Source organism: Arachis hypogaea, chromosome 9 (genome assembly GCF_003086295.3).
Source record: "Arachis hypogaea cultivar Tifrunner chromosome 9, arahy.Tifrunner.gnm2.J5K5, whole genome shotgun sequence".
In the NCBI taxonomy this organism is placed as follows: domain Eukaryota; kingdom Viridiplantae; phylum Streptophyta; class Magnoliopsida; order Fabales; family Fabaceae; genus Arachis; species Arachis hypogaea.
In genome coordinates, this window is record NC_092044.1 from 1,315,189 (window position 1) to 1,387,277 (window position 72,089).

The window sequence follows — 72,089 nt, forward strand, 5'->3', positions numbered from 1 at the left end:
TTGATTGTTCTATTGGTATGGCAGTTGCTATCGTACTGAGTTGTTGTGTCGCACCATTTTACCAATTAAATTAACATGTTTATTTTGACCAGAAGAAATAGTAGTGTTGATTAGATGAAGAGGAATATCATTGATCGAAATGCAATTATGTGAACAACAAATAATATATATATTTTTTATTGATAAGCGGATAAAATACAAAAAAAAAACCCCGAAACATAGAGAAATGGGTAAATTTATATCCAATCGGTATAGGTATATATTAAAATTAACCACTACTATATAAAATATATATTAAAAAATAAAATATATATAAAAACTAATTAAATAATACATAAATTTATACACCATTCGTAATAAATAATTTTATTGATTGATTTTAATATATATAATATCTTTTATTTTTATTTAATAATATGATATAGTATAGTAGAAAAATTGTTGAAGACTCTCTCCTATTTAAAATAACTATCTATTTTAAATATTTTTTAGTTATCGACAGTATTTCTAAATCTAACAGTCTAATAATTAATTCGTAGTGGATTAGAATTTTATTTACGAATTTATTGTTGGTTAATAAATTGCTTGATGTATAAAGTAAAATTTGAACCTCAATATTTATTTAAGCGGTCTGATGATTAATTTTTTAATTGGTAATGATTATTAATTTCTTAGCATAATGCATATTATTCAAAAGAGTAACATTAAGGAGACAATAATATAAAATTATTTTATTTAATTTAATATCTATAATTTTATGTATATAACATTTAAAATTATACACTTATTACATATAATATTATACATTTATGTAAGAGGTAATTAATAAATGCTAATGAGTTATAGCTCAAATGGTATAGTCTCTCCATATTCATCACTTAAGATGTCGCAAGTTCAAATCTTTCTATTTTCGGTAAAAAAAATAATTAATAAATATAAAATAAGAGAAATAAAAATCAATTTAGTCCTCAACTTGTATTCGAAATAGACTTTAATTTAATCTCTAAAATTTTAATCATTTTTATCTAATTCACAAATTTACAAATATAACTCATATTAGTCCAAAAATAAAACACAGTTTATTTTAAATAATTTAAATAAGTAATATAACATTATTTTTGAATTATTTGATAAGCACTAAAATTAAAACTGACATCATATTATAAGTTTTAATATAATGTTAATACTCCATTAATATTTATGTGTCAAAATTATCCCAAAAATTAATATGAAACATATTTACAAAATTTAAACTCACGTATAAATTTATGAATTAAATTGGATATTATCTCAAAATAAAACAACTTTTAACTAATCTAAATGGAATTTTATTCCATATTCAAAATCTCATGCCAACGGTTTGCATATTGATTAGTTGCCTTTCTTAAGAAATTATTATATATGAGCAAATTGCCAAATAGCCAAAAAAGTTGGTCATTCCCAGATTACATTCACCCAACAGTAGTATTTGTCCATAATATATAATAAATAAAAGGATTAGGATTTGTGGTGATGATTATGAAATGGTGGGTCATTCCAACATTTAAAAGAAAAAGTTGCTCGTTTATTCATTGCCATTCACTAACTATATATTTAGTTTATTAATTAAAAATCATTATTATATGTTCAATGTAATTTAATTATTTATAGAAATTAAAAACTAACTTAAACTTATTTTATAAAATTATTCTTGTGATAACTTTATTTTTCTTTATAAAAATTCTTCCACTATATATCTTCTCTTCTGCTTAATAAGAGCATATTGTTGTTAAATTATAATACTACAAAAAGTACTTTATTTAAAAAAAAGGAAAAGAATGATAAAATATTTAAACATAATTACATTTTTTTTCAAGCTTTAATGGCAGTTCTCCTTTGTTTTGATGATCAGCAACCAACTTTATTTCATACCCTTTAATCTTCAATCACTATGTTGCAATTTATTAATTATATTTGAGAATAGCTTATTTTAATTATCAAATTACTTATGTTAGTAGCATCATCCTAAGCTGGAAATAAATCCCAAGTTCATAAAAGCTTCACATCCAATGCAGTAGCTTTTCTTATTAAGCTTCACCACAACATGTATATTATGCATAATGTACACAAAAACAAATAAATAAATAAATAAAAAGGAACGGGATAGGTATATATTAAGGTAAAAATTCATTGTAAAGTTAATTTTTAAAAATCACAAAATAATTTAATAAATTTAATTAAAGTATCCTCTAACAATTTTTATTTATTGATTTTATGTAAAAATATCTGCACTTAAATTTTCAACATATATTAATGTTTTTATCAAGTAGACCAAAGAAAAGTCAAACTTTTCTTAGCAATACCAACCATCTCAAATTGCAAACCATCAAAATTCTTTATGAACCCAACAAATATACACATAGTTACAAGTTCAACAACCCACAACTCAGCCACATAAACTACCCTATTAATCTAAATAAAATTAAAACTAAAACCCAAAAGAGAAGAAACTAACAAATTAAAGGAGATATAGCAATATCAATTCACATCTTTCTTCCGTTTTTTTTTTTTTTTGGGGAAATTCTTGCATGTTTTTCGAAATATTTCAAAATAATTTACAATTTTTAACCAAACTTCTTATTTTAAATAAGGTGGAAACTCAAAGTTAATAGCTGAAAGCCGTTAAATGAAAATTTAGTCAAATCAGTCACCACTTGAATTTTTACCTTAAAATAATTGAAAATTTTCTCTTCTATAATCTGTTCCAAAAAACATACAAGAATTTTCTAAACTACTCACCCATAGCCAGACTTCACAAAAGACTCGCCGGAATATTCCATCTCCGGTGCCGGAAAAGGGGGAATGAAAAAGTACAACACCACCAACAACAAGACGATCATATTGAATTGAAACGAAGAAACAAGTTTATCTAATTATCTCTACCTTGACCGTTGACCCTTCTTATTATTAAGTGGCTTTGACCGTTGACCCTTCTTATTATTATTGTTCTTCCCTGAACCGCCACTTTTTCCAAAACCGCCACAGAATCCACAGCCAGATAACTTTGGAGACGGAGGGTCTACCGCCGCCGGCTCTTGTTTTCTGGTGCGAAATCCAGCAGCGTTGGTTTTAATCGATAAGCCATGGTCTTTTTTATTATGATCTTGATCTTGATCTTGTTCTTGTTTGTTGATTTTGTTCAATTCACCAGATACGAGCTTATCATCCCAAACAAGACCAGAAGAGCCTTGTCTTCTGAAAGATACTGCGGATCTTTGAAGGCCACCCATGTCCATGATCACCGCCAAAAATTAACCTTTTCTTTCTCTCTCTCTCTCTATAGATGTTTCTGGTGTGTTGTTGTAGGATTTGATGAATGAATATTATGATTTGTATGACTTTGATATATATATATAGGGAAGGAATTTAATGAAGAGAAAAAGATAAGAGTTGGTGAAGTAAATTAGGAGAAGTTGTTATTACTTATTAGTACTAGTAATATTTTATAAGTTTAATTTCAAAATTTAATTTTGATTAATGTATTGGTACACGTGAATCTATCTATACAATATTCTCTAAGTAAAAATAAATGCTTTTAAAAAGTTTTTAAAAATATGAATATATTAATATTTTAATAATTTTTAATTCGTTGATCTTAATTATAAAAGATATAGAGAATATATGCCGTTAAAATTAATAGTTAAAAATTACTAAAATATCGATATACTGATATACTTAAAAAAATTTAATATCTTTTATGTTAATGGCATGATTAGTTATTTAAATGATCAAATATGATTAAATACCTATATAAATTTTTTTGTGATTAGTAAATTAAAATTAAACTCTTAATTTAATACGATAGAATTTTATATAATTATTTAATCAGATTTATGTGTTTGGATAATTTTTTGAGTAATATATTTAAAAAATAATTATCTTTATCAATATAACTATATCCCGTTGGTTATTTGTATAAAAAAATATTTTATATATATTGACAAAAATTAACTACTAAATTAATTATTTATATAAATATATGAATTTAATTGTTTATCTTTTATTTGTACCTAATTTATTTATTCATATTTTATATAACTTCAACCCAAACTTAGTCAATTCTATCTCTTTGGATTTTCTTTTAATTATTATTTTTGTTGTTTTAGTTAATTAATTAATTAAGACTAATAATGATAGGAGCATGTTAAATTTTTTCTTTATTTATTTTCATGTTGATGTATTATTCAAATTTTATTATGGTTATTGTGGAATACATTTAAAATTGTAGCAAACTTTTAAATCAAACTATATTGGTTAAAAAAAGAGAGAATAATAACCGTTAAAAACGGTTAGAGAGTATTAATTTTTAAGATATTTTATTAAAATTATAAAAAAGTATTAATTTATTTAATATTAGATAGAAAGACTAATTTATTTTATGTGTAGATAAGATAATCGTTAAATTTTTTTTAAGAGCAATGCTAGGGGCCAGCAATTTTTGTGATTGTTAGCCATCAACTAGCCATCAATGATGATTTGATGGTGTGAGATTGGTGTGAGATTTCATCCAATGGCTCACATTTTTCTGTTAGTTACATGCTGGCCAAAATTCAATAATACTACTGCCCCCTAGACTTTTTCTTTATTCTTTTTTTGTTGGCACTTTTTATCCACCTCATTTTTTTTCTTTCTGTGATAAACTATTAACTATGGAATTATTATAATCAATTTGAATTGGTTGAGTGGTCAGTTCATTCTATCATTCGTTTGCTTAAAAAAATGTCGGAAGTTTAAATTTCGCCTTTTAATTATGTAATTTATTTTTAATAAATATTAAAAATAGAGGGGAGTTTTCAAATACTCATTTTAATAATATATAAGACACACACAAACAAACTTAGTTTTCAATTATATATATTAAGATAATAAAATATTTAAATTTTTGACGTTATTTAAATAGATAAGTGAATTAACTCAAACTATATAAGTTAACTTTTGATCACTAATAGTAACTAGTTTTAGATATGTACTTTTATTTTTTTATGGTCATAGTATTTTAAAATGTTTAAATATACTTTTGATGGTTTCAGTGGTTAAGAGAAGGGGGGTTGAATCTTAGTCCCTTTTTTGCTTGAAAACACTTTCTGGTCTTTGAGGAGACTTTTCAGTTTTTGTCTTGTCCTTAGCCACGAGACTTTTTACTTTTGTCTTGTCACTTGGCACGAGGCATTTTTTATTTTAGTTCCTATGCGGCAGAAACAGAAATGAAGGAGTAGAGAGAGAAGATTACACCCAGATATATCCTGGTTTAGCTGCTAAGTGCAATGCAACCTACATCCAGTCTCCATCACAACAATGATGGAATTTCACTATAATCATCCAGATTACAAATTGTAAAGTGCTAACCCAACTTACAAGGGGATTCCCACAGAATCATGAAACACAACATAGATGAACAAAGGAACTCTAAGACATCTATGGCTTTTTCTTTTAATTTTGCACTCTCTGCCTTTTTCCGCTCTATGACTTTTTCATACAAACCTTACTGTTTGCCTTTTTCCATGAGACTCAAGACATGACAAAATTAAACAGAAAAATTACAAAACAGAATACATTGAAGGAGAAGAAAATCTGTAAGCTTAGGTAGCTATGAGAATCCTGTGCCTTGCACTCTCACTACTTACTTCTAACTCCTTGCTTCAAACCATGGCTGTTCACCCTTTTTATAGAAGAGTGAAGCCTCCACAGTTGAAACCAAACAAACCAAGCTTAACTTTTTCTCCATGCAGAACAAACCGGTTCGGCCAGAAAGAGAAAGGAGGTTATCCATGCAAAACCCAACATGCAAGTACCTCTAGTCCTTCCTTGGTCATCACCCTTCATCAATCCGAGCGCTCCATCCTTGGCTTGCTCTCCAAGATGAATTTTTGGCCCTTGATGCTTCATGATGATGATGGCTTCATCTGCTCCAATCTCTGCCTCCTCCATCACTTCGCCACTCTAGCTACTTCCTGTGGTGGTTGAGCAGAATCAGAGACAAGCCATCCTCCAAAGATCTTCCTTGCTGGTCGAATCTTCATCAACTATTTTTGGTATGAAGAAGCCAAGATCTCATCACAGAATCTTACCATAAGTGATGCAGATCTTAGCCATAGCATACTTTTCTTTTGTTATGTTTTCTTGCTATCATTAGTTCGATAGTCTTGAAGCATGCATATTCTTCTTTCATTCGGTCTTCCATGGTTTCTTGGATAATAACCGAAGCAAATAAAGAAAGAGATGAGAGAGAGGATAAGCAATCTTGGAAGAAAAGCAATTAAGTGAGTTAAACCAATTAATTGGTAAAAGTTGCTTTTACTTCCTTTAGAGTGGCATGTAGCAAGAATCATAATGATTCCCATCAAATCAAAGTCAAATTCTCTCTCATAGTTCTCATGCAATAAATGATAATGTAATGAATTTAAAATCCATCACATGGTTGGAATTGAGATCCGTTGGAAGGCATAGGCAAATATCAACATTTGCTTTCCTGATGAAGTATATTTCGAATCATGCATGAGGAACACTTTTTTGGCTTGGAGCATTTAAACTCATTCTAGCCCAAGTTATTTATTTTCCATTCAGCCACAAGAAGCTAACTTCATATTAATGCTGAATATTTTAATCAATGGGCTAGCAACATTTTATTTCGGCCCAATGGTTTCATCCATATATGATCATAATATACTAATACCAAGGCTGAATTGGGCTTGCACCAGAATTTTATTTTCGGCTCATTAAGGAATCTGCACAGCAAAAAATCATACTTTAGTCAAGAATAAATTAATAATTTTGCTGTTAATAATGTTTGATCATCATCAATTTAATTTAGAGTTTTTCAAACTCATCAACTTTTAATATATGTAACCAAAATAAAAAAATTTAACGACAGTCAATAATTATATATAAAATTGTTCTCGTAAAAATTGGTCGGTGTATAACTCATCCGCGAATAAATAACAATGAGAGAATAAGAGGCGGGTACGTTATCAATAAGTAAATAATAAATTTTATAAATTACAATATCTTAAATACATGTTGTATTTTCTTTTTATATCTGAGATGAAGTATCAACAGTTATACCTTTAAATAATTCGTTTTAGTAAAAAATAATAACATATCAAGACGTTACAACATTTCTTTTGATGTCCATTATTGATAATTAATTTATACAGTATATAAACATTTAAACGAATTATAACGATCATATCAAGAATAATTCTCTAACTCTTTTACACTTTATTAATATTCAGTGCTCGTAAATGGCCTATTAAAATTATTATTTTTATTAGCCATTAAAAAATGCTCATTTTTCGTATAGTGTATGTCCTAATATATAACAGCAGAAAAAGAAGCTCCTATTATTATATGGTCTATCGAGTTGAGTAAAACCAAAAATATTATTATAATTAATTTTGTAGAGTGTGATTGAAGTTTTAATCAACCCATAATAATATACCTGGACCACCATATGCTGACCTAGTTTTGTTCATAATTTACACACTCCCAACCGTTCTCAATCATGTCTTTGAGCATTTGAAATTTTCTTTTCAACATATTTATATATATTTTTTATGAAAATATATTTATATAAATTGATGTGAGAGAATGCAATGTGTAACATTAGTGTGTAGCCCATTATTATTCAACATTAATTAGATTGCGTAGCTATGACACACAAGCAAACCCTTTTAGAAATAGAACATCACATGCATAAAAATAATAATAACAATGAGAGTGATTTATTTAAGCTTGTTAGCATAAGCCGGCACGTAAATAGAATTTTTATTTTTAATCCAAGTAATTATCAATTATATGTCATATAATTAAATTATGGGTGGACATTTGGAAGATAAGTTCAGAATTCTCCAAACAGTGATAGATTGATTATCGAAGATGATGGCCAAATTTGAGCCTCAAAACATGGGGTATCTGCACTAATTATGTAGAATAATATTTCATATTTTATTCTAAAAAATTGATAGATAAAAGCATAAAATTATTATATTTAATAATTTTTTATGTTAAAAACTTTCTTGGATTTATGTGAGTTTTAAATATTTTTTATTTGTCTTATATTAAAATTATTTTTTATGACAAACAAAAATTAAACTCTAAACTTTTTTGTTATAAATGTTTTAATATATTATTATGAAATTATTTATTTTAAAAATTTAAACTAATAAATAAAAACACAAAAAAAGTAGTTATATGTAACAGTATTAATTCTAATAAGAAGTATGTAATTGATAATAAGTTATTAGTATAGCTGCTATATTGATGTGTATGTAATATTATTGTTTTAGTTTTAGAAGGTTGACGATACAAATTAAAGGGTCAAAATAGGATCCGAAATTTTACAAAAATCATTGGATGAAGAATCACTTAATTAAATAGTATAGTTATTAACCAGTCAAATATAACAGTATTATAAAAAATTATTTAGGTTTATCTATATTAGTGTGATGTAAGCATTAATTAAGAGAATGATGTTTAAACTTTAAAGCATATTTTATTTTGAGTGTAGTTTTATGATTCCAACCAGCTTAATAATTGGTCAGACTGAAAAATTCCTAACTTAATATTAGAATCAATCCACTCATAATTTTCATTTTAGATTTTAGACCAAGTTTGGTCAAATTTGGTGCCAAAATAAAAGGGTCAATCTCAACCATTTAATTTTGACAAGTCATATATATATATCGATAAGTTTTAAGAAAGATTAAAAACACTTATCTGTGGCAATCAACAAATAATATCTACTTATATGGGAAAAAAATGAACGCCTTTGGAAATAATAATTAAATGCTGCACAAAAAATTCAGAGAATGGGATGATACACTTAAAAGAAAACATTCCTTTGGAAATAATAATTAAATGGGATATTGCCTATGATATTTTTCTTTCAAAAATATATAATTTTTTATAAAGCATGTGGAATTGTCTTATTGGTGTGAAGAATATTTATTTAACCACCTTCTTGTCAAAAAATTCTTCTTTCCTTCTTGGTGTAATTATAAGTTATCATCTTATTGATCAGATTGTAAGAAAAAAATATTATTAGATAATTATTAAATTATGCATATTTAATCACAATTTTAATTATTATAAAAATAAAATAAGATAGAATATTATGAATAAAATATACAAAATAAAAATATAAAAATTAATATTTTTATATTTAATTTAGTAATAAAATAAATATAAAATGTAATTTGGAAAAAATGGTTTTATCATGGTTGAGTAATTTACTTTTTAAAAATTAAATTGAATAGATGGTTATTGTTAATTATGAAATACACTTGAATAAGTTATATTTAATAAGAATTTTTTTATTATAAATTTAAAAAAAATATTTTTTTAATAAAAATATGATTTATTCTTATGTACTCTTGTGTACTCATATATATTTTAGAGACGATGATAATAATTGTAATTGTTTATTGTAAACTTTAAATAATTGAAATAATTACTTTTTTAGAATTAAAAAAAATTGTCGAAATTAAGCAGAACTCTATAAAAATTATTTTTTTGTAATATTTTAAAAAAGATAAAAATAAATTGACCAATATCAATATCCTATTAATTTTATTCTTAACATTCTTATTTTGTTACGGGACATGGACATTGACATTGACTGGAAGGAAGGGTCAAAAGAAATGAGAAATCAACTTAAGTGTGGTATTTATCGATTGAATTGCTACTAAAAAATTAATGAGAAATTATAAGAAATCAATAAAATATTTGTATAATGTGTATAATGAATGTTTATTAAAAAGATATAAATTTAATAAGATATTATTATTAGTAGATGGTTATTGTTAATTATAAAATATACTTAAATAAGTTATATTTAATAAAGATTTTTTTATTATAAATTAAAAAAAATATATTTTTAATAAAAATATTATTTATTTTTATGTACTCTTGTACTCTTATGTACTCTCCAAATGATGATAATGGTTATTATTTATAAAAGGAAGTTTTGGGGTTAAACTAATTTTATAAAAATATCAATAAAAAAATATGTACCTCTATTTGAATTCAAATGAAATATAATAAAAATCTAAATTTTATATTTTAGTTCAAATTCAATAAAAATTATATTTTTTATATATTTATCAATTTAAAACAAATTCATAATGATTTCTTAAGTTAAATTATAAATCATCATTTAATTTATCATCATCTATGGAACCATTACCAAAATTTTTTATTTTGAATAGATACACCTAATATATAGTCCCTAATATCACATATGAATTTAGTTAGAATTTTTAGAATTTGAACTAATATATACTAATATCTAAACATTTGTTATACTATATTTATTTTACAAATTAAATAGTAATTTAACTAATGTTATGCTTTAATTATTTTTAAAATCATAATTGCATAAATTTAGTTAGTATTCTTACTTTATTTTATCATAATTATTTGTTATTGTAAATTTTCAAGTTTAAATTCTTAATGTCACTTTAAAAAGTTATATATTAAATAAATTATTTTAAAATTAAAATGTGTGGTTTAAAGTTATAAATTTATAAAAAACATAATTTTACAAAATAAATTTGATTTAGAATAAAAAAATTTAAATTTCAATTTGTATTAGTTTTTACTTTTTATTTTATTTAAATACAAATGAAAATATTTTTTATTAAAATTTATGATTTAAATATTTTTTACTATAATTTTACTTACATAACATGCAAAAATAAAAATATTCTTTTTATTGTTTTATAATTTTGTAGGTTGTATTTTTAAAATACTCATTTCTTTCTTAATTCTTTAGTCAATAAATTCTAAAAAAAATTAAAAATACTTATCTATGACAATCAACAAATAATATTTACTTATCTGGTAAAAAAATGAACGCCTTTGGAAATAATAATTAAATGCTGGATAAGAGATTGAGAGAATGTGATGATACACTTAAAAAGAAAACATGCCTTTGAAAATAATCATTAAATGCTGCATAAGAGATTCAGAGATTATGATGATACACTTAAAAGAAATAATCATTAAATGGAATATTGCCTATGATATTTTTCTTTTAAAAATAAATAAATTTTTATAAAGCATGTGGAATTGTCTTATTGGTGTAAAGAATATTTGTTTAACCACTTTCTTGTCAAAAAATTATTCTTTCCTTCTTGGTGTAATTATAAGTTATCATCTTATTGACCAAGTTGGTCATAAAAAAAATATGGTTAGATAATTACTAAATCATGCATATTTAATCACAATTTTAATTATTATAAAAATAGAATGAGATAGAATATTATGAATAAAATATAAAAAAATATAAAATTAATATTTTTATATTTAATTTAATAATAAAATAAATATAAAAATATAAATTATAAAAATTTAATTTATTTTTTCATGTACAAAAAATTTTATAAAAAAATAAATATAATTATAAAAAATTAATAGAAATAATAAAAAAATAAAAAATAAAAAATGTTATTATTTATTTATAAATTATATATTTTATTAGTGTCTTTCGACACAACTTTATTTAAGATACTCTAATCATTTTGTGACAATTTGGGCATTAGTTTTGCCAAAATAATTAAACTAACTAATTATTTTTCGTTAGTTTATAAATGAGTGGATATAAAAATCTCTCAATAAATTCAATCTAATTTCTCATCTTATCTGTTTTAATTAAAGGTAAACACGATGAAACAAGAATATAATTTTTGTCATACAAATGAACATATATCTCTAAAATTCCACTAGGAATGAAGAAGATAAAAAAAAAATTAGGACAGTTTAGATTTTTTTTTTTTTTTGAAGTAAAAGTTCAATACAACTTGGTGAAACATAAAAAATAATCCAACAAAAATTGAAAACATGAATAAATATATTTAAAAAAATTCAATCCTTAATCGTCATTTCTGACATTGTTATTAATAATCATAAGGGTCAACACTATTCTACTCATAGTAATTTGTAATTAACTTGTTGATAATTTTTACTATACTCAAGTCTTTATTTTTGAAGGTTCTTTTATTTTTTTTAACCAAATATTTTATATCACAATAAAAAAAACTAATCAACCAATTCTTCTACTCTTTCTTTCTTTGAGGCATTTCAGTTTAATTTTCATCATAATACTGTTTTAAAATATTTCGAACAATTTATAATCTATTAGAAATAAATATTCAAACACACTATATCTATCAAGTAAATTCACGACTAATGAATAAATAAAAAATACTCTCAACACCAATTATTAATTAATAATAATTAAAAAAATTTAAATTATAAAAAATCAATTTATTTTTCAAACAAATAATTAAGAGCAGAAAACAACATCTACTCTTTTGTCTTCACGTATAACTACACCATTACTATCATAAATTTCTTAAGCTTTGGACAGCTACCAATTGATAAAAAAAAAAGTTATACTAAATAATCAATTACTTCTTTAAATAATATGAATAGAATTTTAAAATAGACTCAATTTAAGTAAAATATACTACACTCTAAATTATTTACCCAAATTTTAATATTAGGATAACTATTCGCACATCTAATAAATTAAACATCTAAATACTTAATAAATTGAATATTTGATATATCTATTATTTATATTATTTAATATTTTTATTATTTATTTATATTTTTCTAAAAAAATAAAAAAGGAAAGAATATATGTGTGTATCTGTGCGCGTGCGCTATCTTCAAACTTCAAACTAGTGAAGATAAATTTTTGAACAACTTGATATAAAAAAGTTGTCATCGTCGTAATCATCATCTTCAACACATGATCAACGTTACCATGAACATAAAAAGATTGCTCAAATAATGGATCAAACTTCTAATGGATTACAGTGATTCCATTAAAATTGAAATTCAAATATGGGGATTTTTTTATTTAAATAAAATAAATTATTTATTTAAATATTATTTTAAATATTTAGTTGTATTTTGATAATAAAAAATAAAAAAATTATATTATTTACATTACACTGATTTTTTTTATATTTTTGCTATTATTGTTAGCAAAAATAAAATAATTTTTCTTTCCTATTTTTTCTATCACTCCCAGCAAAAAATGGACAAAAGAGAGGAGAAAGAAAATTATTTACGTGCAAATAGAGAAAACATTAATGAATTTAGTGTTGTTTTCACTGTGAGCGTAAATATTGTAATTTTTTTTTATCAGCAAAAGCACAATTAAATATACAAATTGATAAATTTTTATATTTTGATTTAAATTGATAAATAAAAAATTTATTTTATTTAAATAAAAAAACCGTCAAATATGGCCCCGAGAGAACCTAATATGGAAATAAGTTGTTAATTCTTAATCATTAGTGCTATGGAAGTTGTACCGCATAAAGAAAAAATAAAATCACCATTGATGTATTTCAAGAATATATATATATATGTAGATTGGTGGCACTGGTGTGACACCACTCACTTCGTATAATCCCTTTTTTTTTTATTTGTCGAATATTTTAATTCATATAATTTTAAACGGACACCAACAACCCCTTGATTTTATAAGAAGAGAAATAAAATTGTAGAAAGAAAAAGGTAAAATCAATACGTAACTTCATGACGTGAACTCACACGTACATGCATGAATTATGAAAAGGAAAAATATAGGTAGATAATAAAAATTTTAAATAATGTGAATAACAGATATATTGATGTTCAATTCAGTAATTGTGCAAATGATTATTCTAAAATTAAGATTTAGGTGAATAATTTAAAGTGTAATGTGTTTTACTTGAATTAAACTATTTTTAGAATTAGTTATTTATGTTATTTAAAAAAGTCTATCATAACCCTTATAAAAAATATAGTTTTTACTAGATATAAAAAAATAGAGAAAATACCCGAAAACAATATTCACATTGAACAACAATAGAATAAAAAATTTATTTTAAATTAAATGTAAAAATCATATTTTCCATTAATTAAGAATAATTAGGATTTTTGAATTATTAGGATTACACACAATGTAACCTTCACTATATTCTATTTCACAGTATGTCTATATTCTCTATCATCGACTCAACTTTTTGCAACTCATGCTGTCGGATATCTGTCGCTGCAACACGTCGTCGCCGCCGATGATAGTTCTGACGTGAGGTACGCATTCTTTCCTTTTCGTCATCCATGTCGCAAGTGCATGAACAAGTCAAGGGAGTGACGTCGTCATCGCCGTCGATTACCGTGATACCATTGCTGTTGTACCGTAATTTCTGTGGCGCCACCAATGCTGTACCGTGATTTTCATGGAGAAGAAATATTCATTTAACTAAAAGAAACATCCACCCAAAATAAAAAACATCCATATAACTTAGAAGAAACATCCATTAAACTAAAAAATATTCTTTTAATCATTATTAAACACCATCGAAAGAAATCCTCGATTTCTTCTCCCTCTAATATATGGTTTGAAAAAAGAAATAAATACAAATGCGATAAAAATAGAGCACAAAAGACTCACAGTGGGGAGGGTGGCGGCGCAGGGTTGGACTTGGCCGTTGAAGACGCGCAACTGGGAGGACGATTGGCGCTGCTTTGAGGCCGCAGCAGCGACCATGCTAGGCATGGACGTCGCTCAGAACTCACGTCGAGGCGCCAGCAATGACGACGCGTGGAACTGGGTCAAGGCGGCGGCGGGTTGGTCGGCACGGCGTAGGCGAGTACGCGTGCAACGCGGTGTTGAGGAGGACGCGTGGAACGGAGCTCGCGAGGGGCATTGATGGCACGGGACTTGCGTCCTGTTGTCCTGTTGGAAGAGGAGAAGACGCAACAGTGTGGCGTGATGGCAGGGGCAGAAGTGCAGCGTTGGAATAGCGACGGAATAGAAAAGGAGAAAATGGCTTCATTGTGGTGATCGCAGACGAAGACGGCGCTGAGAAGCTTTGTTGTTGGTAATGGTGAGCCACGTGATAAGTAGGGGAGGTGGTGGTGGAATGGCTGTCGTAAAAATTAGGGTGTAATGTAAGTGGAAGTGAAAATATGAAATGAAGAAAATAAAAAGTGAAAGTGATATTAAAAATAAAGATAAGTAATTAGGTTGAGATATTTTTTTCATGATTATTCAACCTAAAAGCGCAGTCCATTATTTACGTTATTCACATTTTTTATTATCTACATAATAAAATTGTAAAAAATAATGTCAATTGTTTGTAAAGTCTTTGATCAAATCAAATTTTAATCAAGTCTTTATAGATCATTTTAAGTCCATACAGTTTAGTAAATTTTTTTAATCATCAAGTGATCAAGTCCTTAGAACAAATTCATATTCTAAAATCTTTTACATTTGTAAATAATTTAATAGTTTCTTATCTGATTTTGTAACGTCTAAATGTATAAATTTATTTAAACTACCAAGAATTTTATGAAATGATTATTAGTTATTTCTAGAAGAAAGATTTATTTAATATATGAACCTAATTAAAAGTTTTAAATTAAAAAAAAATATTAATTAGAATTTCTTAAGTCAAAGCGATGAATATTTATACTTTATTAATTAATAAAAATAAATATTTTTTAAATATTATAAATAAATCATATATTTCTTTTCTCATTCTGTAAAAAATAATACAAATATTTTTTCATACATATGTGTAGAATATAGTATACATAAAGCTTTTATCCTTAGATAAATGTCACCCATGAAAAGAGTAAAAATGCATAATTCATCACTAACGGTAACTCTGCAAAAAACTAATCAATAATGTTTCACTACAATCTACATGTATAAATTAGTTATAGATATTTTTTATGACTTGAGACTAAAACATTATTACTTGCAAGTGGGCTTTCTCCATCGCAGATTCATTTTATTTTTCCTTTGAATATTCATTTTTATCTTTCTTTTTGTTTAATTTAAACTTTTTATCAAATAAATTAAACCGTCTCTAATTTTAGGTATTACAAATTTACTCATATTATACTTACACATACAATATTTAAAAGTTTTATCTATTATTTGGTCTAATCAAATCTTAAATCCAAATCTAAACATACTTGTTGTATAAACTGACTTACTTAAATAATCTGATTTGTTTTTGGTTTTTTTTTTTTTTTTTTTTGTGGAGCTAGTACTTGGGCCTTGGGGAGAGTTTGGTTACTCAAAAATTGAGAATAACTATATATAGCTAAATACCAAAAAAAAAAAACTATATATAGGAACCAATTTGAATTATTCGAATAATATGCAAAAAAATTAATCTTTAAACATATTTTTATTTGTGTTAATCTATTAGAACATTGAAGATCTTACAAGAAATATGGAATCCTGATAACTTTGTATTTAAGACTACTTATAAAAAATAAGAAATATCTATCACTCTAATGGATCATTTATTAATAAAAAGAAAATATTAGGTGCTCATTAATTTTTAATAAAGTTATTCGACTATTTTGTAAGTAGACTATCATTTGATTATTTTTTTTTGAATAAAATCAAATTTCATTTTAAACCCTCTAAATTGAAATGAACTCAAATAAAGGATGAAATTGAATAAAATAAATCTATTCTTATTAATCTTTTAATTTTAGGTGTATAAATACTAACATATCTCATCATTTTTGTTAGATAACATTTGGAAATGTTTTGAGGCGTGGCATGGCCAAATGTTACTGAACATATGGGCTAATGGCTATGTAGATAAGGCACTTCCTTCGAAATTGGCACATACTGACATAAAGGGTTGTTGGAATTAAATAAAGAATTATTTTTTTTTAAATTTCTACTACGACTAAAGAATTTTAATATAGATTTTAGAGGTAAACTTTATCTGGAAACGGAGGTTTTTAGTATATATACAAGTGTATAGATGTTGTAGATATGCAGGCACAACACGTAGACAATGTGCTGACTCAGCACGTAACTTACGTGTGTTGGACATGTGGCACAATCTCACGCAACACACAGGTAACATGTTGCCATGTGGCGCCCATCCATTAAACACGCAAGTAACGTGATTCACACATGGCAGTATGGCAGGCAACACACATCCTGCGTGTTGTACACGTGGCGGACGCTGGTTGGATGGCGTTGCAATGTGAGAGAAGTGTTTTTCTCCAGGGTTGGTACGATGGAGGGCATTGTAAATATAGTGGTTTACCACAACAGTAAAGTCGTATGAAATACGTATGAGGGTGTGAACTTTGCATGTAAAAATATGTTTTTGTTTATAGTTTCGTGCACTATAACGTTCACGGAACTACAGTACGGACTTTGTCAAAGCATAGAGGTTGATATTTTAAAGAGGGCGACCAACATTCTCTACAAGAGTCCGGTTATCCTATTTAGCATCCTGATACGGTTTGAGGTTATGCCAATCGTCAACGAAACTAGTATTCAGCTGATGTTTCATATTAACCAGCAAACTTAGGTGCAACACCTTAGGATTGAGTTATACATTAAGTTTGAGCATATTGTTGCAGATGAGGTTCAACATGACACATATGTGCAAGATGACAGAGTTGAGGCACACTCGGGAATGAATGATGATAGTGATGAGGAGTTCAAAGCTACATACGAAGCCGGTGATGAGGACGAGGACGACGATGGAGAGGTGAGGCAGTAGCAAAAATTTTAGTGGTTTCAGCCGCAGTTAGTCAACCGATGGACGTTCCACCTTTTATGCGTAGCTTGGATCTAGACGCTATGAATGCATCGGAGTTTTCCGAATATGCAAACATAGGTATGTGAGCAGTTGATAGTATGTTTACTTGATTTTGTTTTAGCGGATCGATGAATGACAAATTTTTTTTTATAGGTGTTGCTGATCCTGAGGATGGGGAGTTTAGAATCGGAATAGAATACAGTTCAAGAAAATCAGTTGTTGCAGAAATTCAGAGTTACACTGTCTACAGAGGAGTCGATTACGTTGTTTATGAATCTGAGTCACAGACGTTCTATGCAAAAGTGCAAGGATTATGGACGTGAGCGCGATTGGCTTATTCGAGTCAGCTTGATACAGAAGAAAGCCTGTTGGGAGATTCGGAGATACAACTGGAGGCACATGTGTTCCATGAGAACAATCTCATAGGATCACTCCAAGTTAGACTCGGACACGATTGCTGAGGCTATGAAGCCATTGGTTGAATCCGACCTATCCATAAAGATCAAATCTATAATTGCGGAAGTCCAGACAAGATTCAACTACACTATTAGTTACCGGGAGGCTTGACTGGTAAAGCAGAAGTCGATAGCCAAGGTTTTTGATGGATGGAAAGAATCTTACCAAACTTTGCCATTGTGGTTCTTGGCAATGGTTCAAAAGATGCCTAATTCACAAGTCCAAATAGAAACACGACTCCTGTATAACGGGAGTTAAGAGGTGGACGATGTTAGGATACTTCATCGGGTATTCTTGAGTTTTAATCCATGCATAAGAGCTTTCAAATATTGCAAGCCGCTGGTTCAGGTTGACGGGACCTAACTATATGGAAAATATAAAGGTTGTCTTTTGGTTGCAGTTGCGCAAGATGAAAATTAAAACATTGTACTGATTGCTTTTGCCATTGTAGAGGGTGAGACTGCTGATGTGTGGCACTTTTTTCTCAGTAATTTACAAACACATGTTGTAAGAAGAGACGGCGTGGGTATAATCTCTGATTGTCATGAGTCAATTTGAGCCGTAGTAAATCGTAGCGGAGGTGATTGGAAATCTCCGAGAACATGGTGGATGTTTTGTATTCGACACATTGGTAGCAACTTCTTGAGGGAATTTAAAATTTCGAACTTGAAAAAGCTTGTGGTCAACATTGGGTATTCAAGGACAATGGAGGAGTACAACGTCAGCTATTGGAGGTTGCAAGAACGAGGCGAGGCATATGTTCGTTGGTGCGACAACATCGAATGTCCCTATTGGGTGTTGGCATTTGACGAGGGATATTGATGGAGTCAGATGACGACGAACCTTGTCGAGTGCATTAATTTGGTGTTGAAGGGTACTCAAAATCTTCCTTTTGGTGCTAGTCTGAGCAACATATTATCAGTTGAACGAGTTGTTTACGTGTAAGAGTACTGAAGCTTACCAGCGCAGGCGTGCTGGATTTACTTTCTCAGAGTTTGCAACTCAGTGGGTAGAGACAAACATGCAGCGTGCAGGTAACATCGTTGTGCACCGATTTGATAGAAGAAACGAGGTGTTTGAGGTGTGCGAAATGCCTAGTGAAAAAGTGTTAGTTGTTGATCTTGCACGACGGAGGTGCGACTGTGGGCATTTTCAGGTGGAGCGAATTCCATGTCGCCATGTTATTGTGTGTTGTGCTAACCAGCAATTGGATTGGCAGGTGTATGTCGACGATATATACAAGATGTCAGAGATTCAGAAGGTCTACAGAGTTGAGTTTGTCCCGTTGGGCGACACGGAGACATGGCCTGATTATCCGGGTCCGACGATGGTCGCGATTCCTGCCTTGAGACGAAGTCAAAAGGTCGTCCCAAATTGACTCGCTATCTGAATGAAATGGATTCACGGAAAATACGTGGTCTCCGGGTATGTCGTCTTTGTGGGAGACAGGGACATAGTCGTAGTAGATGTTCTCAACGTGCTGGACCAAGTGGGGTTGGTGGCAGTGGTAGCTCATAGGGTTTTGTTTCCAGTAGTGCTTTGTAGGGTCATAGTCGTAGTACTTTTAATATCTATGTAATTTAAGTCAACGTATTTTAATGCTGAATTTTAATGTAGTTATTTTCAGTTAATGTAGTTCAATTATGGATTTCAATATCTATATAATTTTAAGTTAATATATTTGAGATAACGCATTCAATTATAAATTTGACTCAAAATAAAAGTTAATACAACAAATAGAACGATGAAGTTAAATAAAGTTCGACTAATGGGAAGTTAAACAAAGTTTGACTAACTGAAAATTAAAACAAGAAATACAATGATAAAATAAACAAACTTCGAAGAAACCCTAAACTAAAACCAGAAATACAACGATGAAGTAAATAAAGTTCGATTAAACTGAAAACTAATACACATTTCTGGTTGGTCAAGCTTATGGGACAGAAGATTTCTATTAACATAATAAAGTTCAACCACAAAAAGAATTAATTTAATAAATAACAAAAATAATAAATTAATAACTTCTTTTAGTGGAAAATAAAATAAATAATAATTAAACAAATTCGAATATCTTATTATTCATATTTATAACATCATTTTATTAATTAAAACAAAAAATAATATTAATTCGAATTTATTAATTAAACATTTATAATCCTAATATGTTGAAACAAAAAATAAAATAAAATATTATACCAGAAATATTTTTTAAAATAAAAATAATATTAATTTGAATTTATTAATTAAACATTTATAAATATTTTTATTATTTTTCAATTTAATCATTAAAATTTACCTAACATATTCATAATTACAATATTATACCAGAAAATTTTTAAAAAATATGTGTCTTATTTATTAATTTTAAAATTAACAAAAAAATAATATTCATTAATATTTAACAGTACATTTAAAATAATATTATCCAAATAAATAATAACAAATTATTAAAGTTATGTTAACTAAATAAATACTAATAAATTAATCAAAATTAACAAACTTATATAATTAGGATATTTCAAATAATTGAAAACATAATTTTTAGGAAATGTATAATTACGTACCATTTTAAATGTTCTAATTTCACTTTCAATCTTAAACAAATTCAAAATATACAACCCAATGAATGAAACTACTCAATCTCAACACTTCATTACCCTACCATTCTCAACAATAGAATGAAAACAAACTCCAGGCCCACCACCATTTAATACACCCGCGACACCAATCCTTAATCCTCACCATAAATGACTGTTGTTCCCAAAGCGGAGTCTGCCACTTGCAAGGAGACACAGGACAACATGCATGTTGCGTGCTGCTGCATGCATGACACGTGGCGCAGTGATATTAACACACAGATAACATGCTACTTGAATGAAGACATGTGGCGTAGCGAGGCTAACATGCAGCCTGTGTGCTGCGTGGATAGATGACATGTGGCTTAGCTAGGTTATTACGCAACCTGCGTGCTGTTTGGACAGAGTCTCTTGCTATTATGTAATTTTTTTAGGTCTATGAAAATAAAAATATACGACTATATCATGATATGTTTTAAAAATTTAAATCGATAGAAGAAGATTAATGAATAATTATATTTTAGTAATTTATTTTAGATAAGAGTTTTTTTTTTATCTTAAAAATATGAGTTTTTTATAGATTTTTTTATATTAATTTCTTTTAATAAAAATAATAAAATTTTAAATAATTGATAGAGAAAAGTATATAAATAATTATATATTTATATATTTGTAAACCGTATTTACAAAAGATGATGAATATATGTTAACCAAATAAATACTAATAAATTAATAAAAAATAACAATCTTATATAATTAGGATATTCTAAATAATTGAAAATATGGTTTTCATGAAACGTATAATTACGTACTATTTTAAATGTTCTAATTTCACTCTCAACCTTAAACAAATTCAAAATATACAACCCAATTAATGAAACCACTTAGTCTCAACACTCCATTATCCCACCACTCTCAACAATAGAATGAAAGCAAACCCCAACCCCACCAACATTTAATACACCCGCGACTCGAGCCCCACCACCATTTAATACACCCGCGGCACCAACTCTCAACCCTCACTATAAATGACTGCTGTTTCCGGAGCAAAGTCTGTCGCTTGTAAGAAGACACGGAACAATACACATGTTGCGTGCTGCTGCATGCATGACATGTGGCACAACGGCATTAACATGCAGACAACTTGCTGCTTAGATGAAGACACGTGGTGCAGCAAGGCGTGCTGCGTGGATGGATGACATGTGACTCAGCTAGGTTATCACACCACCTGCATGCTGCTTGGATGAAATCTCTTGCTATTATATAATTTTTTAGGTATATGAAAATAAAAATATACGAGTGTACATGATATGTTTTAAAAATTTAAATCGATAAAAGAAGATTAATGAATAATTATATTTTAGTAATTTATTTTAGATAAGAGTTTTTTTTATCTTAAAAATATGAGTTTTTTATAGATTTTTTTTATATTAATTTATTTTAATAAAAATGATAATACTTTAAATAATTGATAGAGAAAAGTATATAAATAGTTATATATTTATATATCTAATAAAATGTAACCGTATTTACAAAAGATGATGAATATATTATCTTATAATTAGTATATTAAATTATTAATAGATATAAACATACATTTAATTTTTTATAAATTTAATGTGCATTATATAATATATAATAAGTACGAGATTAATTTAGATGAAAAATACTAAATATTCTAAATTAAAGGTCTCAAGTTCAAGCTTTACAAATTTAATAACCAATCCTTTTTTTTTCTTTTTTAGAAGATCATAATTTCATTAGACAGAGGTCTGACCCCCTGATTTCTTGTTTTTGTACATTATCCCCAACAGCAGCCACATATTTCACATTAACCCCTAGAGAATACTAAATTTACAGTAGTGGCCCAACTCTGTTCAAAATAACACTACAGCCCAGACAAAAGCAGAATTCTCACGATCTGCATCCTCAGCTTCTCGCATATAGTCAAATGAATTCATTCTTAAATAATTTGAATGCAAGTATAATCAAAATCATGGAGAAACAGGGGACATGTTCTACAAGGAATTGAAGAGAACCTTTGTCACATGGGAAGCATCAAAATCATGTGTCTCAAAACTAATGTAGTAGTGTCCAGCAATTACATAACTACTAGCTACCATTATTGAAAACCAACTTGGGTTTGTCGAGTAATCAACTCACTCGTCCGTTTAAATAAATGTCGAGAATTCGACTTCCGCCTTATATATGCAGCAATTCATTGGTCAACGGCAGATCCTTAAATGGAGTTCAAATTAACAACAAATTAATTTTTAACCTGCTGAGTTGGGGTTACCATAAACAACAAAAAAAGGCTAACATATAACAGAATTATATACTCATCAATTTAAATGAATTATTTCATTGATTACAAAATTACTGAAATTGAGCGTCAAAGTACTATTTGCAGGTGTTTAGCTAGAATTCACACAAATTCATACAAAATCCAATCACTTACAAACTTGTAACAAAAAAAGAGACTCTCATTCAAAAGATAACAGAGGAAGCAAGAGTTGGGTGTATGAGTGTTCCTCTAATTGAGCAATTATGCACTTGTTTCCCCTTAACATAACCACACCCTTCAACCCAATTCCATTCCCACTTACCCTTTTCACCAATTCTTCTAGAAAACACCATTCCAGAACCAAGATCCCTATACAAACAAATAACACCATCACTACCAACACATTTCACACTATCCCAATTCCTCTGCCCTGACAACAATCTCAACCCCAATTCAATTGGAACCTTATCCACCAACCACCATGTTTCCCCATCATCATTCAGCTCCCAAATGCAACCACCACCATCACAAGTTCCACCAACAAGTTCCAAATTCTCATGGCTCCTCCTAACAAGTGTCGCGAATTCGAGCCTCTCCGCCATAGGCACGCCGAGTTGGAACCATGTATTGTTGCTAATATCAAACCCCATAACACTATATGCCCTTGCAGATGTGATCCAATACAATTTCTCCTTGATGTTGACATTCTCATTTGGTGTCCAAACTGTTAGCCTAACAGAGAATTCCACAGGCATTGACCCAACAATTTCCCAGTTCTCATTGTTCTTTGTTGAATCATACATCTCTAAAGTTGGATTATATGTTGCACCACCTTGTGATGATGCCTCAGACATGCCACCAGCTACATAGATTCTAAAGCAAGGAAACTGAAACAGAACATCATTTTTCGGATACTCCGAAAGGGTTACTCCAACAGCAGGATTAGTCCTTGACATGTTCAAGTTAGGAAGGTACCTAAATTGCCTTGTAAAAGGGTTGCATAGAACAAGTTGAAGTGTTGTGGAGTTTGTGATCCTCAACAAGATTAGGCTTCCAATTGTAGCAATTGGTTTAACCAATGAAACTGGTGAGAACTCAAGTGGAAGCTCATGCCAATTGTTGGTAACTGGATTATGTGCATAGCAACATGGTCTATGGTTTCTTATTGGAAGAGCCAAGAACCATGGTTGAAGAGCCTTACACTTTGTTGCACAGTTTGTAATTCTTGGAATCAAAGGATAAGAATTTGAACATGCATGCCAGTTTCTGCAAACTGTTCTTGCTATGGCCAAGGAATCTGCTGAGAGAAAAGAGAAGATGTTGGATAAGAGATCAAAGGGAAGGTTGTTCCACATCATAGACATGGTTGGTTGTTGGAAATGGAAGAAAGGTTTCAGGGTTGATGAATGATGATTAGCTTTTGTATATTGAATGTTACAAATCTTATCTTTTTTTTTTTTTTTTTCCTTCAACTTGCCATGTGAGACTTCTAACAGAAACAGAGGTGCTAAGTATACAAATAAATAAGAGGAAAAACCTTAAACGCCCTTCACAATTACTTCGAAAAAATAACGAGGTTTTTAACAAAAAAAATATCCAATTCGATTTCTGGGTTTTATTTTTGTGGAACTGATTATTGTGATTAGCCCCTGTGTCAAAAGAAAATCAATATTATTTTTTTTTACACAAAAATTAATCCGTCCCAAAAAAATAGAAACCGAATTAAGTATTTTTTTTGTCAAAGATCTCGTAAACCTTTTAAAATAATTTTCAGATGTCAAATTAAGTATTTACTCAATAAATAATAAATAAATACCATTTTCGATTCCTGATTATTTGTTCGTAGGATAAATTGACTATTCACAATTTGAAATTTTTTAATCGACCTCAAACCAATATAAATTATTATTTACAAAGATTGTTTAGATTAATTATTTAAATAGTTAAAAATCAATTAGACTAATTACTTGAATAATTAAAAATTGATTAAAAAAGTTTATGTTAATAAAGCTTTTCAAAGACTTATGTCAACCACTTATGAGGTTTATTTATTTGACATGGCATAAACAAAAATAAAAGTAAAATTAGAGAATTGGATTCTGTGCTTTATACTCATCACTTCGATTCACATATGATTGCTGCCGTTCAATTATTACAAATCCTTTTCTTGGATAAATACAATACTACGTTGCAACTTTATGATATGTTAGATGAGATATAGGAACCAATTTTTATCTTAAGAATAGTCAAATAATAAAATAATAGATAAGTAAAGATTAAATATTTTAATTATTATAAGAAAGTTTAAAAAATGTTAAGTAACTTTTTAAAATAAAAAAATTCTCACAAAAATTATTTATAGAATTTAAATTTATATTTTTGTTGCTTGAATAGACGGGTACCACACAAATTATTGCATGGAGATGTGTGACCCACATGTGATGTGGAGTAATGTCATCTCAACTTTGATGTCACATGCGAGCCCCTCCAAATTGAATTTAATTTGGTTGGTTTTGGACTGGCTTGCCTTTTAAAAATCTCAGGATGGTGTTGCTTCATGATTGCCAAAAGCCAAAAGGTAAGAGAATATTTACCATAGTTGGATTTGCCTTTTCAAAAGAAAAATACTTACTTTTTTTTCTCCACCCCCAAAAAACACACTTTTTATCAATTATGGTTAAATTTTTTTTGGGTGTCTATCAATTATGGTTAATTTAACATAAGTTAATTCTATTTGGTTAATAAAATAAGTTTGTTTTTTAAACAATATAAAAAATCAACTTAGGTTAGTTGAATAGTTAGCTCATTCGTCTGCTTAAATAAGTATCAGGAGTTTGAATCCCGTCTTTTACATACACCATGCAATAACTTATTAGTCAACTACAGATTTTTAAATTAATTTATTAGATTAAAAAATACCGTAAACAACAAAAAAAAAACTGCTAACAAATTTTGATATAAGACCCATTTTGTGAAATGCCCATAAATGAGCTGCACAAGTGTTTTTTGAAAAGAAAATATTAGGGGTCAATAATTTTAGTAGACCAGCATAAAGTGAGAAAGTGAAGTGCAGCCCAACAATTAACAATGAAGCTGAGTTTCTGGGCCCAGTTCACACTTGTTTTGTACCTGGTAATTGTAATTTCTGAAATTAATGAATAAAGTCTATTATACTTTAATTAATTTGAATTGTTTGAGTAGTCAACTCTCAACTCATTCTTTCACTTAAATAAATATCAGTGATTCAAATAATAATTTGTGTATATAATAACTATTAACCAGACTCTTAAACAGAAGCATAAATTTGTCATGTAAATTTTACTGCATTTTTCATTTTGCATAAATTTGTCTTATTTTGGTGCATGTCAATATTTTATTTTAGCTTATACAATCTGCCTAAACATCTTTATTAGTGCTGTGAAAAATAAAAATATTTAGACTTAATTCATATCCTTTCTCAAATTTAAATAGAAGTATCAAGTGAAGATATATAACAATTGTCTAAAGTGTCTAGACAATATGACTGAAATTTCGTATTTAAATTTAACTCTCCTCAAATGCATAAAAATAAATGAATAAGTAAATATTTGTTATCTAAGAAAAAATGAAAAAGAAAAAGTTAATAAAGTAAAAAAACACAGTTGATAAGATTTTTTTTTTTTGGGAAAGAGTTGATAAAAATTTAAGATATAAAATTAGCATATAAAAAATAAAAAAAATTCAACATTAACCAATTCTCATTTTCTCACATTAATGTATCTCTTGGTTTTAGAGCAATTTTTCCCCTATTATTCGCTGTATTATCGTAAAAATTGGAAATTCAAAACACAAGCTTCAAATTGAAGCTGTCAAAACTCAAAAACTGTAACATCTTAAATTGGGGGACCCTTTTGGAAGTTCTTTTCAAAAAGATTTCGACTTTCAATTCCATGGCTTCTTCCAAGAGATGGGCTAACCTAATTTGTTCCATTGCTTTCTCAATATATTTCGTTATCATCATCTTTCAAGTCCCCATTTTCAGGTATACCTATAAATTTTATTCCCCATTCAATAATTTCTTTTTCTTTAATTGTTTATTGTCTCGCTGTTTTTGTTTTATCACGTTTAGATTACAAATAGTGGTGTAATTAAAATAAGAAGCTAGAAATTTGAACCACACACTAGTAGTAACTAGTAAGTGAGAAGAAAGGGGGAAAATTGGTCATTGATTCAGGGTACCCTATTCATAATGAAACCATTAAAGAAGAAAATGAATGCTTGTTGTCATTTTCTTTTTCAGTAATATAAAATCAGAATTTAAATTAAATAATCAGAAGTTAGGGGGGTGATGATTAACATTACAATGGTTTAGTGTTAGCCAGTGGTTTCGAGTTCTTGGGATGGAAAAGGCTTGTTCAGCAAGAGATTAAGGGGCAAAGACTAAAGAAGAAAAGAAATTAAGGGTGGTGTAATATTTAACATTTAGGAACATATTTTGTTCTTATTTAGATCAGTTGATTATGAAGTGCAGTTTGGTGCACAAGTATTATGTGTAAACACAAGGTCCGAGAAAGGGTCGCATCCATAGGATATAATGTATAATGTACGCAGTCTAATCTGATAATTGATTGTACGACTTGAACGGGTTATGTATAAACAAAAAAAGTGCAACAAGGTCATAAAGTGGATTCTTTTTTTCTCTTGTTCCTGCAATGAAGATCTGAAATAGTGCTCTAAATTATGTGTTTCAATGATGATTCAAATTTCAAAACAACTTTTTTTGCACTACTATTGGCAATGATGCTAAGGAAAAGTTCTCAATTGGGTTTTCCCAGTGTTCCATGCAGAATTGGAATATGTAAGACACCATTAGAAGTGACATCTTCTCAGTTGATTGCAAGTGAGGTCTTCCCAGTTTTCATAGTGAAGGCTCTTCTCTACCCAGGAGCTATTGCAAAGGCTATTATCCACTGGAAACCGTTTCCGAGCTTTGGAAATTTGCTCGAGCGGCACAAATTAAATGCAAGGCCAGTCTCAGCTGCATCAGATCTTCAACGCCTAGAGGTTGAATATACAAGAATCGATCTTCTCTTGTGAAAAATTTTCGCATGATCCAGTTATATATATTTCCTAATTCTTATTTAGAATTCGTTTCTAAGTTGCAGTTTAAGCTTCACTTTCTTAATAGATAGTGGAAAATATACATATGATCAGCTGGTGCAAAAATTTTATCTTAGAGAATTGATTCACCTATTAGTTTAGTAATTAGAAGTCTTAGGTGTAGAATTTGTATATTGGTTTCTAGTGAACTATATTCTTATGAGCTCAAATCTAATCTAAGCATGTTATTGTTGAGATGACCTTGACTTTGTTAATATTGACTCTGTTCGGCTCACTTCCACGAGAAGGGAAAAAAAAAGGCTTTCGGCAAGTCGTTCTGGCTTCCCCTTCTTTGTTAGTACAGCCGACCCTCGTTTGGGTCTTGGCCATATGCCTTAGTGCATAGGCCCTCAGGCCTGTCTTTGAGCTAAGAAACAAATGTTGATTATATTTGGTACTCATTTTCGATCCGGGTTCCTCTTGCAGGTTATAGCAGGAAGTTACTTGTCAGTGGGAGGAGCAATTAATGGGTTGATAAAACCAGGTAGAATGAGTCTCCTTGGAATGCTTCTTCTCATGTGGGCTCTAATTAGAGAAGTCATTATGGGGCATGCTAAAAGTGTTCATATATATCCAGCAATGTACATTGCAGTAGCATCTGCATTCTTTTCTATTAAAAAAGATGTAAGGAAGATTGTTCATAGTTTTGCTAGAGAGGAAGTTGTGAAGGTAAAGAGGCACTGATGAATCAGGAGATTGTAGTAGCTATGAGGCACAGATACTTCAATTTTGCTGTAGTAGTAGGTAAAAGCACTAGTATTGTTCAAGAGTATTGCAGACACTAGGATATAGAGAGTTCTAACTTCTAAATGATAGGTTAGTTAGTGAAGAATATTCAGCAGGAATTGAATTGTAGATACATGTGAAGTTCATTGATTTATGCTGTACTGATTCTTCTGAATAGAGGATTTTGCATAATTCTTCTGGAAACATTGCATGATACTGTGCTTATTCTACATAGTTAGTTAGTCATTGCAATTACATCTTTTCATTTCAGCCCTTTTTTTTTCTTTCTTTTTTCAAAATCAATTAAAGTTGAACATGATACTGATTTAACTTATTTTTTCGGATAAAGAAGAATAAATAATATTATTACAACGGCAATATATACAATAATTAAGTAAAAACTCATATTCAGTTATTTTCATATGATATTGATAGTTATTTTCATATGATATTGATAGTCGAAAACTGTTAAATGACTTGATAAATTTGACTATAAATTATTATTTACTAATTATCAACTATTAACTTTACATAAAAGACAATTACACGTGAGTTTTTACTATATAATTATATATAAAAATATTATTCGTACATCAAAATCAGCTACTAAAATCAATCATTATTGTATTTATATATAAATACATGTGTGGTTTAATTTATTTTTAATGTGTATTTATATTTCAATATATATTTTATACTTGTAGTTAATTTTGGTGTTATATATTGCTAACTTCCCACACCTTCGTTTGAATAGAATTCTCCTTATGTTACTTATAGAAAATTAAGGCGAATAAACAAAACTTTACACTCTAAGAATAAAATCTATACGACATCATAGTATTGATGATCATAAAAAAATTACAAGAAAATTCGAAAAATTTCTTGTCTAATTGAAAATATTTTCTAATTGTTAGTTTTTGATACAACCCCATAAATTACTGAATTAGTTAGATTCATAATTCATAAACCAAAAGACAAGTTTATTTTAAGGAGTCCAATAGAAAATTCTAATTTTGTTGTGTAGGTAAAAGTTTTGTATTAGAAGTGAGAATAAAATTCAAATCAGAACACTATAGCCGTCACCACATTGACTCCAAAACCCAAGTTTGCCACCCAGTTCAAACGACGTCGTTCCAATCAATTACAAAAGCACATAGTGTGTTTTACCTTCGCCGTCACCACAGAAAAACGAAAACGGAAACAATGGCATTCGCAACAACCACACCTCAAAACCTCACCACCTTCACCACCTCCTCACACAAACCCAAACTTCCATTCTCTCCCTCTCACTCCCTCACATTCCCCACTCACGCAAACCAAACCCTAACTTCACGCGCCATCTCCACCGCCATTTCCACCTCCACGCGCATCCACTCTCTCTTCACACCACGCGCCACCTCATCCCCTTCTTCCTCCACCACCGCCGCAGAAACAACCTTCCACGGCCTCTGCTACGTCGTCGGCGATAACATCGACACCGACCAAATCATCCCCGCTGAGTACCTCACTCTCGTCCCGTCAAAACCCGACGAGTACGAGAAGCTGGGAACCTACGCGCTCATCGGCCTCCCGTCCTCCTACGCCACGCGTTTCATCGAGCCCGGCGAGTCGAAAACCAAGTACACAGTCGTCATCGCCGGCGCCAACTTCGGCTGCGGATCATCCCGTGAACACGCGCCAGTTGCGCTTGGCGCGTCGGGTGCAGCGGCAGTGGTTGCGGAGTCATACGCGAGGATATTCTTCCGGAACTCGGTGGCGACCGGAGAAGTTTACCCGCTGGAATCGGAGGGGAGGTTGTGTGAGGAGTGTAGGACTGGTGATGTTGTTACGATTGAGATGAAGGAGAGTAAGCTGATCAATCATACCACTGGAAAGGAGTATGCGCTGAAGTCAATTGGAGATGCCGGCCCTGTTATCGAGGCCGGCGGGATCTTCGCTTATGCGAGGAAGACCGGCATGATTCCGTCTCATTGAGAGGTATAGCAAATTGTTATTGGTTCATTTAGGATGATAAATTTTAGATAGGGGAACGAGTTTAGTTTCTATGAAATGACAACTATAACTTGCAGTTCACTATTATAGTTAGGTTTTGGAATAAGAGGAGATTGCTTTATATGCACTGAGTGGTAGAATTGCAAGATGTGATGAACTGTCCCCCGTTTTGTTGTTTTTGTAGGTGGTTAGCTGTTGTGATTTGGTACCTTTTGCAGCTTTACTAGCTGAGTATGAGTTTATATCTAGATAGCCAGGATCTTTTCTCTCAAAATTAAGTTTAAGAACAATGTGGTATGAGTAAGAACATTGCTAGGTAGCTAGGTAATGCATTTTGAATCCAGAACATTGCTTATCACCAAAAAGAATAAGGACATTGCTAGGTTGCTTGAATTCAATTTAATTGTTAAGATGGTGTAGAATGATTACTAGCTTTGGATTGGAAAGTGGATTCTACCACTATACTATATTCATTTAATCATCATCGTGATCTGTGAAAAATTCTGGTTAAAATACTACGGCTTTTGTAGCATTGTTGTTAGAATAGAAATAAGAACTACAAAAGTTGTGTTTGGAAGGGTTGAGGTATTGAAGTTTGTTGGGTGTGTCATCAAGAATTACAAATGTCTGCTTGTGAATAATTGCTCTGAGGCTGTTTATGGTGCAAGGACAAGGCTTGCACCACTTGGATCTCAATTTGCATGACTACATTACATGCCACACATTCTTTAGTTTATAATAAAATTGATAGTTTCAAATAGGATTCAGAATTGGCCAATTGGGCAGAATTGGAAGACAGAGAGTTTAGGGTTAAATTAGTCTTATTGTGGTTTGTTTTGGAAGGGTTGTGATGGAAAAGAAGGATAAAGAAAACATGGAGGTTGAAGTGGTTAACTTTACCCTTATTTTGGATTTTACAATATACAAGAGGACTGAACTGTTAGGGTTTATGGACTCTCCATTCTAGAGAAATTGTGAAAAATCAACTGAAGGATTTTTGAGGATTTATGGAAAAAAAAAGAAAACTCTGATTAAGGACAATAACGGCTAAGTACTAATCTGAATAAGAATCTGTAATTGTTGGAATTTAGATTTTCAGCCACTAGTTTGTATGATTTTCAGTTTTTCAGATTAGGTCTTAAAAAAGAAAGGAAAAAATATTGTCCAAACAAGACCTTTGCAAATTACGATTTACAAATTTTTTAGTCTTGCTAGGGAGTAATTTGATCAATAACTGTAATTTTGATAGTGCATAATAGAGTCTTTTATTTCTTAGGAGAAGCAGCACGATTTGGACAAAAAGCTCCTCTTTCATATATTCCTTAATAAAACCCTGGAAATGAGGGTAATTCACTAATTTGGTCATTTGAGGTTCTTTTTGCTCAATCTTAAAACGTCAGTGCATTGATTTTGCACATGACCTATAGTTTTAGATATCAGACTTAAAGTTCACATGACCTATAGTTGTTAACATCATGCTCAACTGTTTAACAGATTACGTAAATCTTGTAACCTTGGCTCAATGGGTGTTATTTATTTATGTTTTGATCTTGTAATAGGATGATATTTTGAATCGTAGGGTTTATTTGGGGTTCTAACTTCTTATGCTTTGTATCTATTGGAATGCAGTAGATATTCAAGATGGCTATTTATGATTGTTCTTCCCACCCATGGAAGCTAGAATGGACATGGATTTTGTTGGATAATTGGAGTCATTTTCACAGATAGACTATTGTATTGTCTTGGGTTTAATGCTATTTAGAGTGTTGTATTGTCGGCGCTATAATTGTCAACATTCTAGGAATGTGTAGTTTTATTTAAGGCTTCCATTTAGAACTTGGGACTTTTGTTTGCATCATACTTGTTGCCTATGCAGGATTTGTAGTATATCCTCTTTTTGTATTTGAATGCATAAATTTAAAAAATAATAATAACGAATGTGTGTAGAATTACATATGTATACGCAGAGAGTTAAGTATAGAAAGATGAATGTTATAAATGGGAGAAGCAGATTTAAGCTGTTTGTGTAATGTTCCTAACAAAGAAGAGAGAGAGAGAGAGAGGACATGAAGAAAACAGATATGAAGCTGTACTAATATTATAGGTGCCGAAGCTGTTATTGGCTGTTGCTGTCATCATGTTGTGAGAAAAACCAACCAACCTAATAAATAAATTTAAATTCCAGTCAGCTATATCTAAACAAGTATATATTATATTTAAAATTATATTTTATCACATGAAATGTCGCTAAGGAAGACAATTGTAAATTTGTAATCGGTTTTTTTTTTTTGCCACCAATACTTTATTGGTATTCTTAGTAAGGCCCAATTCTTTGTATAAGCCCGTGTATTGTTCTCACTTGAGAATAGTGAACATTATTATTAAGCCTTTTTTATTTCTTTGGGTCTTTTAAAGACTATTTTTTTTATTTTAACGGGAAAGAGGTATTTAATATCCGTAGTCATATTGTCGTTGTTATTGTGTTATTTTCTATTGTAAGCAGAGAATTGTGTTTTTCAAACTAATATATCTACAAGAACACATTGAATGATGGTGGCAAATATATAGAGATGTAAATAGTTGTTCATCTTTATTTAGATGTTTGAGGTTGTGCTGCCTGATATAGCCACCATGGAGCACGTAACCTGTAATTGAAGTTTTGAACAGAAAGGACATGGAAGATGTTTGCAATCTATTGCATTTCAAGTTCTTATAATCAGGACAATCGCCGAAGAGCCTTAGCTCTGATGGCATTTTACCCTCTCTCCACTACTAAGGTCTAGAGTTCAAACTCTAGAGAATGTAATTGAGGGAAAAAATGTGATAAATATGTGAGGAGTGTGTGGGTGTGTTGTGTACTTAGGATTGGGAGTTGTAGAGTACTTAGGATTGAGGGTTGTCCAATCCACTGACTAATAAAAAAAAAAATCGGGGCAATCAACTCTCTTCCTTCCCTTTGATGATATGTTGGACCTCTTTCCTCACTATCCAATGGGAAATCCTTTAGAGATAAAAAGGATTTTATTTGGTTAATGTCTCTTGTAATATTCAATGGGGTTAATATCTTTAGTTCATGATAACTAAAATTTGAAAGTAATTAAAATTATATTCTTATGATCAGTTGCCATCTTTTAAAGAGGGGTATCCTTCACTTCTTTTTAGTATTCTCATTGGTGTTGTTCATCTATTGATGCCAACTTTTCTAAAAACCAATAGAAATAATTTCCTCATTTATAATTAAGAATATCTTGTGTTTTTCCCTCAAATAATAAATATAATTGTCTGAGCTTATGATTTCTAAAAACAATACTATTTGGACATTAAAATTAATCACTATTTGGACACTAAAATTAATCACTATATCAATTATCATATATTTATATATAAATACATGTGTTATTTAATTTATTTTTTATGAATATTTTATATTTTAACACGTAATTTATTCTAATAACTAATTTGATGGCTGATTTTTTTGTATACACTTACTATAATTATTTCTAAAATAATTCCAACTTGCCAGATAGGTGAACCCAAAAAGGAAAGGGGAGCTTGTCTAATAATGAAAATGTCCTATATTGGAAAGTCTAATCACAAATCATTCAAATTCAACCTTAAAATTGATAGGTTAGTCTAATTTTGAATAAGAAGAATATTATATGTATAATTTTTTAGCCATTTCTTACATTTTTTATTATATTAAAAATAAATAATAAGAAATGAAAACAATTTAAAGAGTGCATCTTTTATACTAAGAAAATAAAATATACACTTAATAATTAATAATATATAGTAGTAAAAAGATTCAAAATATTTTATAACCTTCACCAATAACAATAACAAAAACAAAAACAAACTAATAGCATTAATTAATAATAGTAATAAAAAAGCAAAAGCCATGTAAGTTGTGCATAATCTTAGATGTGGAGACACTACTTTACCAACATAAAGCTTTCCTGAAAAGAATTGGAGACACTTCACTAAATATAAATAAAGCTTGCCTGAAAGGCAGACAATAGTCCTACATAAAAGCATATATAGTTTGAAGAGTCTTGAGTTATCTTTTGAATCCACAATGTTCATATTCTTTTTAAAGGTATACTTCACATTCAACCAAGGGAATCCAATGTTGAGTTTTGTCTCAAATATGCTAACTAATTTAAGCTTGTGAAGTCATGAAAACGAAAGATGTATGTAGTTTGAGTTATATTATTTTAGAAACATACTAAACACCATAAATTATGTTAGAAAATTATTTCTAGAATAAGGTCAAATTGTTTTCAATTTTTTAAGTAAATAATCGAGTCCTTCACTTTTAGGGTGTATATATATATTCGTATTTTTGGTAATGACATTTTTTCGTAATTGCTTAACATATTCAAGTAAAAATGCAATGGAAAAAAACATATATATATGAGAATAAATTTATGTATTTTATCAGAAGTAATGAAGTTAAGAAGTAAGGACTCATCTCAATAATAAGGGTCAAAGTTTAATTTTTATCTTTTCTTTATTAATTTATTTTTAAACCAAAAAGTGTTATGTTTCTAAAGATTAAATGGATTCGAAAATGTTTGGTAATCAAAGAAAATCAGCAAAAAACAGCCATAATTTGCCTTATATAGCATTCATTAATTGTTGCGACAATTAATGAATGCTAAATAAAGTAAGTTCTGACTGTTTTTTTTTTTTTTTTGTCTACTTAGCATATGGAAGAGAAAATAGCCAGGGATGTTACCAGACATTTAGATAAGATGGAAAAGAAAACATGCATGGCCAAAAAACTGAAATATGGAAGAGTATTATATGAAACAACTAAAGGAACAAAAATTAGACTGATTTATCTATCATCCATATAAACTATCCATACTAAATCTATATATAAGATTAATGTATGGTTCTATGACTATCAACTTGTATTTTATTTCTAAAAAATAGGGTTTCAATAAACCAATACTATAGAATAGAGTTTTATAAAAAGCGGCTAAGCTAGAGATATTTGCTTAACTCATAGAGGGTTAACTTTGGTTTATTAATTCAAATATTGAAAATAATCTCTCTTTTCCTTCTTTTTCTTTTTTCCTCTGTTTTTTTTTTTTCTCTTTCCACATTTGAACAACTGAATTGTTTGTGATGCTTATTCAAAGCAATTGCAATTATTCTTCTGGTCAAACCCAAAAAATATATACATATTTGTGTCTAGTTCCATTTTGCTTTTGAGTTGTAAGAATCTAATACTGAGATACCATGTAAACTATATATAGTGGTCCACCCCCTTAGCATTAAGGATTAGATCAGTGATAAGCAGTAGTTCAATGTCATGACAAAAGTAGAGAAAGGAGAATCATCTTAATTTAAGAAACCAAGCACCATACAATAAATGATGAACTCTCTAACACAAAAAAGAGGAAAAAAAAAACAAATAGTTTAAAAGCACCAAAACAACATTGATTTGTAGTTCTTAAGAAGAAAGAGCCTAAGGGATGTAATGTAATAACTAGCTAGCTAATCATAACTTCTCTTGTAATATGGCCTCTTGAAACCACAATTTTTTCTTGCATCAGATTTTACATCATTGATCTTAAACATCCCAAAGAAATTAAATAAAGAAATCTCGCAGCATCTTAATTAGCTAGTAGTCCCTTGGAGCACTGCATTTGAAACATTCAAGTCTGCTAGCAAAGTTGTGTTCATTGCATCCTGATCTGTTCAAACAGAAAAAATAAATAAATAAAACAGAATCCAAAATTCCAAATTCATATCCATGCATAAGAAATTTCATATAATTAAACTTAGTGCATGCATGATAGCATATATACACATTCTTAAAGCTTAAATATTAGTAAGCATAAACACAAACACATGATAGACATGAAACAAAATCAAATTACCTGCTACATATCCAATCACCGGATTTCCATCCAGGTCTACCGCCGCCGCCACCGCCACCGCCGTATCTCGAGCGCGAGAATTCGCTGTTGAAGGCGCCAGCCAAGTCATCCTTGAATGCACCGCACTTAAAGCAGCTAGAGCGGCTAGCAAAGTTGTGTGCACCGCAGTTACCTGCGGCGCAGTACCAGTCGCCGGGGCGAACATCGGAACCGGTCATCATTCCAAATGAAGATCCTCTAGCTCCTCCTCCTCCTCCAAAACCCCCAAAATCGACGACTCTGTCGCCGTATTTCGAGTCGCCGCATCGCTGGCACGAATCCCGCCTTTGGAAGTTCAAATGCTGGCATGACCTGCAGTTCCAGTCCCCTGGTCTGCTCATAATTACTCGTTTATTCTGAGTGACATCAGAATAAACGAGAAAATTAGTTAGTATTGATTTAAATATAAAATAATAAAAAATACGTTAAATTATTTTATTTTATCTAATAACTATATTTTTTAAGAAAATATATCAAGTAATATTATTAATTTAATTTTAATGAAACTATAGTTTTCTCCTAATCAAAGAAAGAAATTTTTTTCAAAATAACTACTAGGGATTATTCTGCTTATGATAATAAATTTATAATAGTACAGGGACAAAAAAAAGTTTACTAAAATAATATAATTAAAAAATATTCGTCATTGATTGATTAGCGTCTCTGAAAACTATAAAACAAGTTTCAAGGTAGATACAATAATTTATCAATTTATGTATTTATTTAAATACTAGAGAATAGTAATATGGAAATATATAGTATGTGGTAGAAAATAGTAGAAAATAAAATAAACAGAAAGACCAACCTCAAAGATAATAATAATAATAATAACAACAATAATACAGTGATAATTGAAGTAACACAAAGATATAGAAGCAGAAGAGGAATTTGTGATGGATGATGAGGAAATGTGATAAGGGGTGGGAGGGTTTATATATTGTTAGAGATTAGAGATCATATAAAGAAAAAAAAAGAAAAAAAAATTAAAGGGAGAATAAATGGAGGGCCGTGTTTTGTAGTACTTTTTAGTGTACTACTGTTGTTTTGAGTGTGGCAAACCTTGATAAATGGAATCATCAATGAAATTCATTCTAATAAAGCAGGAAAAAGAGAGATAAAGAAAAGAAATATATATAATTCATTATTATTGCTACAATTCCAAAGAGATGCCGGTGCTTTGAATTTTGAACATGTAACTTTGGCAGTGGCCAACAACAACTTCATTTTTTGTTTTTCTTCATTGGTACGGTTTGGGGTGAATTCAAGTGCATATATAGGATAAACATTTGTCCTCTTATTAAACTCATCCAAATTTATTAGGATAAGTTGTACTTGTCCTTTGGATAATGATACTTCTTGTCACACATCATTTTTTGAGACATAATATATAGTAACGACATTCTTGTTTATTTAAGATTGTGGTTACAAAAAACTAGTAGAATAACGATTAATTTTAGCAACTAATAAAATTGATTGTTAAAAGCGATTGATTTGACAATCGATATAAAATTTCTATGATTAAAAAAATTTAGTCACTAAATTTCATTCAACGATCAATTTTAGCGACTAATAAAATTGGTCACTAATAACAGTCGATTTGGAGACTAATTTTTTTATTTACTTGATGCTATATAATTATTTTTTTATAATACTATGTAATTTGATGTTATTTTGTTTTATGATTGCTAAGTAGTGATAAATATAAAAAATAATTGCTTTTTAAGTTTTTTTATAATTATCATAATTTTAATAATTGTTGCATTTCTTTAACATTTTTGTTTTTTTAGTATCTTTATATTTATATCATGATACAATTATCAGAAAATTTTATTAAATGATTAACAAACTAAATATAATTGAATATATATGTACAAAACTTTAATAATATAAATTTAATTCAACAAAATAAGTGAAACACACTTTAATTTGCAACACATATTCTCCCTCTTTGTTGTTTTTTATGTTAAGCAAGTATTGGTGTATGAAAAGGTAAAGAAAAATGCATGTGGAAACACAATTTTGCTTGTCTTTAACTCAGAATTGGAGAGAGAAGATTGGTAAGGCAAGTCTGAACTACTGAATTGATATGTAATCCTACAAACCCAAGATTCTTAAAGGCACTTCTATTCTATGTGTCACACTTCAATAATCAATCTTGTTTAAAGTGTGCTATCTCATTTTTCAATAAATGCCATGATATCTGAAAGCCAAAACCCTTCCCTTCAAGCAATATATTTTTTTTGTTGCCTACGGTATCCCGTAATCGGACAGGTCAAGGATTAATCCGTCACGGATCTGAACTCTATTTAAGGGTCTGTCGCTAATCAATGAGTTGTTGTATGCACAAGGCAGGATTTAAACTACCAACACTTATTTAAGCAGACGAGTGAGCTGATTACTCAACCAACTCAAATTGGTTTTCAAGCAATATATATAAAGACCAAAATACACTATTTCCATATGATGTTCCTTCTTCTTCTTCTTTTTCTATATATTTAATATGAGTGCTAGAACGGTTAAATAAATTCCTAACAAATTTTATTATAAGATAATTAAATCTAAAAAATATCATTATCAAACAAAATAATTTTTATTTATTTTTTATAATTAGTTCAAACTCTCGACTCTAATGGCAAGAAAACAACTAATAAGTGCTTACAAGATACTAGAAATACTTATTCTCCAACTAGAATCACAAGTATAACAGAAAATTTTTGAATACTAAACCTAACATGATAAAAATTTCTCGAAAAAATGTCGTTTAAATTATTTAGTCATAAAGATAACTAAGGTAAAAGCTCAGGTGCAATCGACTTTATGTAAAGTTGATAGTTGAGAGCCGTTAGATAAAAATTTAGTCAAATCAATCAACTCATCTAACGGCTCTCAGTTATCAACTTTATGTAAAGTCGACTGCACCTAAGTTTCCACAGATAACTAAAGATCAAAACACATAACTCGCAAAATATATATAAAACTACTAAGAAATATACTATACTCTTTTATCACTATCACTCGAATTAATTTTATTATAGAAATCAATCCGTCTCAAAAAAATTTAATAGAATAAAAAATTTTTAGAAACTAAATATATTCAATCTAAAAATTTTTAATGGAGTAAGTTAAAATAATCAGTTGAAGTTATTTTTTATAATTATATGATTAATCTTATTTTTTTTGGTGTGTACCAGGGTATCCATCAGGCCGGAAGCCCAATGACTAATCCCTCGGGTACTGCAGAGGCACACAAAGTGGGCGACCCTCCCAAGCAAGCAAACTCCATTCCCATCCTCCAGTGAGTATCGAACCCGGGAGAGATGGTTAAGGGACACAGACCCTCATCCATCTGTGCCAACTTGCGTTGGTATGATTAATCTTATTAGCCTTACTCATCATAATACCAATGACCTTTGGTGCTAACAAAAAATGTGATTTTTAACAAAAGCATGGCTCTAAATTAAACAATACTGCTAAGTCAACAAACTATGAATAAGGCCCACAAAAAGAGCATGTATGTAACGTAATTCCAAAACAAAATTAAAAATAAAAAAAAAAAGAATGTCCCAAGATCTTATCAATCAAAGAAACCATGAACCTTAGAAAGGCCCTTTGACCACACCATTTGGTTATGTAAATAAACCAAAATTCGAATTGCAACCCCACAAAGAAAATAGAATATATATCAATGTATATAACAAAAAGAAAAATAATAGAAAAAGAAAAAAAAAAGAGATTTGGCAACAAGCTATTGGACAATGTGGAATCCTAGTCAGCATAATTTGGTAGCATGCAATGAATATTCGTACCATAAAAATCATATAATTTGGCCCACAAATTATCCCAATAACAACCACGAGGGGATACAAGTCACTTTCATGTCCATATTACTATCTCGGAATCAAAGAGAATTTTGACAGTCAACAATCAACATACTTCGAAAAATAGTAGCTGCTTTGTCATTTGAATATTCTTTTTTATTATCAAAAAAAGAATAAAAAATTAAAGTAGGAATTAAGGAGGAGATATGAGCAAAAGCTTAGTGCTGATAAAATTCTTAATGCATGTTAATTTTGCCACAAAAATTATTAATAAAATTTTATCAAATATGATAGTGTTATGTTTTCCTGAAAATTAATTTGCTATTAAAAATAAAAATATCTAAATTTTAAATTTTAAATTTAAATTATTAATATAAAATATAATAAATCAGTTAAGATTTGTATAAAATATAACAAACGAGGTATAACTATTATTTATGTGGTTTCTACTATTATTTTAAGTTTTGGAAGAAGTGATTTTATGATAAGGTATCAGAATTTTTATGATTGAAAAATTTAAAGTTCGATTTTTATTAGATCTTAAAGAAAAAGAATTTAGTATAAAATAAATTAAAAAATTATATAAAAATTTAAATAAATTAAAAAAAATTATTTAAAAAATGTGTTAAAGCTTTTTTATTTATTTAAATTTAAAAAAAATATTTTTATGACGCGTTAAAGGATGAGCTGACAAATACATACGTATAATAATAATAATAATAATAATAATAATAATAATAATAATAATAATAATAATTTTCTTTAGTATTAGTGCTATTGTTTTGGTAGTTTTTGGCTAATATTTTGTTGTTAATTAGGAAATATTTTCACAAATTCAACACGTATTATTACTCTAATACTAATTAATTATTTGATTATTAAGCTAAGCTATTATTATTATTAATTTATTACTGTCTAATAATTAGAGATTAACAATATGGTGTGTACGTGTTAACTTTATTTCCATAATATATATTAGGTTAATTACTTGGTTGATGACATCTTTTCATATATGTAACTTCGGGTTCAACTAGTCTTAATATTGTTTTTAACCTCTTAAGATTTCATCAAAGGCAAAACTTTGATCTTATTAGATTTATATGAGTTTTTTATTTTTATTTATTCTAAACTTTTTATAAATAAAGAATGAAAATTTGGACCATGATAAAAATGAAAAAACTGAAAATTAAATTCTTTCTTATTATTATTATTATTATTATTATTATTATTATTATTATTATTATTATTATTATTATTATTATTATTATTATGAAGGAAATTAAATCACACACATCAATGGTGAGGGCAGAAATGGAAGCAAGTTAGAACAAGTTCGAAAGCAAAAACAGACAAGAAAAAATAAACAAATATGGAAAAAAAGAAAAGAAAAGAAAAAGGTAGGGCAATATGGTGAGTTTCAATAAAGATAGGTGAAGCTGAATAATAATGATGATGATGGAATATTATTAACAAGTCTTCGAGGTTTTCATTTTGACCATCTTTTGTATTCTTTTTTGTTACTCTCTTTATGCCTCCTTCAACCCACTATACTGCGGCTGCTGCTCACATAAACAACCATCAGTAACCCTATTTTTTTTTATTCTCTTTTTCTCTTTAATACTACATACTATCCCACCTTTATCAACATGTTTTCTAGGATTTGGATTCTCTATATTTATCGATAATTATTCATATCAAAATATTTTCGTTAAAAAATAATAATAATAATACGTGTCAAGTTAATTATTATATTTATTGAATTTGAATTAACATGAATATTTCGTATTAAAAGTGAGATAATAAACACAAATAAACCCTAAATTTTAAGAGACCTATTTTTTATTTAAAATTCTTATTTACTTATTATTATAAATTAATTGTACCTGAATATATATAAATTCTAGAATTTTTTACCATTTTTTAATTATTGCTCCTATTATTTAGTATTTCATAATAAGAAAATAATCAGCTTATCTAACATACATGAGAGTAAATGTTTGATAAAATTTAGTTATTATTAAATGGTATATGAATTACCTAAACCTTACTCAATAGTGAATGATAGATAGATAAATGAAAATGGATCCTCTCTATTTTTTTAACATTTGAAAGAATAAAATATGATTTTTTACTTTTAATTTTATAAGTGAGACTAAATATAAATAAGAGAGTAAACACTGGACATTATCCATTTTTTTTTTACTGGAGAGAAGATCCACTTCCTAGATAAATTGGGAAATGGATCCTCTCCAGTGAAAAAAAAATAAATAGTGTCTAATGTTTAATCTCACCCTTAATTGTTCTCTCTCTCCTATTTATGTTTGATCCCATTTGTAGAATTAAAGATAAGAGATCACACTTTATTCTTTCAAGTGTAAAAAAAAGAGAGAGAATCCATTTCTGATAAATTGATCGATATGTTGTTTCATACGCAGTATATCTAATAAGCAATTGCATTGACACAATGACACATATATATCTTTTATGATTAAACAGGAGTGAAAACTCAGGTGTAGTCGATTTCACATGAAGTTGATAACTGAGAGTCGTTAGATAATTTAATTGATTTAACTAAATTTTCATCTAACAACTCTCAGCTATCAACTTCACATGAAGTCAACTGTACCTGAGTTTTCACATTAAATAGAATCCATAGCATAAGAAGATAAAATGTGTATATGTTTGAAGAGAGAGATGTGGCCTGGCTTCCATTCTCTTGGGGAAGGGTAAAGGGGGAGGGAAGAGGAGCAAACTGTAAAGAGAAGAGAATAAAGGGGGAAGGAATAGTCATAAGTGGCCAAACTGATTCGATTCTCCTCCTTTCTTTGCATTGGGAATCGTTTCCATGCAAAGCAAATAAATATCAAAGACTACGACCACCACCACCACCTACTATTCTCAATCTCCTTCTCCCTATGTCTCATTGTGTGCGTACTACTTTTCCCACCCACTTATAATATAAATAACATTAATAGTAGTTATCAAAGACCATTTAATCTCGACTCTGTTGGAGATGGATAATCAATCGTCTATATTTTTTTATCGCCTTAAATTAAAAAAAAATATAATATATAATATTAAAATTTTTATAATCTAAACATCTAATATTTTATTCGTGTTGATTACAAAAAAAACTAATAGTAAAAGAAAAAAAACTTATACAAAAAAACACTATAAAAAAACGTTGATACCGTCGGATTTAGCGTTGGACATTTTTTTTATCTGACGGTAAATTTACCGGTAATAATTAGAAAAAAAATAAAAAAAATTGGCGCCGAGATTACCGTCCACCACTAAATCGGTAATCCTTGACTAGCGAAACGCTGCGTTTTTTGTCACTTTCAAAACATTACTGTGAGATTGTTTTGTCGGTAAATTCGACGAAAATCTTACCCTAAACTCGAACCACGAATCCTCTCTCCTTTAATTTTCGAACTAGTCTTTCTCTCTAACCTTCTCCCCTCTCTCTCTCCCCCTTCTCTCTCTCCCACAAACCACCTTTGGCTGCCTCTCTACTAGCGTCGACCACCACCAACAACATTTAAAGACTGTGTGGACTCCTTACGTCGCGTTAGTCGTTCTATTGCCATCGTTGTCATCATTCCCGCCATGCCATTGTCGCCGCCACTGCTCCCTGCGTCGTCGAAACTGTCTCCTTCCTCCCTTCAGGTATGTTATCTTCCGCCTTCTTTCTATTAATTTTTTTTTTAGATTTAGTTTATGTATTAGTTTAGTTTTAGAGTTTTTTAATTCTGTTTTTATTTAGGAATTTTTTTTAATTTTATTTTAATAATTTTGTGTTTAAAATTTTATTTATAATTCTGATTTTGAATTTTGTTTTAATAATTTTGTGGTTATTATTATTATTATTATTTCTGTTCATTGTTATGAAGAATGAAGAATGCTTACTTGTTTATTAAAATGAGTCGATTGAATTGAGTGCTTAAAAACTTGGAATGCTTTCTTTGAAAAAGCACAAAAAAATCCTATTATTTTTTTGCAACTTATTTAAAAAAAAAAAATCCTATTAGCTTATTGTTGTTGTATGTTGCATCGATTTCTTCGATTGTATCGAATCTGGTATTGTTTATGATTTTACCATATTTGTGTGTGCGCATTCATGTTATTAAATCCTATTTGCATTCATTTTTACATTTTGATAGGTTAATAATTACGGTTAAAATTGTTATTTGTATGTTTTTGGTTTATATTGAATAAGGGTGAGTATGGTCCGGCCCGGTTCGGTTCGAAGATCTGGTTCGGTCCCGAATACTTTAAGGGCTAATTTGGTGTAATTTTATCGAGTCTAGGGTCGAGTAAGAGTCTCAAAAATAGACCCGGTCATTATTTCGGGTCGGGTCCGGGCCATAGCTCGGGTGGCCCGGTCACCATACACAATAAATATTTTGTATTATTAGTGATGGATGATGGCTATTATTATGTGGAATTTAAGTATTGTAAACCTTAATATTTTGTGTTATTAGTCATTATATATAAGACTATAAGTTAATGTTTTATATTTAAAATGTATAAGACTTTAGTTAATGTATAAGTTAATGCATAATATTGTGTTATTTGTATTGATTTAAATATTTGGTGTTATTAGGTAATATTAATATTGATTATGGTTATGCTTTAATTTTAGAGAAGAGTTGGTTCTTGTTATATTTTTCTAAGTGAATTTTACCATGTCAAATAGTGGTTGGAGTCTTGAAAATTTAGATATTTTTACATGCTAACTTACAAGAAGGTATCAAGGTAATATAATATTAACGACCCGGTTTTCACCCGGTATAGCTGTGGCCCGAAAGAATATAGGTTTCATCGGGTCTAGGGTCGGGTTCGAGTCTCAAAAATGGACCCAGTACTTATTTCGGATTGGGTCTGTGTCAAATCAAACCCGGTTTCACCCGTCCCATACACATCCCTAATATTGAAGTTGTATCCACAATAAGAAGAATGTATTACTTTGGCTTGTTATTTTTTTTTTGTGGTTTATAAATATCTGATGAGTTAGAATATTTCTTTTTACTTGTTATGTAAATATGTTGAACAAAGCAATCAGCCCAAGAGTTCCTTGTGTTTGTGTTGAGCATGTTTAACAAAGTCTGATGAGAAAAATACCGGTGGTGATTCATGGCCCATGAAAAATTCAATCAGAATAGCCCCCAAAAAAAGGCGGAGTTGCTAATTACCTAATTTTCTACTATATATATATAATCTTCTACTTTGTATTTTAGTTTCATTGAATCATAAGTCTGAGGCCAAAAGCTGAATTTGCAGGCGGAAGATGGAAACAGCTGGAGAAAGTGAATCTTGCAAACGATGTAATTGTAAGAAATCAAAATGTTTGAAGCTGTAAGTTCAAGTACATGCTCCTTTGATCTCTTTGGGTGGCAGCAAAGATATTTTACATGCTGTGATAAGCCTTTAAGTTCAAGTACATGCTCCTTTAATCTCTTGGTGTTATCTTAATATAACGTATTTGTATAATAAATTTAGATCTTATTTGTGTTATTTTAATATATTGTTATCGTTTATAATAATTTTGTGTTGTATAGAATGAATTTGTGTGAATTGATGTTGAAAGAATATTTGGTTGTATTATTTTTTGTTGTTTGATGTTTTTACATGCCAAACGTTCGATTATATGCCTCTATGTCTATTTTGTATTTTAGATTACACGTTATAATTACCATGTGATATAGAATGTTTGATTTTGTTCAAAATTGTTATTTGAAATTATTGTTATTTGAGATTGGATTGAATGGATCGAATTGTTTAAAAAAAATAAAAATTTAAGTTTACTGGCAGATTTACCGTGGGATAAATATGTCCGGTAGTTAATATTTAATTATTAGTAAATAGCATGTTACCGTTGGATTTACCGGAGAATAAATCTGGCAGTACAAACTACCAGTGAATTTTTTCCGATAGTAATTAGCGACAGACAAAAAATCCAACGCTAAATAATTATCGGCGAAGTTTATATTGTCGAATTTTTTTCGTCGCTAATTCTAACGGTAAATAGATTATCGACGACTTTTTTTGATAAATCCATTGGTATCCAACAAATTTTTTGTAGTGAAATTTACGTAAATTTAAAAAGACGCTCTTATTTAAAAAAACGTATTAGAGATATATAATTATTTATGTATTTTTTTATTATCTTAGATTAAAAAAAATAATTTCATGACATTTTTAGGTAAATCTTATGTGAATTATTTCAAAATATACCACACAATTGAGGATTTTAGAATTCAAAGCCACTCTTTGGAGTGAATCACATCATGATGTTAACTATATATTATCCATAAGGGTGATTAATTTAGAATAGTGTAAAATTACAAAGTGTAAATACATAGATAATCTCGGAAGTGTGGTTGAATGAAAGACGGAATTCATTATTTCATAATTAAACGTTGGAAATTTTTGAGCTTTAATTTGTCATAGAACTAAATAAATTTTAAACATAAGATCAATTATCTCATTTATCAAAGTGTTTACAGACCAATAAATTAAAGTTTTAATTACCATTAGGTTTTTATATATAATTAAAAATATTATATACATATAAAAAATTAATTACTTTATATTTGTGTATAAATATTTATATAATTTAATTTATTTTTAATATATATTTTATATTGATAACTAATTTTAATATAAATCTAAGATGATTAATATATATATATATATACTTTCTTTTTAAAATAAAACATACCAAATTTATTTAATAAAAAATATTATATACATATTAAAAGTGATTAAATATTTATATATAGATATATATATTATGTAATTTATTTTTAGTATATATTTTATATTTTGATATATATTTTATATTAATAATGATTAATTTTTATAGTTAAATTTGATGTATATATACCTAATATAATTGTTATTTAATTATTATAAGAGTCAAACACATATGATAATTATTATTAGGCATATAAAAACTTTGTTCCGCCATCTTCTCTCTTTTTCTTTAATTTGGTTTCTTTATTATTCACTTTCTTCATCTATATACTTCATATGGTAGAACACGTAACTTAATGGTTAAGCACGCTAATTCTATTGCCACTTGTTGTTGAATACTATGATTGTGAGAGATCAAAAATTGAATTGATTTTCTCAATTATGTCTATATGTATATAAAGTGATGGTCTAATTAATTTTGTAATTAGTCTAACTAATTAATAGAATTAATTCAAGTCCTAACTAACTTGTTAAGTTATAATAAACTGTACAAGTATATGCTATAGTTAATATCCCTCTTCAAGTTAGAGCATACATATTGTATATTTTGAATTTGGCCATAAGAAATTTGAACTGAGGCATTGGAAGAGCCTTGATGAGTAAATCTGCGAGTTGATGTTTGCTCAGTACATGGACGAGTTTAATGATTTCTACTGCCACTTTTTTTCTAACAAAGTGGCAATCGATTTCAATGTGCTTGAACCTTTCATGTGGAGTCGGATTAGTAGTCATTTAAATAGCAAAGACGTTGTCACAAAAAAATCATTTCTAAATTCACCTCGACATGCATGAACTTGAGAAGGGCAATGATGGACAGAATTTCACAGGCAGCGTTGGCTAGAGCTCTGTACTCTGCCTCCATTGAGCTCCTCAAAACTACATCTTACTTCTTGCTCTTCCATGACACTAATGAATCTCCCAAAGATGTGCAATAGCCGGTCGTGGACCTATGTGTGTTAGGGCAGCTGCCCTAGTTAGCGTCTTTGTACATGGAGAGATGAAATTTGGATTTTAATAAGAAGAGTAATCCTTGACCAGGTACTGCCTTCAAATACCTGAGGACATAGTGCACATCTACGAGATGAGGAGTTCGAGAATTTGCCATGTATTGAGCCAGTTTTACCACAGCAAAAATGATGTCTGGCCGAGTTATAGTAACATACATGAGGCGGCCAATTAATCTGCGATAGCTCGAAGCATTAGGGATAGGATCACCTTCGTCAGCCCTAAGTTGCAGATTAGCATCCACGGGCGTATTGGCAGGTTTGCACCCTAAGAAACCAGTCTCCTCTAGCAATGAGAGTGTATATTTTCGCTAACTCAGAATAATTCCATCTTTTGATCTGGCAAGCTCAAGACCAAGGAAGAATTTAAGGTCACCAAAGATTTTAAGCTTGAAGATGGATTGAAGCTTGTGTGTAACTTTGTCCACCATTTCTTGTTTGGGAGCAGCGATGATGATGTCGTCCACGTATACAATGAGATAGGTAGTTGCCTTACCCTCTCCTAGAGCGAAAAGAGAGTGATCCTGTTTGCATTGTGTAAAGCCATTGGCGGTCAATGTGTTGCAAAACTTAGTGAACCACTGCCTTGATGCTTGTCGCAACCCATACAAGGACCGTGTGAGTTTACAAACTAACCCTTGTTTCTGTTAAGGATGCCCAAAGGCAATTCTATGTGGACTTCCTCATTAAGTTCACTATTGAGGAATGCATTATTTATATCCAGTTTTAGGAGGCTCCAGTTCTTGACCACAGCAATAGTAAGTAAGGTTCTCACAGTGGTGATCTTTGCCACGGGACTAAATGTGTCCCTAAAATCAATACCAACTTGTTGAGTATATCCTTTTGCAACTAAGCGTGCCTTGTATCTCTCTAACGAGCCATCAACCGTTAGCTCGCTTTATTCACCCAACGACAACCAATGGCTCGGTTACCTGGTGGAAAATGTACGAGGACCCAAGTGTTATTGGCCTCAAGCGCATCAAGTTTCTCTTGCATAGCATGTCTCCATTCTTTGAACTGAATTGCCTGATGGTAAAACTGAGGCTTAGGTATGGTGTCTAATTGTGCGACGGAGTTAAAGTATGTCAGATTAAGGCGATGGTTACTAATATGATTGGGGAGTAGAGGTGTGGCAGATGTAGTCATTGAGGTAAGGAGGAGGTTGAATGTGTCTAGTTGATTTTCTTAGTTGTTTAGGTGGGAAAGTGATGGTGTTTGGTGTTGGTTTTTGATGTTGAGGTTCTGGGTTTATGACGGTTGGAGTTAGCTGTGAGAATGGAAAAGAGATATGGTCAAGAATGGGTTTAGGAAGTACAAAGTCTTTGAACAAGCCCTCATTAGACTGTAGATGAGGTGAGGTACTGAAAGGCATAACATGTTCATGAAAAATGATGTCTCTTGAGATAAAAAATTGTTTGATTATAAGGTTGTAGAGTTTGTAACCTTTGTAACGAATTGAATATCTAATGAAGACCGATGGATCAGCTATAGGACAAAATTTGGTTTTGGAGTTAGAGGTATTTGCTGCATATACAAGGTAACCGAAATTTTTTAAGGCATCATTGTTGGGTGTCTTTTCAAATAGCAGTTTAAAGGGAGACTTAAATTGTAATAATTTGCTTGGGGTTTGATTGATTAGGAAAGCTACAGTGATGATGCACTCCTCCCCCCCCCCCAAAAAAAGGAAATAGGAACTTTTGACTAAAAGAATAAGGATCTGGCCATATTCAACAGATGCTGGTGCTTTCTCTTTACAACTGCATTTTGTTGGGGTTGATAAGGGCATGAGAATTGATGTAGGACACCTCTCTTCTGTAGAAACTCCTTAAGTGCAAGTTCCTTAGCATTGTCAGACCTGAGACGTTTTATCTTATTGCCAAACTGAGTGTCAATCAGTGCAAAGAAATCCTTCAAGCAACCTATGGCTTCAGATTTATTATTCAGCATATAAATCCAACAAAATCTGGTTGCATCATTAACGATGGTTAGAAAGAAATGTTATCGATTATGAGGGAGAGTATGATAAGGTCCCCACACATCACAATGAATAAGGTCAAAAGCGTTAGAAGATATGTTATTATGTGACTCAAAGGGAAGCTTCTTGAATTTAGCTAAATGGCAGATTTCACAAGTATGACAACCTGATTTATTCGACAAATGCAAAATACTATCTATGTGTTGTAGATGTTAGAAATAGAAGGTACATGACCAAGACATGTATGCCATAAATATGGACTACACAAATTTATTGAGATAGAAACAGTATGAAAAATATGACTAGAAAGAAAAGAATTCGAGAAATTATGTGAATCATGCAGTGCCGAATTGGTTGAAATTTCTGCTCTTAGGATGTAAAGTCCTTGTTGCAAGTCACCCTTTCCAATTGTCTTCAAACACTTGTTGTCCTGAATAGTGAAGTAATTAAAACCAAGAGTGACACTAATTGTGGAGTTAGCAAGAAAGGCTGAAACTGAAAGTAAATTGACACGAAATTCATGGACATAAAGCACATTTTGGAGAGATATATGCTTATTGATAGTAACTGAACCTATGAAATTGTTAGAAAAAATGTCACCATTAGGCAAAGGAGACAGAAAAATTCTTCGAAGTATGTATTGAGGTGAATAGAGATAAATCACAAGCAATGTGAATGGTGGCACCACTAGAGATAAATTTGACCTTAATATGGATGCGTTGAGAACGATACCTGATGGAGTTGAAACTTCAGTTGATTCATTTGATGAAATATCTTGGATTTTGTGATTATTCAGCAAGGTTAGGAGCTGTTGAACTTATGTTGGAGTCAAATTTGGGCTGATTTGTGCATCTGAAATGGACTGAGATGTGGAGACATGATGAACCGAAGGCTTCATGTTCCTTCCTTTGCCAAAATTTGGAGGGTAACTGTGAGTTTTGTAACATTTGTCGATAGTGTGCCCAAGAATTCCACAGTGCGAGCAAGGGGTCTATCTTTCTTCACCATGCCTCTATCGCGACCTTGAGATTGTGTTGGTTGCTGATTTCTTGCCAGAAAGGCTACTTGATTCTGGGAAGCATAATTGATCGAAGCTCCTATTGCCCTATGCTTTTCTTCTTGTGTTACGAGAGAAAGGAATTTGTTAATTGTGGGAAGAGGTTCCAAGAGTAAGATTCGCTCGCGAATATGTGAAAAGGATTCATCCAATCCATGTGGAAACAGTGGATATACTCAGCTTGAAGAAACTCTTGCACGGCGCGCGCATCATCGCAATTGCATTGCACCAGGCGATATGAGTTCAATTCTTCCCAAAGAACCTTGATTTTTGTGAAGTATTGTGAGACAGACAAGGTACCTTGTCGAAAATTCATCAAGTCGTGCTTCAATTCGAACACGCGAAGGCCATTTTCATGTTGAAAACGCTCCTTCAAATTGTTCCACAACTCCGCTGTAGAATCTGTGTATACGAGAGAGGTAGCAATTTCTTTTGTAACAAAATTCAAAATCCATGTGCTTATTATGTCATTCACGCACAGCCAGTTCTCAAGTTTCTCTGGTTTAGTGGTTGGATCTGGTTTAGGTACCAATCCAATGATGAAACCAAGCTTACGTTTGGTATTGAGGGCTTTCTGCATCGTGCGGCTCCAAGAATGATAGTTGTCCTCAACAAGTTGTTGGGTGACCAATATCAGACCAGATTGATCAGCGGGAGAGAGGTTATAAGGATCCACAGCCATTGATGAAGTTGAAGAAACCGTATATGAAGATAAAGCTGGCTACGCCATGGGTGGTGGAATTAAGAGAAGAAAAAAAATGACGCTTCTTTCCAAGTCTCGTTGATCGAAATCGCTGTTTCTACCAAGAACAGAGGTGAAACACGCGCATTCTCATCAAACTCAGTTGTGTGGGGTCAAGGAAAGAGGAAGAGAGAAGAGGAAAAGAAGAAGGAGAAGAAGAAAGGAAAAAATAGTGAAAGGTTCAAGAAAAATTGCTCGTGATATCATGTTGAATAATGTGATTGTGAGAGAGTCCAAAAATTGAATTGGCTTACTCAATTGTGTATATATGTATACAAAGTGATGGTATAATTAACTCTGCATTTAATCTAACTAATTAATATAACTAATTCAAGTTCTAACTAATCTTGTTAAGTTATAAAAGACTGTACAAATATATGCTATAGCTAATACTTGTTTGACTCTATATATGAGAGAAAATATCGCGAACAATAATAATAGATCGTGTTTACATTTTTTTAAGATATAAATGAAGAGATAAAAAGATAAAAATAGATTTTTTTATTTTTAAAATATAATAAAAATACATAAATATTCTCTTTCCAAATTGTATCTGTATTCATCTGTATATATATTTTACATTTTTTTTCGATTCAATAGAACAAAATTAATTTGATGTAAATTTTAAATTTTATTTAAGTGTCAGTCAGAATAATAATACTATTCCACAATTTTTAGTGGCCGTATTTTTTTCTCATTAAATGATTTAACAATGCTTAATATACCGATATTCTTTAAGGCATCAGTAAACAATTTTGAGGCAATTTTCAACAACTGTTATATATATAATTGCTGCTAAATAAGTAATTAATTTGCGCTGCTATTTTTTCTATAGGTTTTAAATTGTTACAATTTTTATACAAGTTCTTAAAAATATACAACAATTTTAAATTTTTCCAATTTTTAATATGAAATTAAAAAATAATAAACTACAATATATATATATATATATATATATATATATATATATATATATATATATATATATATATATATATATATATATATATATATATATATATATATATATATATATAGCTTGTATTATTTTTTTGTTATAATCTATTTTTTTTACATTATAATTGATTAAACATGAGATACTTATAAAAAACACTGAACAATATTTTCATTATTTAGCATATACACAAGAATATAAGATAGAATTTAAAATTATTTTTTATTATTTATTTAAATGTATAAGTAAACTATCATAAATATTTTTATTTAGTGTCATTGAGATGACACCATTTAAATAAAACCTTATTCTTGGTTTGTTATAACATGGTAACGGATTATTGTTACACTTATAACACTGTAAGGGTAATTAGAGTTATGAATATCAAGCATAGCTTACGATGCATGCAAAAATAATACAGATTTCAAGGAAAATAAACAGTTCAAATGCTCGACCATGCTTTTTTGGCGGTTAGAAAATATTACACAAAACACTATTTTTTTTCTTGGACTGACATATTTTTTTAATTCTGGGTTTGAGACTGAGGTCCCTATAGTCAAGGACCACCCAACGAAGCCCTAGAGACTAGTTTTTTTTTTTTTTTCGGTGGATTGCAACAAATAAAACTAATACCCTAATTAATATTACAATTGACCGTATTATATTGTACACCACTCATATATAAATTAAAGATAGTACAGGTAAGAATTCATTGGTAACGGCAGGTTTTTAAATAGAGTTTCGAGTTATAACGAATTAGTTCTTGATCTATTAGACTAAAAGATATTATAAATTAAAAAAAAAAGGATAATAAATATATTTTTTTAATGTTGTTTATTTGATCGCAATTAAAAAATATATTCTAAAAACATAGATTAATAATAAAATATAAATTATGAATAATATTAAAGATTTAAGAAAAAATAATTATATTAATAATTTTAATTAGTATTAATTCAAATGATTCTGGATTTTTTAAATTAATATAAAATATATTTTTTTAAATTTTAATTTCATAATAAATTTTATTTAAAGAATTCAAAGATAAATAAAAATTATTAGATTAAAAATAAAACAATTAGTAATAAAAATTAGTAGATTAAAATATAAAATTTTAAAAATCAGAAAAAGAAAAAAATATTAAAAAATTATAAAAATTGAAAATAAAAACTCAATTTATACAAAATTATTAAATTCACAAAATAAAAAATATCAAAATGATAATAACATAAATGTAGAAAGATATTACTATAAATTTTATGAAAATTAAAAATAAAATAATATTTTAATAAATTTTTTGTTAAAAATTTAAATTTTAAATAAATTAAAAAATTGGTATCAGAGCTAAATTAATGATGGAAAAGTCTAGGGGGTCAGCAATTTTTGTATTTTTTGACCAATACTTAACTATCAAAACAAAAATGATAGATTTTCCACCATTAGATACCATTAGATGTAATCTCACACCATTAAAAATACTATTGATGGCTAATTGATAGTTACAAAATACCAAAATTACTGGCCTCCTAACATTCTTCATTAATGATTTTAAGAATATAACAATACTTTTAGTCTAATCTATATTACGTGTCAAAAATTTAGTTAATTCATGATAATTTATTTGATAAACGAGATTAGACATCATTATTCTGATGGTTTTACTAACATTTCTCTAAATTAAATAACCGAAAAAGTAAATGCAACACTTATTTGAGAATTTCAAAGCTTAGAATTTGGCTTGTAGTTGGTGCTGCTTTCATTGTTCATTCCAAGAATGGCTTTTACCGTCGTGGTTGCTTCTCATTTTTTTCAATAATACTTATAACTAACAATAATAGAATACTGTGTTTTGGACAGATTTAACCGTGGCTGTGCTTGGTTTTGAATATCATCTTTAATACTCTGAAATAATGAACAACTTTATATATGTTGATTGTTGGTGTATTATTTACATTCAAATGTGATTGATTTTGGGATTCATACCTGGGTTTGCCCAATGATTTCGTTTGTCATTGTTGTGCACAATTAATTAATCTCTCTAGTTACTGGAATATATGTATCTATATGGGGTCACATTTTTAATCTATTATGATTTTAGAACTGAAATTTATACATACTCTATGATCGATGTGTTAGTGTTACAAGTGTGAGGAGTGTCGAAATTAGTCCCACATCAAATAAAGTAAGGAAGAGTGAGGAGTTTATAAAATGAGAGACTCATTAACTTGATACCTTAAAGTTTTGAGTTGAATGTGGTGTCATCTCATTTTATGTTCTCTCGCTTGATTCCTCCCCTGTTAAAGGTGTAAACTAATAAGGAGAAATAATATGAATAATTATATTTTTTATTTTTAGAATTTATCAAAAATTAAAGTCTACATTTTTTTATCAAACATAAAATTTTAATACAATATCATAAAACTACTAAAATTTTAAATTAATAAAAAAATAAAAATAAAAATAGTTATAACTCTAACAAATCTTATTGTAGATAGTAACATTTAGTTTAACTTTATTTTTGAGACATAATAATAGTTTAATTATTATATTTTACCTTATAAAAAAAGGAAAAGAAAAAAGAAAAAAAAATTAAAGAAGCAGTTGCGTGTAGTTCATGTCTTCATGACTCATGATGAGTTATGGATAGTTGGATACATCTTCTGTGCGCCTCATGAAATCCAACGTCTCCCAATGATTATTAAATTATGATAATTCAATGCTATGAACACGTGGCAAAATTCTACACGCTCATTGCTTCATCCAAATCCATCTGTCTGCACTACAATTGATGCCCTGTAGCCATAGAGTGGCACGTGCTGGACACGTGTCATGAAGCAGGACACGTGGTCATCATACACACCCCAATCAGATTCTATAAATAGAGCATGCAGCTCAATCCACCTTCACCAACAAAAACTGTTTGCATTCACATAATCACAAATACTGACACTTATTATATCCTCTTCCAAACTGTAACCTTTCTTCAAGAAGAAGAAAATATGGCATCTCATGATCAAAGCTTCAGAGCTGGTGAGGCCAAGGGCCAAACTCAGGTAAGTCTAAAGTATCATATTTCATGTTTTTTTATGCAATGATGCAATTTCAAATGTTCATTATATATCCATCACCAGATATTGATTATAAAAAAGCCACATTATTATATTCACTTAAATATTTCATAAGTTATGATTTTTTCTGTTACATGTTGATTTTCTGCTCAATGAGGGTTCAATGCAAGTCTATAACTTGAGAGGCACGTTTAGTTTTAATAGTTATAAAAGGAAAAAAAAAGCGTCTATTTTCGTACATAATAACTTCTATAAAAAATACATAAAAACAGTTGGAAGGAATTGATATTAACCAAGTCACCATCTTAGTTATTTGGGTTTCATTACTTTTGTAAAATAAAATATAATTTTACTATCAAATATGTTTAAGTTCTATTTATTTTTTAGAAAAGAAAATATAATTTTACTATCAAATACGTTAATATTCTCTAATTTTATGTATATATTCATATACATTTTTTTTCCTCAACTTTTTTTTTATAAGATTATAAACTCAATAGCATTTGTTGATGATTTAGGAAAAGACCAACCAGATGATGAGTAACGTTGGGGACAAGGCCCAAGCTGTAAAGGACAAGACAGCCCAAGAGGCCCATTCTGCATGGGATAAGACAGCCCAAACAGCCCAAGCAGCAAAGGACAAGACCCAGCAGGCAGCCCAAACTGCAAGGGACAGGTCTAGTGAGACGGCCCAAAACACAAGGGCGAAGGCCCAAAACACTGCTGGCGCAACAAGAGACAAAGCCTCAGAAATGGGCCAGGCCACTAGGGAATCGGCCCAGTCCGGTAAGGACAATGCTGGTGGGTTCCTTCAGCAAACTGGGGAAAAGGTTAAAGGCATGGCACAAGGTGCTGCTGATGCTGTGAAACATACATTTGGAATGGCGCCACATGAAGATGAACATGAACACCCAAGAAGGGATGTCTAGTTTAATAAATCAAAATTGTTTGTGTTTTTCTTAATTTGGTGTTTTCAATAAGGTGTGTGATTTCCCTCTTGTATTAGTAGTAAGGAGGGAAGGAATGTACTATTATCTAGTCTTAGTAGCAGAATTCTTCTACTTTGTATATGCAAGTATGAAGAAATATGTCATGTTATAATATCGTAATATTATCTTTAAATTCATCAGTGTTGAGATTTTCGTTTTATTGGCATTTGTGTTTCTATTTTGTTTATTTATTTATTGGGTGCATTGCACATTATCATTAGTCTAAGTTTTATTGATGATCAAGGTTATGCTTCTAGCAAACTGAACAGCGTAGCAAAGGAATGAATGAATTTTTGACCTTGACTAACCTCAAAATTTTAAGACTATATTAAAAGATGATTTTTTCTTGAGGTCTATTAGAAACATAGATTTAGAAGTTTAGATTGTGATAAATTAATCTTTGACTTATCAAGATTGTGATAAATTAATCTTTGACTTATTAAGTTTGAGAGATATTGTGAAAATTAAAAGATAAATTTTTTTTGAGTGAGAGATATTGTGAAAATTAAAAGATAAATTTAATTTATCAAGTGTCTTAATTTATCATTGTGAAAATTAAAAAATAAGATATTGTAAAAATTAAAAAAAAAAAAATTTTGAGGTCCATTAAAAACATGTAGTTAAAAGTTTAGTTGCAACGAATTAGTTTTTGACTTATTTTGGCATTAAAATCAAAAAAAAAAAGAACTACAATACTTAGAAGTAAGTAGACTAATTTTTTTTTTTTTGTCAAGTAAATTAGATAATTTTTAATTTTATTTTTTTGTGAGGACTTAAATTCGGTGCAGTTTTATAAGAGATACACAAAGTGACCATCTAACTCAAATCTCAGTTGCAGCTGACCATCTAACCCACACCATCTAACTCAGACCTCGGTTGCAGCAAGTAGACCAATGAATATGCATACTCGTACCAAATTCTTTTTGAAGCCTTCTCAAAGGTGGTTGGTTAACTAATAATATACATTTTTTTTGATAGCATACTCTAAGCCGAATCCAACAATTTTTATGCACCATAAACTCTGACGCTCGCATTCAATCAAACAAACAGATTAAATTTCCGTTTTGATTCCTGAAATTCACGCGATTATTTATTTTAGTCTCTGAAATTTAAAATTATCTATACTAGTCCTCCAGATTCAAGTTTTGGCACCAATATGGTCCTTCGACTCTTTTCGGTGATAATTAGGCAAATGGAGTGCTGAAATAACACCCTTCCTGTTACGTTGGACGCTGTAACGGCTAGTTAATGTGGCGAGGGTTGTATTTGTATCCAATTTAGTCTCTCTTATTAAAACTTTGTCATTATAACTCAGATAAATAATAAGATAATTAGGGTTTTATGGACTAAATTGGATACAAATACAACTCTCGCCACATTAACTAGCCGTTACAGCGTCCAACGTGACAGGAAGGGTATCATCTCAGCACTCCATTTGCCTAATCATCACCGGAAAGAGTCGAGGGACCATATTGGTGCCAAAACTTGAATCTGGAGGACCAATATAGGTAATTTTGAATTTCGGAAACCAAAATGAGTAATTGCGTGAATCTCAGAGACCAAAATGGAGATTTAGTCCAAACAAACACTAACATGTTAAACAAAAACTTAACACTAAAAGAAAGCCAAAGAATATGGTATAAAATTGGTATTCATTCATTCAAATTAGTGAAAAGATCAAAACTCCAAATACTTGATTAACCCAAACAATAAACTAGAGTCTGGACATCTTCAAAATTGTGATGATAGGTTCCAAAAAGCAAATAAAAACCTGCAAACCGTCTAAGAAAGGACGAGGATCCTCATGATCCTTTTCAATTAAGCCTCATCCTAAAACGCACCGCTCGATCTTATCCTATTTAATCTATAAAAGATAAATTTATTTTTATTCAAAAATAACATTTAGACTTTTCACATTTTATAATATTAAATATTATTTATTTATAATTATTAATTTAGTCATAATAAATATATTTACAAATGATAAACATTTATATTCAAATTTTCACTCAATCATGTATCTATATGTATTATATATTTGTATTTTTATAAATATTAGTTATTCACATGACCCTATTCCCTGTCCAGTGTCCAGGCCACTACAATTCATGCCCTGTAGCCAAAGAGCGGCACGTGCTGGACACATGTCATCAAACAGGACACGTGCTCATCATATGTTCATACAACCCCCAAAGAGATTCTATAAATGGAGCTTGCAGCATAAACCACCTTCACCAAAAAAAAGTGTTTGCAATCACATATCAGAAAACAGAGAAACTTTAATACTTTATATTATATCTTCTTCCAAACTATAACCCTTTTTCAAGAACAAGAAAGTATGGCATCTCATGACCAAAGCTTCAAAGCTGGTGAGGCCAAAGGCCAAACTCAGGTAAGTCTAAAGTATCATATTTCATTTTTTTTTTCGATGCAATTTCAAATGTTCATTATATTTCCACCACCAAATATTGAAAAGGAAAAAGCCACGTTATTGAATTTGCATAATTGCATAAGTAAGTTATATAATTTGGATAATAATATTATACATATATTCTATGTATAATTGTCATTAGTTGTGTAAATTATTTAATTATGTATAGTAGCATAGATCTCTTCTCTCGTGCATTTTTCTATGTAACATGGTGATTTTCAGGAGAAGAGCAACCAGATGATGAGTAACATTGGGGACAAGGCCCAAGGTGCAAAGGACAAGACGGCCCATACAGCCCAAGCAGCAAAGGACAAGACCCAGCAGGCAGCCCAAGCTGCAAAAGAGAATGTTAAAAGTACGCAGAGCTAGTTCGGGTTGTAGTGGCAGGGTAGGGTCGGGTCTCCAATGGTCTGGGCCGAGTCTGCCCAGATCATGAAGATGAACATGAGCATTATCCAACACACCCAAGAAGGGATCTCTAGTTTAATAAAATCAAGATGTCATTTGATTTTGTGTTTTTTCTTGATTTGGTGTTTTCAATAAGGTGTGTGATCTCCCTCTTGTAGTGGTAGTGAGGGGAAGAAGTACTATAATTCTTCTTCTTTGTATATACAAGTATTTATAAAAATGATTTTATTTAGTGACATTTGGGAATAATAGTCAAATTGGGATCTGAAACATTGTATGATTATGATTTTTGTTTTCAAATGATTCCTTTAATTAAATTAGTCTCAAAAGATCTAATATTAATCTTGTTTGTCTTTTTGTTTTTGGATTAACAGTTTTTGTCAATGGCGATACTAGTGGATCGTTAACTAGCATTTGTGTCAACAACTGTGTGTCCAAATAAAAATTGATGTGATATGTTTATTATATTATATCAAAATAGTTCTTAGTCCCATTTTATAAATCTTAATTCTCAAAATTTACCGAGACATTAATCCATCTTGCTGAGTGGCTCAAGTTTAGAAGTCACGATGCGGAGTGTTGGTGGAGGACAAATGGTAGTTTCGGTTCTAGTTTTTCTATGCGAAGAAAGAAGATGAACATGGACAGAATCTGATTTTGTGGGCTAAAAACTATAATTAAGAAATCTAGAACACTAAGAAATCTAGAAAAGTTGTTTTACACTTGTTCAAAATATGGGTGAATTTAAATTGATATAAATTATAATTTTTTGAACTCAATTGATATGAATTATAATTTTTTGAACTCTTACCATTAATGTGATGTGAGATTCACGTTTTTTGTTTGACATGTGCAGAAAGATAATTACTTTAACTACTTTAGTTAGATAATGATGAATATGAAATTTTTGAAGTTACAAATGGTGATGCAGAAAACAGAGTTTGAAGTTGAGAATAAAATAGAGTTTGAAGTTGAAAATGACTATAAAGATCGAAAAAAATGAAACTAGGTTAAAGATCGAAAAAATGATACTAGGTTGAAGAATAGGTTATTTAAAAGCTAAAGTAAGAGTAGTTAAGATGTTAATTATTTTTAATGTTAATTATTTTTAGTGTTAATTATTTTTATGTTTGTTCTGGTAATAGTGCTTATGTTAGTGGTTGGAGTACTTTATAGGTCATCTTAGAGAAAGTAAAAAGTTTGTAGAAATATTAGTGATCTTATTATTTTGTTGAATCTTGTTAAAAATATTGGTGAAATTTAATAAATGAGGTTGGACATTTTTTCCTTTCTATTAACAATCATGCAACTTGTATTTTTTAACATTATTTTAACCAATTTTTACACTTTAGAAATAAGTAAATAAAAATAAACACTTAATTATTTATAAGATAAATTAAGTCTAATCATATATATTAAAATCGAAATATTTGCATGTTTATATAAGTATGCTAACATCATCTTTAAAATAATACCATTCCTCTTAACCAGGTCTTTATAATATTAAGCATAAGTTACCTAATTTTAGACTATACCAAAAGATAAAAAAAATTGTACAAAATACTTAGTAATATGTCTATTGTCTATAATGCATAAAGTTTCTAATTCTTAGCACTTTACAAAATACATAATTCAGTCTTTAATACTCAATTCATCTCAAATATATATATATATATATATATATATATATATTTTAAGCGTAGCAGAATTGGTGTCCTCATATCCATCTCTGAAAATCTTTGGAGATTTATAGAGACTATCTTTAGTACTCTCTATGAATTATAAGAGTCACTATCTTTTTGAAGTGGAGCTGGAGTAACAATTCTACTAGCCCTTATAAGGTGCTCTTCACTGGTTTTTTGTTTTTATCTCTGTACAGAATACTTCTGATACGAGTTGAGAGGAGGATCGGGAACCTGCGAGTTGGATCGGATGTCGGATGGCCCAGATGGAGCGGAGGGGAGGTACCTGCAAAGACACTCCGACGCTCAAGTCAGAATGGATCTAAGAGGTATAAGGTGTGAGGAATGGATGATTACCTGGAGGGACTTGGGTCCTTTATTTATAGATGATGGTGGTTATCTTATCTTTATCTTATCTGGCTAAGATAAGAGGTGCGTTTAAATTCAAAAGTTGGTTAGAGGGCCGATATGGGGCCTTCTAGAGAGATGAAACGGGTAAACCTGGTAAGCCGGGTTTCGGGTTTGGTCCTAGGTTTGGGATCCGTGGGCCGGATCCGTAACAGTTGCCCCCGTAGCGAGAGAGCGAATGTCTTCGGTTTGTCGCTAGGAGTTCGAGCCGTTTCTTTTACGTTTTTGGCGCTGGTCGAGTGCTCGTTTGGTGATGAGGTCGGCTCCTCGATTTTGTTTTGGTTTTGATGTGACCTTTCCGTGTCTTGCTGCGCTTGTTGCGTCTTTTGAGGTGCAATTGATTAGTTTGCTTTTCCGAGGGGGCATTTATTGTGGAGGGGTTTTTTTTTTTGCCCCCGTGAGTTTTCATTGCTCTCAGGGTCAGTTACGTCTTTTCGCTTTCTTTTTGAAACCGTTTGCTTTGGTTTTTCTTTCCCTCGTCAGTTTTTTCTTTTTTCCAAAGAAAAAGGAACTGTTCATTTTCTGGAGAACTCTTCGTTGGTTTTTTGCTTCCTAGTGCCGTTCTGTTGTCTTCAAGCCTTCTTCTCAAGCTTTCTTCAATTTCACCGGTTGGTATTTTTGCCTTTTTCCTTTCATATTTGCTTGTGCATGCCTGTTTTGTTTTTGCTATCTGTTTTGCCGCGTCTAGTGTTTTTGTTGGGTTCGGGGAAGGGGCTGAGCACCGCCGTTTTTACCTTGATTGTAGTGGTGGTTTAAGACGTTTGGGTTTGGTAGTGGTGTTTTTAGGTTCTTATTTTGTCATTTGTTAGAGTTGGTAGGCTGATGGTGGTGCTCCTCCCTGTTATAGGTATGCAGCGTCGGAGAAATGAGGGTGTGGGTGCCCCTATTGCCCCTTCCAGGGGTGTTCCCAATCGCTATGGTTGGGTGACCAGCGATGTCTGGGGCGTTCCGTCGCGGATGACGGAGGGTGATCTCCAACGGCTCCGCGATCAGGGGGCGATTTGTGGTGGTGGTGAGGAGGAAGGGCGATATGAGCTCGTGCTCCCTGATGCGGATGAGCGCGTCTGCTACTTAAACCTCCGTTCCCCCACCGTGCCGGACTGGATGTGGGTTTACGAATCCATGTTTACTCGGCTCGGAGTGCGGTTCCCCTTCTCCCCGTTTGTTCAGGGTCTACTTAGTCGGTGTTCCGTGGCACCGTCTCAGCTTCACCCGAACAGTTGGGCGGCCGTTCGGTGTTTCGAGTTGGTGTGCCAGTATCTTGATCTCCCGACTTCGGTTCCCGTTTTTCTTTTCCTTTTCTTGTGCACTCTTCCGACTAAGGAGGGTAAGCACAAGAAAGGGTATATGTCTTTCCGGGCGCAGCCTCATCGTCGGATCTTCGGGTTATTTGAGGACTCCTTTCATGGGTTTAAATGGGAGTATTTTAAGGTGCGTCCTGTTGAGGGGCACCGCCCGTTTTGGCTTACCTTGGAAGGTGAGCGCCGGTTTCCGACGTACTGGAACTTTGGCGCCGGGCCGTCGGTTTTGACTAAAGTTTCTTATGACGATTTATCTCGGGAGGATAAGGATGTCGCCAGCGTTTTATGGCACTTGTTTGGCGAGCGTCCGTTGAATCCTCGGGACGTTATGGGGGATCCTGAGGCTTGTCGGACTTATATTGGTGTGTTTTCCCCTCTTTTTTTTTTTTTTGACTCTTCTATTGATTTCTTTTCAGTTGAGATGGCTAGCGGGCTGACTACCTTGGCAAGGTTGAAGGCAGCGTTGGTTCGGGAGGAGGGGTCGTCGTCTCCGTCGACTCCCGTTTCAAATCCGGCTGTGGATTCTCAGGTTCCACCTCAGGGGGTAGTTTCTTCGGGGGCGCCTACTGGGGCTCAAGTTCCTCCTGGTTCGCCCGAGGTGGTCGTGTTGTCGGGTGCTGAGGCTTCTCGGAAGAGGAGTAGGGCCGAGGAGCCGATTAGCGAGACTTTTGAGGGGGAGGGTCTGGTCCCTAGTGTAATGGACCGACGTTTCGACGCCACGGGTTTCATTGATCAGAACTTGATGCCTGGAACGGAGTCATTTTTTGATGGTTGCGACGTCTCGTTCCAGGCTGAGTCGGTTTACCGTGCCCTTCTTCGTTCTGCTGTGGTTGTTCGGAAGGCTGAGCCTGTGATGGCTCAAGCGGGTTTGTTGGAGAAGAAGCTACGGCAGGCCCAAGCCGAGGTGACCAAGTTGAAGGAAGAGCTTGAGACGGCAAAGACTGCAAAGGAGAAGGCGGAGAAGTCGTCGGAGGATGCCGGGGCGGAGATACTCCGTCTTGCCGGTGTTGAGACTTCGCTACTTTCTCAACTGGCTGAGGAGCGGAAGCGTTCTTCGGATGCGAGTTCTCAAGCTGCCTTGCTTCTTGCCGAGTCGGAAACTCTGAAGGCCGAGGTCGAAGCCCTGAAGAAGGAGAAAGTGACTTTGTTGGCTGATGCTGGGGATGCTGTTGCTGCTACCGAGGAGACGATGAAGGCGCAATTCTTGGTGTTGGCTCCCGGTGTGGATGTGTCTGTGACGGGAGCTTTCAAGACCGTCCGTGATGGGCGGATTGTTGATATTTGAATAGCTTCTTTTGTATTTAGTTTTGAACTTTTGTTTGTTTCTGAATGTTCGGATTTGGCCAAGGGCCGTGACATGATTTTTGGGGACCGTTTTAATGGTATTTTCGGCTGTCCGGGCCTTTGTATGATCCGTTTGTGGTTTTAGTTTGGCCGTTCGGGCCTTTTTGCAATTTTGTTTTATTGTGACCGTTTGTTTGGTCGTTTCTTCGGATATCCGTGTGGTTGGTCCGGAGGGTGATCAGTCCTCCAGCGATGGCCGTGTTTTTGTTCCGTGCTTTTGAGGAACAGTAGTGGTTTGTAATGAGGATGAGGTGAAAATAGCTTGTAAAAAAAATTTATTTAGATGGTTGGGCCTCGTTAAAACCCTTCGTGAGGGAAAGAGTACCCGAGTTTCTAAAAGATAAAATAAAAGGGAAACGGAAAATAAAAGGAGAACGGAAAAAACAAATGGTTCCTTAAGAAACAGGGGGAGACTTATTTAAGTGTAGTATCTTCGTAGGTTGGCGGCGTTCCAAGTCCTCGGTATTTCGCTGCCGTCTAGTCGTTCGAGTTTGTATGCTCCTTTTCCGATTACAGCCTTGACTCTGTATGGTCCTTCCCAGTTGGGGGCGAGCTTTCCTTCTCCCGGGGTTGGAATGCCGATATCGTTTCGTCTTAAAACGAGGTCGTTGTCCGCGAATTCTCGTCGGATGACGCCGTGATTGTACCTTAGACTGATTCTTTGTTTGAGTGCTAATTCTTTGACGTGAGCTATGCTTCTTTCTTCGTCTACGAGGTCCCGTTCTGCCTCTTCGTCGTTACCTCCGACCGTTTTTCTGGGGCTGGGGTCCCCGATTTCTACTGGGATGACTGCTTCTACGCCGTATGTTAATCGGAAGGGCGTTTCTCCCGTGCTTGTTTGTGGTGTCGTTCGGTATGACCACAGGACTGATCCCAACTCGTCTGCCCATAATCCCTTGGCTTCGTCAAGTCGTTTCTTAAGACCTTTAACGATAATTTTGTTGGCGGATTCCACCTGTCCGTTCGTTTGGGGATGTTCCACCGAGCTGAACCGATGGGATATATGCAATCCTTCTAGGAGTTCTCTAAATTTTTTGTCTGTGAATTGGGTTCCGTTGTCGGAGATGATGACCTCGGGGATTCCGAACCGGGTAATGATCTGTCGCCAGACGAATTTCCGGCATTGGGTTGCCGTGATGGAGGCCAGGGGTTCGGCTTCAATCCATTTGGTGTAGTAGTCTATGGCGACGATAAGATATCTGAGCTGGCCGGGTGCCGTGGGGAAGGGACCGACGAGGTCTATTCCCCAACTGCCGAATGGCCGTTCAGCCGATATAACACTGAGTTGGTGTGGGGCGGCTTGGTGGATATTGGCATGTCTTTGGCATTTGTCGCAGCTTTTTGTTAGTTGGATGGAATCTCGAATGATCGTGGGCCAGAAATAGCCGGCCCTGATGATTTTTTGGGCTAGCGTTTTTCCTCCGATGTGGTGTCCGCAGCATCCTTCGTGGATCTCGCGGAGTATGTACTCCGTGTTCCCGGGTTCGACACATTTAAGTAGGGGCTGCGAGAATCCGCGTTTGTATAGTTGTCCCGCGATGATGGTGTAGTTGGCGGCTTCTCTTTTTATGCGCCTCTCCTCTTTTGGATCTGGTGGTAGGATTCCGTCGCGGAGGTATTGCCAGATCGGGTACGTCCAAGACTCCCGATTTGACGACGTTAGGTGCGCGTTGATTTCTGTTGATACGGAAGGCGTCTTAACGACCTCCTGGATTAGCGATCTGTTGCCGTGTCCTGACTTCGTGCTGGCTAGCTTGGAAAGTAGGTCCGCCCTGGCGTTTCGCTCCCTGGGGACGTGATGTATGGAGACTTTTTCGAATCCTTCTTTGGTTTCACTCACTTTTTTGAGGTATTGTTGGAGCAGGGGGTCCCGGGTTTGGTAGCTCCCGTTGATTTGGGAGCACACCACCTGGGAATCGGTGTTAACTTCGAGTATCTTGGCGCCGACTTCTCGAGCAAGGTTTAGGCCTGCCAAGAGGGCCTCGTATTCTGCTTGGTTATTTGATACTGGGAAGTCGTATCTTATTGATTGTTCAATTGTGATCCCATTTTGGTTTTCGAGTATAATTCCGGCGCCTCCGTGAGTGGAGTTTGATGAGCCATCGACATGCAGTTTCCATGGTTCGGGTGTCGGCTTGGTCGGAGTCATTTCGGCGATGAAGTCGGTCAAGGCTTGCGCTTTGATGGCGTTTCGGGGTTCGAACTTGATCTGGAATTGGGATAACTCGATGGACCATGCTAGCATTCTTCCCGCTAGGTCGGGTTTTTGTAATACCTGTTTGACCGTTTGGTCGGTTCGGACCGTTATGGGGTGGGCCTGGAAGTATTGTCGTAGTCGTCGGGATGCTGAGAGGAGTGTGAAAGCCAGCTTCTCTAGTCGTGAATAGCGTGCTTCGGTGTCTTGTAGCACCTTGCTAATGAAGTATATGGGCTTCTGTTCCTTTTTCTCGTTTTCCCGGACGAGTGCTGCTGCGATTGTTTCTTCCGTTATGGAGAGGTACAGGTATAGTGTTTCCCCTGTTTGGGGTTTTGCGAGGATTGGAGGCTCCGTTAGGACCTTCTTGAAGTGTTGGAAAGCTTCTTCGCATTCTGTCTCCCATTTGAAGGGGGTTCCTTTTTTCATGAGTTTGAAAAAAGGGATTGCCTTTTGTGCCGAAGCTCCGAGGAACCGGGATAGTGCGGTTAGTCGGCCGGTGAGCTTTTGGATTTCTTTGAGGTTTTTGGGACTTGTCATCTCGAGGACGGCACGACATTTTTCCGGGTTTGCCTCAACTCCGCGTTGTGTGATCATGAACCCGAGGAATTTTCCTGCTTCCATTCTGAAAGCACACTTTGTTGGGTTGAGTCGCATTTGGTGCTTTCGCAGGGTGTTCATTATGACTTTTAGGTCGTCGGTTAGTTGCTCACCGGATTCCGTCTTGGCGAGCATATCATCTATGTAGACTTCTATTTTGTTTCCGGTTAAGTGGCGAAATATTTTGTTAACGAGTCGCTGGTAGGTGGCTCCGGCGTTTTTCAAGCCGAAGGGCATTACTTTATAGCAGTAGGTTCCGTCTGGGGTGATGAATGCTGTCTTCTCTTCGTCTGGTCGGTGCATCGGGATCTGGTTATAGCCGGAATATGCATCCATGAAGCTGAGGTACCGATGTCCGGATGCTACATCCACTAGACCGTCGATGTTTGGTAGGGGGAAGGCGTCTTTCGGGCATGCTTTGTTGAGATCTGTGTAATCGACGCACATTCGCCACTTCCCGTTTGACTTTTTAACTAGTACGACGTTGGCTAGCCAGGTCGTATAGGGGAGTTCTCGGATGAAGTTGGCTTCGAGTAGGGCTTTCACTTGTTTTCGGACCTCGGCGGCTCGGTCTGGTGACATTTTCCGTCTTCTTTGTGCCACTGGTTTGGCTAGGGGGTCTACTGCCAGATGGTGAGACATTAGGTCGGGACTTATTCCCGGCATATCGGCTGGTGTGAATGCGAATAGGTCTCTGTTTTGTTTCAAAAGTTGGGAGAGTTCTTCTTTGAGGTCGTATGGGAGGTTTCTGTTGATGAAAGTATACTCTTCTTTGGTTGGCCCTATCTGTAGTTTTTCCATGTCTCCTTCTGGTTCCGGTCTGGGCTGGCCGTCTAGTCGTGCGTCTAGGTCGGCAAGGAATATTCCCGCTGCGTCCCGAGATTTTTTCCTTAGGGCTAAGCTATTGTTGTCGCATTCGGCGGCGACTTCCCGGTCTCCGTGAATGGTTCCGATGGTACCGTCGTCGGCCCTGAATTTCATGAGGAGGTATTTGGTGAAGATGACTGCTGAGAGGTCGTTGATTGTTTTTCTTCCGAGAATGACGTTATAGGCTGTGGAATCTTTTAGGACGACGAATTCGGAAAGGATCGTCTTTCTCTGATTGCTTGTTCCTATGGTGATGGGGAGAGTAACCGAGCCGTCTGGTTTGAGGAAGTTATCTCCGAGACCCGTGACGCCGTGGCGGTGCGTGTGGAGATCGTTGTTGCGGAGCCCGAGTTTGTCGAAGGCTCCTCGGAAGAGGATGTTGGAGTCGGCACCCGTGTCCACGAGTATTCGTCTTACTAGTCCTGTTCCGATTCGGGCTGATATGACGAAGGGGGCGTCTTCGGCCGAGGTGCCGTGTTGGCAGTCCTCAGGTAAGAAGGTTATCGTGTTGTCGGCAATGGCGACTGGGTCGTGGTTTTTGACGGCCATTACCTTGAGGTCTTTTTTCATTGTTAGTTTTGACTTATTTGGCACGTCCTTGCCCGTGATGACGTTCACTATGATGGTCGGATCTTCTTCTGTGTTTTCCCTGGGCGGTTTTTGAGTTCTTGGGTTGCGTCCTTCTCTTTCTGGCGATTTGTCTCTGTCGGCGCGCCTTGGTTCTCTGATGATTTTGACGAACTCTGGGAGTTTGCCGTCCCGTATGGCCTGTTCAAGGGCGTCTTTAAGATCTAACAATCATGAGTTTTGTGGCCGTATCCGCGGTGGTAGTCGCAGTAGAGGGCTTTGTTTCCTCCTGTCCTTTCCTTGAGTGGTCGGGCCCTGGGGATGATGCCTCGATCTGCTATTTGGTGGTATACCTCCGTAATTGGTGCTGTTAGGGGGGTGTAATTGGAGAACTTTCCTATTCTTGGCGGTCGGTGGGTCGATTTAATGTGGTCTCGTTGGGTTTCTTTGGCTGGTACATTATGACGAGGAGTCGGGTTGCCGTGTTGGTTGCCGACGTGTTGCCGTTTGTTGGCAGCGACGACCTGGCTGACCTCCTCGTCGTTGATGTAATCTTTGGCGACGTTCTGGATCTCGTGCATGGTCCATACCGGTTTGGTGGTGAGATGTTTGCGAAAGTCTTCATTCATGAGCCCGTTAGTTAGGCAGAGGCTAGCGACGGAGTCCGTGAGTCCGTCGATCGTCAAGCATTCGTCGTTGAAGCGGTCAAGGTATTTTCTTGTGGATTCTTCTTGCTTTTGTGTGACCCCTAATAGGCTGATGGGGTGTTTAGCCTTGGTGATTCGGGTTGTGAACTGGGGTATGAATTTTCTTGTGATGTCGTGGAAGCTAGTTATGGATCCGTTCGGGAGGGCGTTGAACCATTTGATCGCTGGTCCGGCAAGGGTTACCGGGAAGGCTCTGCATCGGACTGCGTCGGACGCTCCTTCTAAGTTCATTCTGGCTTCGAAGGCTGTTAGGTGCTCTTGAGGGTCTTTAGTTCCGTCGTATTTCATGTCGGTGGGTTTGTCAAATCCCCTGGGGAGTTTTGCTCTTAAGATTCCTTCCGTAAAGGGTGTAGCTCCCATTATGGTGTGGTCGCTTCTCGTGCGTTTGGTGCTTCGGTGTCTCCGGTCTTCGTCTGAATCGTGTTGACGATTTAGATCCCGAGAGGCGCTGCGATGGTGTTTTTTGTCGTATCGTCGCTCAGGGGATTTCTCGTGTCGGCGGTTGCGCGAGGCGCTGCGATCATCTCTCCTATTGCGTTGCCGGGTTGACGATCTGCCGCGGTGGGATCTTGACCTGGAAGTTGCATGGCTTCCGTGCTCGTTATTGTGTTTTTCTCTGTTGTTTAGTTTGCCTTCAAGTTCTTGGACCCGGAGACAGAGATCCTGGATGATTTGTGCCGCTTTGTCCCTGGCTTTCTCGGGATGTTGTGGGTCCGTCGTGACGTGCTCGTTTGCGTGGTGGATGGTGCTTGCTATTTTTGCTTGGTTTATGGCTTCACGGTGTTCTGAGACCGGACGACGCAGTTGGGAGTCGTTCTGGCTCGATGGGTTATCCTCCGGGATGTCCTCCATCCGGTCTGATTGTAGCAGGTCCCCACAGACGGCGCCAATGTACAGAATACTTCTGATACGAGTTGAGAGGAGGATCGGGAACCTGCGAGTTGGATCGGATGTCGGATGGCCCAGATGGAGCGGAGGGGAGGTACCTGCAAAGACACTCCGACGCTCAAGTCAGAATGGATCTAAGAGGTATAAGGTGTGAGGAATGGATGATTACCTGGAGGGACTTGGGTCCTTTATTTATAGATGATGGTGGTTATCTTATCTTTATCTTATCTGGCTAAGATAAGAGGTGCGTTTAAATTCAAAAGTTGGTTAGAGGGCCGATATGGGGCCTTCTAGAGAGATGAAACGGGTAAACCTGGTAAGCCGGGTTTCGGGTTTGGTCCTAGGTTTGGGATCCGTGGGCCGGATCCGTAACAATCTCCAACATACTTTTTGGGTTGCTGGAAAGAAGTCTTCAAGTGTTGGCTATGAGGGTTGGGGGGTTGGGAATAAGATTTTGAGGGTTGACTGTGAGTCTTGGGTGGTTGGGAATAAGCTTTCAAGGGTTGGTTAGAAAATTTTGATGGATGAGATAAGGAATTCAAGAGCTGGTTGTGAAAAAATTATTGTTTCAAGTTGTGATTTGGGCTAACGTATGAGCTATGGTTTGGGCTGGAACATTGGCTGTGGTGGTATTTTGTTGCGCTGTGATTTGGACTTTAAATAATATCTCTTATTCAATTAATCAACTGGGAAGTATTTGTGGCTGTCGATTTATAGGTGTTGTAATTAACTCGTCATCATCCTCACTCATACACTTTAATATGTGGCGCTTTGAGATTGTATGCACAAAATAAATGTTGATCGAACAGTGATTCTTTCTACAATTCTTTACTATTTTTAATAAATCAACATCTACTTCTAATTTTCTCAATCTAACTTCAAGTGACATTTCGAATACTTTTTAGCAACAATTATTCATCTCTAAATATTTTAATTTTTTATAATATCCCTTTACAAAAAAATATCTAGAGTATCTCTTTTAATTTTCGATAATACCTGTATTGTCTAGTTCATAAATTTTTTATCTACTTTCATCATTCTTAAACTTTTCACTATAATAAAAAATAAATGTCATTAGATGATTTTTCATCTACAAATTAAAAATAGTAACAATAAATCACACAATACACTCTATTTTCATTATTTTTATTTTTGTATACAATTTATTTATATTTCAACAACAAAACTCCCATCACTACTTTAATCTAAAAAGAACACTATCTCTCCAAATTTCGCTTTTTACATGAACTAAACAAAAAAAAATTTATCTATCCACACACATTGCATTCTACCATATGAAAATAGAGCATTCAGAATTTTCAATATACAAAACATGTAAATCATTGCAAAACCGTAGCAGCAACTATCCCATCACAAAAACCCTATCCAAAATCAATAAACATTTAAAATCAATGAATATGATTAATATTAAATTGATATTAATTTTTTTAAAAACTAATTTTATTAAAAAAATTATTCGAAGACCAATTTGACTATTGACCCGTGGGATTTGTGTAGCCATTTTTTTTTTGGGTGCACATTATCAATAGTCTTAAGCCTTATTGATTGATCAAGGTCATGCTCCTGGCAGA

General features: G+C 32.3%; 7 protein-coding genes across 12 annotated transcripts; 3 read left to right on the forward strand and 4 right to left on the reverse strand.

Annotated features, from left to right (window-relative positions):
- Nucleotides 1–2,918: 2,918 nt before the first annotated feature.
- LOC112709794 (uncharacterized protein At1g15400) lies at nt 2,919–3,275 on the reverse strand. Its single transcript, XM_072203752.1, has one exon. The coding sequence runs from the start codon at nt 3,273–3,275 to the stop codon at nt 2,919–2,921; it is 357 nt and encodes a 118-aa protein (XP_072059853.1).
- Nucleotides 3,276–22,978: 19,703 nt separating this feature from the next.
- LOC112709795 (F-box only protein 6) lies at nt 22,979–24,489 on the reverse strand. The gene has a single exon (XM_025761765.3). It carries the CDS (start codon nt 24,308–24,310, stop codon nt 23,150–23,152), a length of 1,161 nt encoding a protein of 386 aa, XP_025617550.1. The 5' UTR covers nt 24,311–24,489; the 3' UTR covers nt 22,979–23,149.
- Nucleotides 24,490–26,683: 2,194 nt separating this feature from the next.
- On the forward strand, nt 26,684–29,066 carry LOC112709796 (uncharacterized). 2 transcript variants are annotated; one of them, XM_025761766.3, is made up of 3 exons: nt 26,684–26,967; nt 27,761–27,989; nt 28,512–29,066. In XM_025761766.3, the coding sequence occupies exons 1-3, from the start codon at nt 26,876–26,878 to the stop codon at nt 28,767–28,769; spliced, it is 579 nt and encodes a 192-aa protein (XP_025617551.1). In that variant the 5' UTR covers nt 26,684–26,875; the 3' UTR covers nt 28,770–29,066. The 2 variants fall into 2 exon arrangements, with proteins under 2 accessions (XP_025617551.1, XP_025617552.1); XM_025761767.3 differs by having other exon boundaries at nt 26,713–26,967; nt 27,773–27,989.
- A 690-nt stretch (nt 29,067–29,756) lies between these two features.
- Nucleotides 29,757–32,763, forward strand: LOC112709797 (3-isopropylmalate dehydratase small subunit 1). Of its 4 annotated transcripts, none has more exons than XM_025761768.3 (2): nt 29,757–30,788; nt 32,433–32,763. In XM_025761768.3, exon 1 carries the CDS (start codon nt 30,015–30,017, stop codon nt 30,783–30,785), a length of 771 nt encoding a protein of 256 aa, XP_025617553.1. In that variant the 5' UTR covers nt 29,757–30,014; the 3' UTR covers nt 30,786–30,788; nt 32,433–32,763. The 4 variants fall into 4 exon arrangements, with proteins under 4 accessions (XP_025617553.1, XP_072059894.1, XP_025617555.1 ...); XM_072203793.1 differs by having other exon boundaries at nt 29,783–30,788; nt 30,988–32,763; XM_025761770.3 differs by having other exon boundaries at nt 29,783–30,788; nt 32,080–32,763.
- Nucleotides 32,764–36,133: 3,370 nt separating this feature from the next.
- LOC112709799 (RNA-binding protein involved in heterochromatin assembly dri1) lies at nt 36,134–37,666 on the reverse strand. 2 transcript variants are annotated; one of them, XM_025761771.3, is made up of 3 exons: nt 37,539–37,666; nt 36,695–37,089; nt 36,134–36,508 (listed from the first exon to the last, which is right to left on the reverse strand). In XM_025761771.3, exons 2-3 carry the CDS (start codon nt 37,072–37,074, stop codon nt 36,436–36,438), a joined length of 453 nt encoding a protein of 150 aa, XP_025617556.1. In that variant the 5' UTR covers nt 37,075–37,089; nt 37,539–37,666; the 3' UTR covers nt 36,134–36,435. The 2 variants fall into 2 exon arrangements, with proteins under 2 accessions (XP_025617556.1, XP_025617557.1); XM_025761772.2 differs by lacking the exon at nt 37,539–37,666 and having other exon boundaries at nt 36,212–36,508; nt 36,695–37,201.
- An 18,284-nt stretch (nt 37,667–55,950) lies between these two features.
- LOC112709800 (uncharacterized) lies at nt 55,951–57,260 on the forward strand. The gene is made up of 2 exons (XM_025761774.2): nt 55,951–56,096; nt 56,630–57,260. The coding sequence occupies exons 1-2, from the start codon at nt 56,043–56,045 to the stop codon at nt 57,038–57,040; spliced, it is 465 nt and encodes a 154-aa protein (XP_025617559.1). The 5' UTR covers nt 55,951–56,042; the 3' UTR covers nt 57,041–57,260.
- A 10,444-nt stretch (nt 57,261–67,704) lies between these two features.
- Nucleotides 67,705–68,884, reverse strand: LOC140175406 (uncharacterized). The gene is made up of 2 exons (XM_072203753.1): nt 68,027–68,884; nt 67,705–67,758 (listed from the first exon to the last, which is right to left on the reverse strand). The coding sequence occupies exons 1-2, from the start codon at nt 68,882–68,884 to the stop codon at nt 67,705–67,707; spliced, it is 912 nt and encodes a 303-aa protein (XP_072059854.1).
- Between the last annotated feature and the right edge of the window lie 3,205 nt (nt 68,885–72,089).

Coding starts and splice junctions, on each gene's coding strand:
- LOC112709794 (XM_072203752.1), bottom strand. CDS start 3,275: ATGGACATGGGTGGCCTTCAAAGATCCGCAGTATCTTTCAGAAGACAA.
- LOC112709795 (XM_025761765.3), bottom strand. CDS start 24,310: ATGTCTATGATGTGGAACAACCTTCCCTTTGATCTCTTATCCAACATC.
- LOC112709796 (XM_025761766.3), top strand. CDS start 26,876: ATGGCTTCTTCCAAGAGATGGGCTAACCTAATTTGTTCCATTGCTTTC. Junction 26,968..27,760: donor TTTCAAGTCCCCATTTTCAG/GTATACCTATAA, acceptor GGGTTTTCCCAG/TGTTCCATGCAGAATTGGAA. Junction 27,990..28,511: donor CAGATCTTCAACGCCTAGAG/GTTGAATATACA, acceptor TTCCTCTTGCAG/GTTATAGCAGGAAGTTACTT.
- LOC112709797 (XM_025761768.3), top strand. CDS start 30,015: ATGGCATTCGCAACAACCACACCTCAAAACCTCACCACCTTCACCACC.
- LOC112709799 (XM_025761771.3), bottom strand. CDS start 37,074: ATGAGCAGACCAGGGGACTGGAACTGCAGGTCATGCCAGCATTTGAAC. Junction 36,509..36,694: donor GGTGATTGGATATGTAGCAG/GTAATTTGATTT, acceptor CTGTTTGAACAG/ATCAGGATGCAATGAACACA.
- LOC112709800 (XM_025761774.2), top strand. CDS start 56,043: ATGGCATCTCATGATCAAAGCTTCAGAGCTGGTGAGGCCAAGGGCCAA. Junction 56,097..56,629: donor AGGCCAAGGGCCAAACTCAG/GTAAGTCTAAAG, acceptor TTGATGATTTAG/GAAAAGACCAACCAGATGAT.
- LOC140175406 (XM_072203753.1), bottom strand. CDS start 68,884: ATGGCCGTCAAAAACCACGACCCAGTCGCCATTGCCGACAACACGATA. Junction 67,759..68,026: donor CACCAGACCGAGCCGCCGAG/GTCCGAAAACAA, acceptor TGCACCGACCAG/ACGAAGAGAAGACAGCATTC.